Below are 72,089 nucleotides of genomic sequence, written 5' to 3'. Positions count from 1 at the left end.
TTATTTATTATTTTTAATAGAATTGTTTTGATAAAATCACTGATTTTCATGTATATGAAGGACATATCATTAAATAAACTCCTTAAAAGTTGAAATTTGGTAGCAAGATGAATTTACCAGTCAGAATCATATTGTCAATTGCTCGGGAATTTTGGGCATACTTTAATATTTGTTATTAATGTTTTATTGCTCTGACCAGAACATAAATATATCTGTTAAAATAGACATTTATCAAAATAATGTATGAAAGTTTTCTCATAATTTTATGTGTGTCCGAGACTGGTCTAGTAAAAGGGTGGTTGGATTTGGAATTAAGTTGCTATATTTGTTAGTGTAATGTCATCAATCTGACCCTAAAGTGGAAAATCAATTAAAAATTGAATTTCAATCTCTAAAATCATGAAAAATTCAAGCAGAATATATTTTGAAAGAAAACATCATATCCTAAAGTTTTTGGAACAGATAACTTAATTAGCTATAGGCTCCTTTGTAAAATCATTAATCTAATCCAATTGTGATAAATTCATTTAAAAATCCAAATCAATTCAAAGCACCTTGAAAATTTTTAGAGAACTCTAACTTTTCATCATGTATTCAATCGCTAAGCCATCTGAAACAGAAATCTTAAGAGTAATAGATTTCCTTTGTAAAATAACATGCTAGGATAGTTTAGCTGCCGAGATCGCAACTATAATCGTATACTAATTGCGATCGATCCTTCATAATTGAAGTGCAAAAATTATAGTATGTTGTTGGCTCCGAGGTTCACTGTCCACCGAAATCCTGAGAAATATGCCAGGCAATAATATACTATTACTTACGTGCTAAATTATACGAGGGTTGAGAGCACGATTCCCTTCCATGGTTGCGATTCAAGGCTGAAGCTTGCGAACCATAGAGCCTTTGGTATTCCTTAGATGTTTAGGAACCGAAAATCATTGAAATCTGAAAATCATTAACTTTAACAAATTGAATCAATTTACCTCATGTCTTTCGGAACCGTTGGATTGCGGTTTCCATCGTAAGAACCATTAGAGCCCCATTTAGGAACACTTGTGTCATGTTGTGCTCTAGGTTTTAGGGTGTCCTAGAGTTAGGGAGTTCATCCTCATCACGACCGATTGCTATTGCTAGCAATTGAGTCATAGATCTAGTCACACTACTTATCCCTTTTTCCTATTTGATAAGCCTAGTTACCTAGGATGTAGGTTAACCTGCATTAGTGTAAGGGATGTCTTGCACTTAGCTAGGACCATGCAGCATCTTAGATGAAGTCTTAGGATAATAAAATCTTCAACTTGAACTAAATAATTTCTCTTAAAACTGTTGAAACAGTCAACCCAATCCAGATTGGTGTCCTAGATGAGTTAGGCATAAGTAGCTTAGTTCAGGTGCACCGAACTACATCGACTCTGATCCCAGTGAGGCTTGGGTACGTAGGCAGCTTGGGTGAATGATGGCATACCAATCACGAGTCGGCCCCACACACAAATGGTGGGGTTTTGTATATTAGTTTTTTGATAAATTCTTAATTAAAATATATAGGATTTCCCTCAAATTAGAATTTTAGGAGAACTTTCACTTAGATTGAATTCAAACAAGTTAAGAAAATCAAGACACACATTAGGGAATACATTGAAATTAGATCTTATGATGCATGTCACGTAGTTCGCACATTAATATAGAGTTAAATGAGCCATTTAAAAGAAATTCAAAAGAGTTAACTTTTGGAATTGAAGACCGATTATCGGGCAGGAATGGTGCATGTGGTGGTAACTCTCCATACATTCCATTCTCGTAACCAGGTAACAAGTCTAGATTTCTGGTCAATTATGGGTCCTAGATCCCTCATCTAGGTGGCGACTCTGTAACTCTTTTTTGCGTGGAATTCGGATTGCCTTAGTGATCCCAACTTCACGGAAAAGATGAATTAAATCACACCTTGCTAGGCTCGATGGCTTACCCTTGCCCTTATGGGTACTGGGTTGCACGTTTGTTTGCACCCTATGGCTTGGTTGCTGCCTACTTGGTTGGGTAGTTAAAATCAATAATAAAAAGCACATGCCATTTGCGTGGGTACGAGAGACCAAGAGAGAGCGTAGTTCATCGCGCGCTCGCGACCCTCTCGCGGGATCGGGTCCCACAGATGGTTCTAAACACTTTTTGAAAAGTAGAGCCGAAAGAGGCTGTGACCAGGATGAACAGGACATGTCTATCTTTATATGGAAAGATAGATTTATTTGAGCAGTGCTCCGCCGCTTTGACCATAATGATGGTCAGGACGGGTCTAAACTCTTTTCAAAAGTAGAGCCCAAAAAGGCTGTGACCAGGATGGTCAGGACATGTCTATCTTTATATGAAAAGATAGATTTATTTGAGCAGAGCTCCTCCACTTTGACCATAATGATGTTCAAGACGGGTCTAGACTTTTTTTTTAAAGAGAAAGCTGAAAAGGTTGTAACCAGGTTGGTCAGGACACGTCTACATTTATGTGGAAAGATAGATTTATTCGAGCAAAGCTCCGCCGTTTTGACCATAACGATGGTCAAGACGGGTCCATACTTGTTAAACAATACAGCCTGATGAGGCTGTGACCAAGATGGTAAGGACGAAAGATGAATGAGGGGTCAAGATTTCAAAGAGAAACAATGACCTTTATGTTTGAAAGATGGAACGAGAATGTGGGTCTTTTGGTTAAGCGTGTTAACCATAAGACGGACATTCCTCCAAGGTCATATGGTCGTTTATCCAAGGAAAGTGATGGTATGGGTTTGCAACCATGACTCTGGACAAGACAAAAGGTTTGGAATAACCCCTAGTTTGGGTAAAAATGAACTACGACCGATGCACATCGAGCTAGGGTGATGAAATCCCTAGCAAAAATTGAGGCAATCCAGGGACACCTTTCTAGACTCACTGGACATGCCCTATGTGGGCCAGAGGTTTAGTGCATTCCTAATTGGGAACATGCTCACATCTCTCGAGAGTAATAGGTTTTGGCTTTGCCTAACTCTAACCTCAGCATGCCCCATGTGGGCATGGTATACATCTACGTGCGTATGATGTGCTTATACATTGTGATGAAGGCTTGAAGGTCCCTTTTGCCGAAGTGCTTGAACAACCCTTACGATGAGACCCTGGTGCAGCGAGAAGTTCAATACATCATCGTTTTAATGCCACCACAAGGGCGACGTGCAAAGAGGTGGTGCTTTCACGTCAAATGGAACCGTAACAAACAACAATTCGGGTAATGACATCCCAAACGCCACCGATCAGGACCAAGCTCTAGTTACTACCCGGATTTTATAACAGAAGCCTAGAAAACTGGGAAATAAATATAAATTTACAAGAGGAGCGAGGACGCTTGCTAAGAAACCGGCATCGTAACGGCGCTAGTTGGACAATAGAGCCTTGGGTCTCCGAAAATTTGGCAGAACAACTGCACTATTTGGACGAAGGGGCTCCGAGGTTGTCAAGATTTCGGTAGAACAACGGCGCTATTCGGATAAAGGGGCTTCGAGTTTATCGAGATTTCAGCAGAAAAACGGCGCTATTAGGATAAAGAGGCTCCGAGTTTGTCGATATTTTGGCAGAACAATGGCGTTATTATGGAAAAATAGCCCAAAAGTTCTCCGAAATTAGGCAGAATAACGACGCTATTTGAAGGATGTCGCTCCAAGCCTTCAAAAATTCAGCAGAATGCCGACTCCCAGTGTGAGCTACTTAAGAATTTCTCTATTATTTTTCTCTCAAGTAAAGAAACTAGGGTTTCCTGAAGATCAGAAAGGGATTTTTGAACTAAAACCAGAAGAAAAATCTCTCTGAGAAATAACATCATAAGATAAAATCTCTCTCTGGAAAAATTCAAATATGATTTTACACTTACCCCCCTATTTTTAGGATTTGGGAAGGGGTATTTTTGTAAGTTCCAAAAAATTTCAGAAAACGTGATTTTTCGTCTTTTCTAGCCTTGAAAAATGTGATTTTTTGTCTTTTCTAATCTCGAATAACGTGATTTTCGTCTTTTTCTGGTCTCAAAAAATGTGATTTTTTACTTTTCTGGTCTCCAAAAATGTGATTTTTTGTCTCTTCTTGTCTTGAAAAATATGATTTTTCATCTCTTTTGGGGAATTTCGGCGGGCCGTAATTCCTCCGTTTGGTCTCCAAATCACGTGCAGTCAAATCCGTTAGATTCCTCGTTCTGGGGAGATTCCAACGAGTCTAATATCGCTAGTTTTTGGGATATGAAGTGTTTTTGGGTAAAACCGGATGTTTTTTACTCAAAGTTGACTTCTTAGCTGAAATGCCATGTGAAAACGGCCTTTTTTGTGCCGTAAAAGGCGGGTGTTGTGTAAAGACAGGTTGTTGTTGCATCTCTGGGATAAAGTCATTTTTTGAGAAGTATTTTCTTGTTTCAATAACCTAGAGAGAGATTGCGAGAAAAGGAACATGTGCTATGGGACTCGTCATGAGACTCTTCCTCGCGATAATCTATCATTAGTACCACCTTGACAAAATTAAGTGTCGATATATATATATATATATATATATATATATATATATATATATATATATATATAGAGAGAGAGAGAGAGAGAAAAGTGTTTCTAGTCTGCCGACTAGTGATAATTCTCTAGTCCGGCGACCAAAAACACTTGGGTCCCACATTTATTGTGGTGATCTAAAGCATTCATTTGATAGGCTCCATCATAGATAGGGTGTCCACAAAAAATCAACTTCATAGGATCATCTTAACCCTTCCATTTGTGGAGCTAAAAAATGGATAGATTTGTGCATATTTATAGCCGTCCATTTTAAGCTCCACAAATCACAGGGTTGGGATGATCCTATAGAGCTGATTTTTTGTGGACACTCTCTCTATGTCAGGGCCCATCAAATGAATGCTTTGCATCACCCAAATAAGGTGGGACCCATGTTTTTTGGTGTCCGGACTAGAGAATGATCTATAGTCGGCAGACTAGAAACACTTTTCTCATATATAAAATAAAGTGTTCCTGCATAAGAGTGCAGATAAGTTACCTGCACTCTAGTGAAGCAACAGGTTGGGGGCCAACATTTTTAAGGGATCACAAGCATTCATTTGGAAGGCCCTTCCATGGATAGGGTGTGTCCCAAAAATCAGCCCCATTAGATCATCCTAAAATCTTTCTTTTTAATTTCTTTTCGTTCTATCATGTAGAGGGTGTTGAGAAAACCCGCCGGGCAAATCGATCCGATCGTGCACAAATTAAACGGAAAAGAAAAATAAAACAAACAAGCCACAATATGAACACCAAGATTTTATGTGGTTCGGCCAATCCTTCTCCACGGGCGAGAAACACAATCTTCCACTATGACAAAAATAATATACAAGGATTACAATGGATTTAACCCAAAACCCGCAACCCTTTCCTTGCTTCGCAAACCAAGACCGTACAAGAGAAAACCTGAGAAACCCACAAGAGAAAAACCCAAGAAGAAAACCCAAGAGAAAAACCTAAGATGAAAAGCCTACTTTCTCTTCTTTTTCTCTCTCCTATCTTTCTCTAGCCACACAAGAGACACTCACGTCTTCACTTTTATACTTAGGTTTTCTAAGAATCCTAAAAGCAACACTTGCTATTTTGGCATATCAACCAAAAAGGAATAAAATAAGAGAAATAAGATACTTTCCCTTTTTGTCTTCTTGCCTTCCCACCCAAGCATATCATGTGGGTGAAAAATAAGGCAACTTTCCCAACAATCTCCACCTTGGCTTATTTCCTAGCCACCTGAAGATTTTTCGTTGATTTCTCCACCGGTCCGCTATCGCTGCAAACCACCATTGGCCTTCTGAAGTACCATCTAAACACCCTCGAATCACCTTAGTTCTGACTCCGTCCGATTCGATCAACACGGCCAATGCACATGTGTAGCTGCCAACCCGTTGACTCATCCAGTCAATCCTGGAGAGGGATCTCGATCCATCTTCCACAACGCAGGTACTGTCATCCTCTCACCATTGTCGGCAACCTGAAAACCCGTCTCTGCACCAACTGCAAAAGAGACCCTATGCGTGCACGTGCTACCACCCATTTCCAACTAGCCATCGAGATCTTAGGAACACTAGTCACCGTGTCCCCGACCAGACGATATAAACCACCACACTTCTCTCCTTTCATCGGAACCATACAGTCGCGTGTGATTTTCATAGCTCCACCTGCAGTTGAAATCCTGCAACCTCTAGAGTCCAACTATCCAAGTGATACTAGATTCTTCCGTATCTTTGGGACATACGCCACACCACCCAAGTACGAACCACTTCATCGAACATCTTGATCTTCACTGTTCCCACTCTCGTGATGTCACAAGTAGACCCGTCACCTAAGGACACTACACCCGCCCTTATCTCATGGAACTTATTAAATATTCTCTCCTGGAGCATACATGAACAGAGCACCCTGAATCTAAAATCCACTTATCATGAGAGGAAGTGTGATTACCCGTGGAGACTGTGAGAACATCTCAAAACTCTTCGCTCTGCTCATCCGTTACCACCACCACAGTATTCATAGCACCATGGTCCGCCTAGTCAGCTCACTTTGGACAATCCCACTTGATGTGGCCATATTCCTTGCAGCGGTAACATTGCACGCCCTTTCCGCCGACCCTGGATCTTGACCTGCCTTTTCTAGATCTCCTGTCAGACGACCTTCCTCTTTGATTCCCACCATAAACAACCAACCCATGCTCTTCACTTGCACCAAGAACAGGTTTCTTTTGCATCTCATTTGATAAGAGCGATGTCGTGACTTCCTCTAACTTTATTATATCCTTATCATACAACAAAGTCGTCACCAGGTTGTCATACGAATCAGGAAACGAAGTAAGAAGCAAAAGGGCCTTGTCTTCTTCCTTCAACTTTTCATCAACCTTGTGGAATTGATCCACAAGCCTGTCGAACACCGTAATGTGTTCCAGAAGATCCCTGCCTTCCTGCATCTTCAGCCTGTACAATTGACACTTAAGATACAACCGGGTGGCCAAGCTTTTTGACATATAAAGATTTTCCAACTTCTCCCATAATTTAGGCGCATCTTCCTCTTCCATAACGTTATCTGCCAACATAGTCGAATCGTGCTGACCGCCTTCGACTCAATGTCTTCCCACTCGGCATCCGCCATCTTCTCCGACTTCCCATCCTTTCCCTTCAATACCTTAGCCAAGGTGTGTTGAACTAGGATGTCCTTCACCCTCATCTGTCATAGGGTGAAACTGCCCTTTCCGTCAAATCTGTCAATGTTGAACTGGGTAGAAATCAATTTTACCGCCATCGTGGATTACTCCGCACTTCACAGTGTAGCGCTCCACCTCGAACGAGAATCTTTCTTGGACAATCTTTCTACTCCCAAAGATCGCCTTAACTGTAATCCAACCACAACACCCACGATCACTCTACCTGGTCTTGATGGTCGCTCCACCTGAGCTTTGATACCACTTGTTGAGTAAACCCGTGGGTAAATTGATCCAATCGTGCACAAATTAAACGGAAAAGAAAAATAAAACAAACAAGCCACAAGATGAACACCAAGATTTTACGTGGTTCGGCCAAGCCAACTCCACAGGCGAGAAACACGATCATCCACTATGAGAAAAACAATATACAAGGATTACAATGGATTTAAACCAAAACGCAAAACCCGCAAATCTTTTCTTGCTTCCCAAACCAAGACCGTACAAGAGAAAACCTGAAAGAAACCCACAAGAGAAAAACCCAAGAAGAAAACCTAACTTTCTCTTCTCTTTTTCTCTCTCCTCTCTTTTTCACTGTCTTTCGCTAGCCACACAAGAGACACTCACGTCTTCACTTTTGTACTTAGGTTTTCTAAAAAGCCTAAAAGCAACACTTGCTATTTTGGCATATCAACCAAAAATGAATAAAACAAGAAAAATAAGATACTTTCCCTTTTTCCCTTCTTGCCTTCCCACCCAAGCAAATCATGTGGGTGGAAAATAAGGCAACTTTTTCCAGCAGAGGGAAATGATATGACTGGTTAATTTAGAGATATATTATCATAAATTGAAGGTCCCATTAAGTAAAAATTGTGTAGGGTTGGTTCAAATTGGGGCCAAGCCTCTAGCTCAATTGGTTAAGGCTCTGCTCCTCAACCGTGAGGATTCCTAGCTTACCTACCAAAGAAGTGGTTGATTCAAATTATCTTTTTTCATGGGTAAAAAAACATTAGGAAATTCTAGAAATATTTTTTCTTTCCAAACATTTTCAGGAAATTCCTGCAATCCAAACAGGGCTTAAAGAAAAAAAAATGGAGTGGAACTATCGGCCACCATGTTTGTTTGATAACTATTGAGCTGGCATTTTTGGCATTTGCAATACTTCCATTGATAATTAGCAGTAAAAGAGCCATATCTGAGTCATGTAAATAGAAATTTGCTATCAATTTTTTTGTTAATTAAAACCCTGCTTTATCTTCTGTCCAATACTTTCATTGATAATTGAGCAGTGATAATTGAGCAGTCAAAGAGCCACATCTGCATCGTGTGAATAGAAAATTTATTTACATTTTTTTATTAATTAAAGCCCTCCTTTATCTTCTGCCTCAGTACCATTACGCCACCATTATTGGCCTTTCGAAATGGCAATGTGAGAGAAAAGAGAGCCGTTGGATTCTGTGCCAATCTGGAAGTTTTCACCCTCATTAAATCCTTCGAGGTTTCCCTTGCACTTGGAACTGAACAAAGCTTGTATTTTTTTCTTATATATTGGAGAGAGAGAGAGAGAGAGAGAGAGAGATCCTTTCTGGGTTTGTGCTTAAATTTCTGATTTAGAGAGATCTTTTCTGAGTATGTGCTTAAATTTCTGATTTAGAGAGGAAAAGGTGAATTTGAGGGGAAAAAATGTTGGAAGGCAAAGCTCTAGTCCAAGAGACAGACATGCCTATGAAGATGCAACTCCAGGCCATGGCCTCTGCTTCTCAAGCTCTTGATCTCTTTGATGTCTATGACTGCAAAAGTATTTCTGCTCACATCAAAAAGGTAATTATCATAAACCAACAAAAGCCAACTCCGTTTCTATCTCCTTTAATTATTTATTTCATGCTCTTCCATTTTCCTGTAAAAAATCTTTGCAGGAATTCGACATGATTTATGGGTCCGGATGGCAATGTGTTGTGGGCTCAAATTTCGGTGGATTCTTCACACATACAGAGGGAACTTTCATTTATTTCTGTTTGGAAACACTCAATTTTCTCATCTTCAAGGGGGGTTCTGCATGACATTTTTTTTCATACCCTTCTTTTCTTTCCTTATTTGGGTTTGATGGGTAGAAGAAAGAGGGGCTCAAAAAATTTAAAGACCCCATTTCTTCACTTGGGTCCTTTGAGATTCTTCCCAATGGAGAACTCCGTAATCCTTTAATGGAACATTTATAAGGTGTCTTGTATAGTTATTTATGTGTTTATGGCAAAAATGGACAGGCGTGCCAGGGATCAAATGACCCCAATCGAATCAATCTGCTCAGGCGATTGGAGGAAGAAATTATCTTCCCGGTTCTAAATCCTCACACTAAGTGTTCAGATTGGTCAAATGGTGGAAATTGATTGAAAGTGAAATTAACAATTAGAACTACTCCTACGAAATACAATAAATGATAGATGAAATTAACAAGCGTATTGCATTTTCTGCAAATGATCATGGACCTTTTCTTATTGCTCTCAAATGAGTATTTATAATTACAGACAACAAAGAAGTTACAACCGTTATAAATTCAAATTTCAAAAATGTAATAACTTCTTTTAACTGCAGATCATCCTATTCAAATTTTAAATGTAATAACTTCTTGTAACTGCAAATCATTCTATTCAAATTTCAAATGTAATAACTTCTTGTAACTGCAAATCATTCAGTCTTTGTAACCGCAAATCATTCAGTTTTGAGATCTAAACAAATACGAACAAATTGATCTTCATCTGAACTAGAATTGTCTGTGGTGAAATTAGAGCGTCAACAATGCCCCCCATACAGCTCTGCATGATGCTAATGCTGAGGTGTGTGTTAATCCCCCTGTCAATCGATCTGACCAGTGGTAAAAATGGTCTTAAGATTACGGTCTGACACGTATCTGAAACCTGATGGTATATCCTTTCAGTTACCTCATCAGACTCTTCAGTTGAGGACTTTATGCCATGATTGTTTGACCGTAATAATAATATCGGTCTAACTATGCACTTATCATTCTCCTCTCATATCCCACACAGTAGGATAGTAGGGCTTAAGATAACGACCGTTAATCGATCTTGGATGTAATCGGCCATTCATTCCTTTCAAATGATAAGCACCACCTTTCAAAATCCTATGTATAACAAACGGTCCTTCCCAATTGGGAGACCATTTACCATATTTAGGATCGTTCACTCCAATAGGTAAAATGAGTTTCCAAACCAACTCACCTTCCTCAAAATTCTTTGGCTTTACCTTTTTATTGTAAGACCGCATTACCTTTTTCTTATGCATAACTAAACGGTCTAAAGCCATTAATCGGACTTCATCTAAGTCTTCTAATTCGATCATCATGGCCTCATTAAAATCTTCACCAGTTAGGTTGTTTTGATAAGCCACCCTCAATGACTTGACTGTTACTTCCATTGGTAAAACGGCATCATGACCGTATGTTAAACTGAATGGTGTCATACCTGTTGCCGTCTTCTGGGATGTTCTATAAGCCCATAAGGCTTCAGACAACACCTCATGCCATGACCTTGGATTATCATCAATCATTTTTTGGATGATGTTTTTCAAAGTCTTATTGGATGATTCAGCTTGGCCATTAGCTTGTGCGTAGTAAGGAGTTGAATGCACAATCTTAAAACCATAGGTATTGGCAAACTCCTTAATTTCCTCACCATCAAATATTGATCCCTGATCGGTCGTTATTGTTTCTGGAAGACCGAATCTATGAATAATATTTTCTTTGATGGTTTTAATCACGGCCTGTTGATTGGCCGTTTTTAAGGGGATGGCCTCTGCCCATTTTGTAAAATAATCTGTAGCCACTAACACAAAAGTGTGTTGTTTGGATGATGGAGGATAAATTTTACCAATAAGGTCCATAGCCCAACCCCGAAATGGCCATGGTTTAATTATTGGCTGTAATTCCTTGGCTGGTACCCTTTGTATAGGACCATGTTTTTGACAAGCTTCACACCCTTTAGCATATTTAACACAATCGGCCTGTATGTTGGGCCAGTAATAACCATGTCTGCTAATTAGCCATCTCATTTTAATACCTGCTTGATGGGCTCCACATATCCCTTCATGGACTTCGGCCATAACAAGCAAGGCTTCGTGTTTATTAAGACATTTTAATAGCAAACCATCTAAGTTTCTCCTATAAAGTTGACCGTCCATTAAAATATATTTCAATGACCTAAGTTTTATTTTTCGGTCTACCCTTATATTAGGCTTGTTGAGAAACTGAATGATTGGTAACCTCCAATCAGTTTCTATAGAAGTATCTGATAGCATAATCTCAACTGATTCTTTTCGGTCAAACACAGAAGGTAAATGCTTCTTTTGAACAGTAATAACTCGTTCTATCATGCCTTCTGGAATTTTTAGACCGGATGCTAGTTGAGCCATTTCGTTTGCTTCATGATTATTAATACGTGGTGTAAATTCTATCACCACATCTGCAAACGTATCTAACAATTTAATTGCCATATCATGATAATCGGTCAATGTTTGATTTAAACATCGATACTCCCCATTCAACTGTTTGACAACTAATTGGGAATCACCTATTATCTTGACCGATTTTACTTTCATTTCAATTAACAATTCAAGGCCGATTATTAAAGCTTCATATTCGGCCTGATTATTTGAACATGGAAAGTCCAATTGAAATGAAAATTGCAATTTAAGACCGATGGGAGATATTAATATAATTCCTGCACCTGCTCCATTCTCATTTTTAGACCCATCAAACATTAAAGTCCAAGGTAAGATATCTATAGTCTGAACGGAATATAGTATCTCCTCTGGAATATCAAAACATGGGTGATCAGCTAAAAAATCGGCCAACGCTTGACCTTTAACTGATTTTTGAGGAACATATTGCAAACTGAATTCAGAAAGGGCGATTACCCAACGGCCTATTTTATTTCTTAATATAGGCTTATTTAGCATATATTTGATCAAATCAGTTTTACAGACCAAATATACTAATACGGGAAGTAAATAATATCTTAGCTTAATACATGAAAAATACAAAGCTAAACACAGCTTTTCAATGGCCGAATATTTTCTCTCGGCATCATTTAAAGTCCTACTTAAATAATAAACGGCCTGTTCAAAACCGAATTCATTGTCCTGGGCTAATAGGCTCCCAATCGACGCATCAGCCGCCGAGATGTATAGCTTTAAGGGTTCTCCTTTCTTTGGGGAAATCAACACCGGTGGCCGAGCCAAGTAATCCTTGATGGCTTCAAAGGCTTTTTGGTGTTGGTCTTCCCATACGAAACTTTCCTCAGACCGTAATTTCAGTAGAGGGGAGAACGATTGCGTCTTTCCTGCACAGTTAGATATAAAACGGCGTAAGAAATTAATCTGGCCGAGAAAACTCTGCAGTTCTTTCTTATTTCTGGGAGGTTTAGCATTTATTATTGCCTTTGTTTTATTTTTATCGACCTGAATTCCTCGCTGATGAACAAGGAAACCCAGGAAATTACCAGCCGAAACCCCAAAGGCACATTTTAGAGGATTTAACTTCAGTTTATGAAGTCTCATCCTTTCAAACGACCTTCTTAGATCGGCCAAGTGATGTGGACTTGTGTCAGACTTGACTACAATGTCATCTATATATACTTCCAACATGTTTCCTATCAGGTCATGGAAGATTGCATTCATTGCCCGTTGATAGGTAGCACCGGCATTCTTAAGGCCGAAAGGCATCACTACCCATTCAAAGGTTCCTAAAGAACGTGGGCACCTAAATGCGGTCTTATGGACATCTTCTTCGGCTATATATATCTGATTATAACCGGAATATCCATCCATAAAAGATAATATTTGATGACCCGAGGCCGCATCAACTAATATATCGGCCACTGGCATAGGGTATTCATCCTTGGGAGTTGCTAAGTTTAAATTCCTAAAGTCTATACATATACGTAATTTACCGTTCTTTTTAACTACAGGAACTATATTTGAAAGCCATTCTACATACCTGGCTATTCTGATGAACTTAGCTTGAAGCAATCGCTCTATCTCTTCTTTGATCTTAGGCATGATGTCATCTGTCATCCTCCTAGGTGCTTGTTTATAGGGCCGAAATTCTCCTTTAACCGGTAACCTATGTTCGACTAATTCCCTCGCTAGACCGGGCATCTCCTCATAATCCCATGCAAAACAGTCTTTGTACTCATGTAACAGTGCAACAAGATTTGCTTGCATTTCAGGATCCAAAAGCTCACTGATAAACGTAGGTCGTTTATCCTCTTCGCTCCCAAGGTTGATTTCCAACAGTGGATCCTGGACATCGGTATTTCGGTCTATACTAGATGAAATGGGAGGTAATACCTTGAACTCCCTTGCTATGACTGGAGGTCGGTCGTCATCATCTTCAAAGATACAATCAGCCGCATTAATGTTCGATCGATTTTTAAAGTATTCCCTTTTCTGTTTTGAGTAGATGAACAACTTTCTCATTAAGACCGTAATTGCGGTCATTCTTTCCTCTTTGGAGGAATCAGTCATTTAGAGTGGTAGACCGACCATCAATATGAACCATTGATGGTCTCAAAGCCTCAACTATTGCTTCCAGGCTTCTCTGTACTGACCCACCGTCTTGGACTAAAGCCGATACTTCTGTTGGCCTACCTTCTTCATCTGTACCGGTGAATCTAACTGGCCCGTATTGCTCATCATACAACTGAGCCTCGGCTGCATTAGCACTCACTGTAAACGGCCTGTTATCAGCAACTACCATTTCAACTTCGTTCTTATCATTCCACATGACTAAGAACTGATGGAGAGATGAAGGTATGACCCTATTTGAATGGATCCAATCACGTCCAAGTAGAGCGTTGTATGTTGTGGGGCCGTCCACCACAAAGAAAGCCGTGACTGATTTCTTACTTCCTACGGTCAGATCTACAGGTATTACCCCTTTTGCATGGGCAACAGCCCCATCAAAACCGGTCACTATAATATCAGAAGGAATTAATTCCTTCTCAGATTTTACCAACTTCTTTAGCATCCTGGTTGGCAAAATGTTGACTGCAGCCCCATTATCTATTAGGACTCTGATTATTGGAACTCCATCCATAATAGCTCTGATATAAAGGGGTCGAAGGTGCTGAGTCATCTCCAGAGGTGGCTTCTTAAAAGTGATTCGATCCACAAGACTCCTTGTCACCTTTGAACTTGGACCGCTCTCAACAATCTCTTGAAACAACTCCACTTGAACCTGATTACTTGATGATTCGGCCTCTAACTGATGATTCTGAGATTCGGCCTCTGTCTGATGGACTTGGGCTACTATCTCAGCAACTGGAAGACTTTGTTCTTCAATATCATCTTCCATACCAACAGGCTGATCATCTCTAGGACCGAAAATTAACGGTAAGAGATAATTTGTGGAGACCTTTGAAGGCAATGATCCAAACTTGAATAATTCAACTTCCTCCATTTCATGATCACCTTCACTATCCTCATAGTCTAAATCATCATCATCATCTTCATCTTTTCCTGTTGTAGGCTTTGCAGCTTCTGTCTTACAATCTCTCTTTACTACACTTTGGATCGTTTGCTGCTTAACCACACTAACCTCAGATTTAGGCTTCAATGGAACAGACTCGGCCTTACTCTTGACCGTGCTTTGAATGCTCTTGGCTGGATGAATCTGTTGCTTTGTATTCTGCTCTTTTACAGCATTCTTAAGAGCTGGGAACTCGGACTCTGACTTCAACTGCAGCCTGGACTTTTCTGAGGCCAATTTCATGTCTGCCACAACTTTCCCTTTCTCCCCTGCTTCTATAGGTTGTTCAATCCTTCTTATCCACTGATTAGGTCGAGATGAGACCAAAAAACGGTCTTTATTGACAGTCTTCCTCTTGAATTGGTTGAACCTTTGCCACTTCCTCCTTTGTGTCTTGGTCATCAAATGATATGGTGGCAAGTCATAGAATTCAGGAGGTTGATAAGAATGCTCATACCATTGTTCAGCAGGTGTTTTGGGTACTTTGAATGTTTTCGGCCTGGAGGTTGATGACGATGCTTCCTCCTGATGTCGGTCTGGCCATAAAATCGTACCAAACGTCCTCATTTGATGCTTCTCCCTGTAAGGAAAGCTCCTAGGATAAAAAGCTTTAGGTATGATCCTGGTATGCTTTACCTCGGTCAGTCCCAATTCTCCTTTACATCTGACACATAACTGGTTAGATTCAACCTTAATCTTCCCTTTGGGTCTTGGGAATAAATGGGAGAAGTTCCTTGGAGGCTGCAATCGGTCTCTGACTCGCGGTGCCTCAATTCGGTCATGAACACTTGGCTTCTTTTCCGAGGCATCATCCGGCACCAACTTGAACCTTTTTGATAGCTTTGACATATCAAGATTGACCATATTGATATTGGTCGTTTTTGGGAAAGGATCTTGATCCACAGTCATTACGCCCTTTTTCTTTTCTTGGAATTTTAGCCGTTCCTTTTCTATGGCATCCTGCAAGACATTACGGAATACAACACAATTATTAGTGTTATGTGACCATGCATTGTGCCACTTGCAATATCTCTTTCCTTGCAATTCATTGGCCAGAGGTAACTTATGGCCTTCAGATAATTTAAGTTGTTTATCTTTTAACAGTTGATCAAATATTTGATCGGCCTTCGTAATATCGAAGGCATACTGTTTTTCAGGTTGATTTCTTCTGACCGTATTTTTGAATCTCATCACATTATTATTAGTGGTATTCGGTCTATTATTAGGGTCAGGTCTTGCTAATGCCCTACAAATGTAAGGTTTGCCTACTATTAATTCGGCCATATTGATATCGTAATCTTCGACATCAGAATTAAACTCGGTCTGTTCTAATTCTCCCATGTGTACTTCTACATTTGGGTCCCTATAATAAGTTCCCATGGAAGAACTCCTCCTCTGTTCTTCCTCTTTGAGCAACTGCTCATATTTTGACACACAGGATACTAACTGGTAGAGATCAATGAAATCTCTATCCTCGAACTTTTTTCTAAGTTCAAAAGCTAGGCCGCTTCTAGCCATGTTAACAAATTCCTTTTCCGGGAGTTGGACAAAGCATTTACTCCTTGCCCTTTTGAATCGGGTTATAAAATCCTCTGCTCTTTCCTGAGGCATTTGTTTAATTCTGGCCAAATCAGCCATAGTAACCTCAGGTTCAGTCCTATAAAATTGAGCGTGAAACATTCGCTCTAGTTGTGACCACTCCTGAATGGAGTTTGGTGGTAAGGACACATACCAATTAAAGGCTGTACTTGTAAGGGAATTCCCAAACAATCTCAACCTTACATAATCATTTACGTCACCACATTGGACCGTGAATCGGCCTACATGTTCTATGGTTGACTGGGTTCCATCTCCTGAAAAGGTTATGAATTCTGGAACCTTATAACTCCTGGGAAATGGGTATAGTCGGTCAATCCACTCAGGGTATGGCTTTCTATACATAGGTTTCATTGTCGGTCTAACTGAGAGACCGAAATAGTCTTGCATGAAATTTGCCATCTGATCCCTAAGAGGTTGATTCATCGCTAGGTCTGGGTCTTGCCCCCAGTTATATATATTCGGTGTGTTTTGACCATAACTAACATTTCCACAGTGTGGAATCGGATTTTGATTTAAATTCGGCCCAAAGTGAGGTTGCCCCCAACTATTAAATTGGTTCTGGCCAAATTGGGGTTGCCCCCAGTTTTGGTTAAGACCGTTTTGATTAGGACCATAATTCTGATTTTGTTGTCCTACATTGGGTGGATAACCAGTAGGCACATTTTGATTTCCCATAGGAGGTGGATAATTGGGATTTCCTACATTAACAGTGGGAAACCCTTGATTATTAACAGGAGGAATCCCTTGATTACTCGTAGGAGGTATCCCCTGATTGTTTACAGGAGGTATCCTCTGATTGTTTACAGGAGGTATCCCTTGGCCATTAATTGGAGGAACATATGGATTGTTTTGATTATTGGCCATCGTTGGAACTCCATTATTTATATTGATCGGCCTAGGGGCTTGACTACTTGTCCCGCCGTTAGGCGGGATAGCGTACATGCCAGGAGGCATAGCCCTATCAACCGTATTAGGTACTGTTTGAAAATTCTGAATGAGAGTTGGGTCTCTATCTAAAACATTAGTCAGCCTTTGTACACAAGATACAAATTCCTGCCTAAGGTCTTTACCTTGGAGACCATTTTGACTATTATTACTTTCAAGTACCTTTTGGAACGTGTCTCCGTTGACCCTTTCGATTCTCTGGGCGAACAACTCCATTTCGTGTTCTAGTTGTCCACGGAAATTGGCCGTTATCTCGTTCCATCCTGGGGGAAATGATTCTTCCCTTCTCGAATCTGTGGTACTCGAATCAGTTCTTAAAGAGATTCGGCCTCTTTGGGCCAGTGATTCCCTTCTTGCAGAGGTCTCAGCATCTGGTGGTCTTGTTTCAACCACGACTCCAGTTCCATCTTCTGGCCTTGACTCAGAAAGCCTTTCTTCACCAGGAACTTGTTCATTGTTAGGCCTGCTATCTTCCAGAGGCCTCACGTTGTCTGGCTCATTATCTTCAGAGCCACCAAATCTGGTTTTTCTCCCCATGATTACCCAGGAGTCCCACCGGGCGTGCCAAAATGTTTATGGCAAAAATGGACAGGCGTGCCAGGGATCAAATGACCCCAATCGAATCAATCTGCTCAGGCGATTGGAGGAAGAAATTATCTTCCCGGTTCTAAATCCTCACACTAAGTGTTCAGATTGGTCAAATGGTGGAAATTGATTGAAAGTGAAATTAACAATTAGAACTACTCCTACGAAATACAATAAATGATAGATGAAATTAACAAGCGTATTGCATTTTCTGCAAATGATCATGGACCTTTTCTTATTGCTCTCAAATGAGTATTTATAATTACAGACAACAAAGAAGTTACAACCGTTATAAATTCAAATTTCAAAAATGTAATAACTTCTTTTAACTGCAGATCATCCTATTCAAATTTTAAATGTAATAACTTCTTGTAACTGCAAATCATTCTATTCAAATTTCAAATGTAATAACTTCTTGTAACTGCAAATCATTCAGTCTTTGTAACCGCAAATCATTCAGTTTTGAGATCTAAACAAATACGAACAAATTGATCTTCATCTGAACTAGAATTGTCTGTGGTGAAATTAGAGCGTCAACATTATGTTGCAAAATCTTTGTGGTTTTCATGTTTTAGTCGCCATTTCAGACATAGTGGTCCATCTGAATAATATCTTTCCAATACCCTCTTTTCCTGACTTTATGAGTGAGAGAGAGAGAGAGAGAAAAAGAGAGAGGGAGATCCTTTTAAAGGATGATTGCAGACCCTTGCTTTTTTGTTTTGTAACTACATTCACAAAGGCTACAAATCGGAGGCTTAGACTCCTCCATAGTCCATGTTGACTTTTTATGCAAAAGTCTTTTTGTAATTCAATCTTACAAAGGGGTGCTTTTAGTCTTTTACATTGGTTTGCTTTTTGCTTTAGGGCTTCTCACTCAAAGTTAGAGCTTCCCTCCAAAAGGACTAAAGCCATGAGAAAACTTTAGTCCTAGATGGGAAGTGTGAGAGGGTGAGAGTGGCCATATATATACTTTCACTCTCTTAGTCTTGTGAATGAGAAAGAGGTCATGAGAATCCTACGCGCACGGATCACCCACTTGGGTCCGGTGGGCTTTTGGTATTACCACACGCGCGCGCCGCCCGGCCCGGCTCGGCCGCGCGCGTGGGCCCAACGCCTTTTTATTTTCTTTTATTTCTTTTCTTTTTCTTTAATCATTATTTAATACTTTTTACCGTTTGAGATTCCTTAAATCTTAGTTTTGTGACCGTTTGGGAAACGTCTCTCACGCACTAAAAGAGTGCGACGTTTCATCCCAACGTGTCTCTTATTTTTCTATAAAAACGGTTTTACAGAGATAGAAAGAAAGATAGAACGAATTCTTCTTCTGCTATCTTCTCTCTGGTTTTCCCCAACCTTTCTGATCAAGGCTTTTGGCACATATAAGCAAGTTGTTAGGCATCCGGGCTGCGTGAGTGCACACCCCTGGAGCGAGAGTTGTTGTATCCTGGAGGCATACGCCGTCACGCCCATCTGCACCGTTGATTCGTCATAGTGGGGGCGAGATTTGCCTTAAGGACAGCGAAGATTCTTCGTGCCTCAACTCGATAAGTGATCTAACGATTTGTTCTTTCTTTACAGTTTATTATTGCAGAAAATTGTTACTGTTGAAATCTGCTTTTGGAGTTACCAGATTAATTTCGTATAAGGTATTATCTCATCCTAAATTACAGATTTGCACATCAATTTTTATTACAATCTTAAGGCAAATCTATACGATCTGTGATCTGTAATTTGGGATTCCGATTATTGGAAATTAATCATCATGACTTCCCAAACCGAAAGACCGGAAAAATTTGATGGATCGGATTTCGGTAGATGGCAAGAAAAGATGCGATTCTTTCTGACCTTTCTGAACCTAGATTATATCTTGAATGCTCCTGAACCATCACCTGATGAGGAAGAACCTGCAAGAACCCATCTCTCTGAGAAAAGGAAAAGAGATAATTATCTCTGTAAAGGCCATATACTGAGTTGTCTCAGTAATCAGTTGTTCGATGTATTTTTCAGAATTGAGTCTGCCAAAGAGTTGTGGGAAACTCTAGAGCAGAAATACCTGGTTGAAGCCGCGGGTTCTAAGAAACATCTTATTGGAAAATATTTCCGATATCAGATGATAGATGGAAAATCTATTATGGATCAAGTAAATGAGATCCAGTTGATTGTTTCTGATATTCTTGCTAGAGGTATTAAAATAGAAGAACAGCTCCAAATTGGTGCAATCATTGAAAAATTACCACCTTCATGGGAGAAATTCCAAGACACCCTTCTGCATGACAGAAACGATTTTTCTCTTCAAGATCTATTTGTATATCTTCGAACTGAAGAGGAAAACCGTTTCAGAAAACAGAAATCAAAGGCCTATGAGTTTAACTCTAAGGCAAATCTCACTGAATCTTCATCTGGAAAGAAAATCTATTCTAAACCTGGATCTGGATCTGGAAAAGGAAATTTCAAGAAAAATAATAAGGACTTCAAGAAAAAGAAAGGTAACTGCTTTGTGTGTGGGAAAGCAGGTCACTATGCTAAAAACTGTCGCAAAAACGACAAGAAGAAAAACCCTCAAGGAAATAATGCGCCTCAGGCAAATATGGCTGAAGATCAATATCTGTCGGCTGTAGTATCTGAAGTGAACCTGGTTAGCAACGTGAATGACTGGTGGGTGGACACTGGTGCCACCAAACACATCTGTAGTGACAGAAGTGTATTTTCTTCCTACGAGCTTGTAGGGGATGGAGAGCAACTTTTCATGGGAAACTCGTCATCATCTACTGTGGCGGGTAAAGGAACAGTCCTATTGAAGCTTACATCTGGAAAAGTTCTGAAGCTCTGTGATGTCCTTCACGTACCAGATATAAGAAAGAATCTGGTGTCTGGGTCACTTCTGATCAAGAAAGGTTTTAAACTAGTTTTCGAGGCTGATAAATTTGTCATTACTAAGAATGGTGAATTTGTGGGGAAGGGTTATTCCAGTGAGGGTTTATTCAAACTGAATGTATCTGAGAACATTATGAATAAAGCATCTTCTTCTTCTGCTTATATTATTGATTCTTCTTGTTTATGGCATGGTAGGCTAGGTCATGTTAACTATGCATCTTTAAAGAAAATGATGACCATAGGTCTAATTCCTAAAAGTAATCTAATAGTAGATAAATGCGAAATTTGTGTGCAATCAAAGTACTCTAAGAAGCCTTTTCATAGAGTAGAAGAAAGAAAATCAGAACTTCTTAGTTTAATTCATAGTGATGTATGTGACTTAAATAATGTTTTAACTAGAGGAGGAAAAAGGTATTTTATTACATTTATAGATGATTTCTCTAGATTTTGTACTGTTTATCTTATTAGATATAAAGATGAATCATTTGATAAATTCATTACATTCAAATCTGAAGTAGAGAATCAGTTAGAAAAGAAGATCAAAATCCTAAGATCTGATAGAGGAGGTGAGTACACCTCTAATGATTTTAGTGCTTTTTGTGAATCTCATGGCATAATTTATCAAGTAACTGCACCTTACTCTCCACAACAAAATGGAGTTGCTGAACGTAAAAACAGAACTTTAATGAACATGGTAAACTCTATGTTAGGGAGTTCAGGTTTACCTCAGAACCTATGGGGAGAGGCTCTTCTCTCTGCTTGTTATATTCTAAACAAAATTCCATTTAAAGATTCTGACAAAACTCCTTACGAGTTATGGAAGAATAGAAAACCACATTTTAAATACCTTAAAGTGTGGGGGTGCTTAGCTAAAGTTAGGATTCCAGATCCTAAAAGTACTAAATTAGGTCCTAAGACTGTTGATTGTGCATTCATTGGATATGCACAAAACAGTAGTGCATATAGGTTCTTAATCTATAGATCAGATCATGTTGATATGCATCCTAACACCATAATTGAATCCAGAGATGCTGAATTCTTTGAAACAATATTCCCTTATAAAACTAGTCTAAGTGAGAACACACTAAAAAGACCCATTGAATCTATAGAAAAAGAGCATCAAGTGTCTGAGGAATCTGTAGAGCCTAGAAGAAGTAAAAGGGCAAGAGTAGAGAAAAACTTTGGTCCAGAATTCATTGCCTATCTTCTAGAAGGAGATCCAAAAACATATAAAGAGGCAATGTCACTTCCAGATTCTTCATTCTGGAAAGAAGCTGTCAAGAGTGAAATAGACTCTATTTTGAGTAATGGGACATGGATCTTGACAGATCTGCCTCCTGGTTGTAAACCTATTGGTTGCAAGTGGATCTTTAGAAAGAAATTAAAAACTGATGGAACTATAGATAAGTTCAAAGCTAAACTAGTAGCTAAAGGGTTTAAGCAAAAGGAAGGAATGGACTTTTTTGACACTTACTCACCTGTAACCAGGATAACCACTATTAGAATCCTTATTGCCATAGCTGCAATCTATAACCTTGAAATCCATCAAATGGATGTCAAAACAGCCTTTCTGAATGGTGAATTAGATGAAGAGATTTATATGGATCAACCTGAAGGCTTTGTAATCCAAGGCCAAGAGCAAAAGGTATGCAAACTTATAAAATCTCTATATGGTTTAAAACAAGCACCAAAGCAATGGCATGAGAAGCTTGATAGTGTGATGCTATCAAATGGATTCATAATAAATGAATCAGATAAATGTGTTTATAGCAAATTTAGTGGGGATGGTGGTGTTATTGTTTGTCTGTATGTAGATGATATGTTGATCATCGGAACAGACATAAGTGTAATTAAAGACACTAAGAAATTTTTATCAAATAATTTTGATATGAAAGATCTGGGAAAGGCAGATGTAATCCTGGGTATCAAAATAAATAGAAACCCAGAAGAAATAATTTTAACTCAGTCTCATTATGTAGAAAAAATATTAAGGAGGTTTAATCAATTTGATTGTAAACCTGTGGCTACCCCATATGATTCTAGTATAAGATTATGTAAGAATAAAGGGAGTGGAGTAGATCCACTTGAATACTCTAGAGTTATAGGGAGTCTAATGTATTTGATGAACTGCACTAGGCCAGACATAGCCTATGCAGTGGGTAGACTCAGTAGCTATACCAGTAATCCTGATAGTGATCACTGGGAAGCACTAATTAGAGTATTGAAATATCTTAAAGGAACCATAAACTATGGTTTGCATTTTTCTAAATATCCTGTTGTACTAGAGGGGTATAGCGATGCCAATTGGGTATCTGGATTTGAGACCAAATCTAGGAGTGGATATGTCTTCACTCTAGGAAGTGCAGCGGTTTCTTGGAAGTCTACCAAGCAAACTTGTATAGCCAGATCCACTATGGAGTCTGAGTTTATTGCTTTAGAGAAAGCAAGTGAGGAAGCCGAATGGCTTAGAAACCTTCTGTCTGATATTCCACTTTGGAATAAGCCAGTACCAGGTATTACAATCCACTGTGATTGTCAAGCTGCTATTGGAAGAGCAGGTAATAATGTATATAATGGAAAATCACGACACATTCGTCGGAGGCATAACTCCATAAGACAGTTGTTGAAGAATGGAGTGATAACCATAGATTTTGTAAGATCAATTGATAATATATCAGATTGTCTTACAAAAGGACTAAATAAAAATTTAGTCATAAGCACATCGAGGGGGATGGGGCTGAAGCCCACTGTTTAGATCACCTATAACAGGAACCCAACCTATCTGACTGGAGATCCCAAGAAGTAGGTTCAATGGGAAAAACAAGTTATTTGAGTGATCTGTTTTGCACCAAGTTGTATGTGAATTAAGTTCACTAAGCCTATCCCTATGGTGTGGGTGCAACCTGTAACGGTAAGAGGATGAGTTGTAGGACTCTTAATGTTATCTATAGCTGACTAGCTGTCATGCTGATTGTCAGTGGGGTGCGTAGTTACAGGGCACTCCTGATAGATACACCTATATGAGTGTGGAAGTGTGGCCGCTTCCTATGAGAATTGGGCTAAATTCTCTAGAGCTCTCATGAAATCAGGATATAGCACATGGCCGAAAAGTGCAACACCGTATGAACTTGCTTATGCCTTCTGTGTTGTGTGTGTGGTATGTTGTTTCAGTTTATTACTAAAAGTGCTTGGTTCAAGACGTATATTCACCAAGTACTTGATAAACTCGATATACCTGCACTAAGTAAAGGTTCAAGTCCAAAAGACACCTCTACTGATGCATAACACATCTTGCCTTGATCAAATCTATTTACATTTATGATTTATTTCTTGTAATTTTGAATTAGTGGGGGATTGTTGACTTTTTATGCAAAAGTCTTTTTGTAATTCAATCTTACAAAGGGGTGCTTTTAGTCTTTTACATTGGTTTGCTTTTTGCTTTAGGGCTTCTCACTCAAAGTTAGAGCTTCCCTCCAAAAGGACTAAAGCCATGAGAAAACTTTAGTCCTAGATGGGAAGTGTGAGAGGGTGAGAGTGGCCATATATATACTTTCACTCTCTTAGTCTTGTGAATGAGAAAGAGGTCATGAGAATCCTACGCGCACGGATCACCCACTTGGGTCCGGTGGGCTTTTGGTATTACCACACACGCGCGCCGCCCGGCTCGGCCGGCCGCGCGCGTGGGCCCAAAGCCTTTTTATTTTCTTTTATTTCTTTTCTTTTTCTTTAATCATTATTTAATACTTTTTACCGTTTGAGATTCCTTAAATCTTAGTTTTGTGACCGTTTGGGAAACGTCTCTCACGCACTAAAAGAGTGCGACGTTTCATCCCAACGTGTCTCTTATTTTTCTATAAAAACGGTTTTACAGAGATAGAAAGAAAGATAGAACGAATTCTTCTTCTGCTATCTTCTCTCTGGTTTTCCCCAACCTTTCTGATCAAGGCTTTTGGCACATATAAGCAAGTTGTTAGGCATCCGGGCTGCGTGAGTGCACACCCCTGGAGCGAGAGTTGTTGTATCCTGGAGGCATACGCCGTCACGCCCATCTGCACCGTTGATTCGTCATAGTGGGGGCGAGATTTGCCTTAAGGACAGCGAAGATTCTTCGTGCCTCAACTCGATAAGTGATCTAACGATTTGTTCTTTCTTTACAGTTTATTATTGCAGAAAATTGTTACTGTTGAAATCTGCTTTTGGAGTTACCAGATTAATTTCGTATAAGGTATTATCTCATCCTAAATTACAGATTTGCACATCAATTTTTATTACAGTCCATAGATGAGAATTTTGGTGCATGGCCCATCCATAAATCATTTGGATTGCAAGAAAAATATTTCTCGAGGATTATGTTTTCTTAGGAATTTTTTTTGTTTCCACGATTTAGAAGGAAGGGATACATACACTTAGGATCTGTTTGGATTGTGGAATTTTTTTGGAAAAGTTTGGAAAAGAAAAATATTTGTAAAATTTCCTACTTTTCACATAAAAAAGAAAATTTGATCCAACCCTATTCAAATTTTGTTTGGAGAAACATTCAAAAATTTTGTTTGGAGAAACATTCAATTTATGATGACACTCCTCTAAATTAACCATAATTATATGATTTTACTCTGAATCCCTAGTGGACTTTGGAGATTGTGTGGGTCGAAGTCCAACGGACTGGGTAATTCTAGCAATGTCTTGGACTCCTCAACCATAACTCCAGAGTGACACGAGTCTTGGAAGTCATACATTACTTGTTAAGAAATGAGGGACTTTAAACTCTTAAAAAGCTTACATTCCAAATTTTCACCATTCCCCTATGGAAGTCTGTGGCCCCAGTTGTTGGTCCAAATAAACCAATGTTGTGGGTAGGGGTGCAAGTTTGGCCCTGACCCGCCCTGAGCCCGAACAGCGTCAGGGTTGGAAAATCTGACTCTGAGGACGGGTTTGGGTACATTTTTTTGGCCAGGGTCGGATCGGGTTCATGGTTGATTCCCCGGGCGGACCCGACCCCCTTTACACTTTACCCCGGCCCGCCCTGACCGACCCGACCCTGTTTACACTTTACCCGCGGCGCACCCTTGAGCCTTTCTGTTTTTCATATCTCCATCTATTGGGTTTTGGTTATGTATTTATCACCAAAAATCATATATCAATTAGAATAATAGATTGTGTGGAAATATTTTGATTTTTGACGATAAAACAGACATAAAACATGTATAATTGCTCGGCTCGGTCCAACCCAAGCAGGGCCAGCCAGGCCCGACCCTGCCCAATCAAGGGCAATCAGGGCGGGCAAGGGTTGGGCTGAACCCTGTAGGGCGGGCATTGGGTTGAGGATTTTCGGCCCTGACTCAGGGTCAAGGCGGGTCAGGGCTAAGATAATGGCAGCTAGGGTTGGCCTAGGGTTTTGCAAAACCCGACCCAACCCGACCCTGTTGCAGCCCTAGTTGTGGGCCTACCTATAGAGGGTACCAATAAAAGAACGATTTATATCATGTCTATAGGTGGGTCCTATTGTACTTGCCTACTTTGATCATCAGAAAAGGTCATTTTTCATGAGATAAGATTGTTTTGATTATTTTTTATGAGATAAGGGCATTTTTGCTATTTTTCATGACATAGGGGTATTTTCAGGTTTTCTCTTTTAGGATTTTTTTTTTCTATTTTTTTTCTTATTTTCCATGGGATAAGATTATTTTTGTTATTTTTCAAGAGAAAAGTGCATTTTGATTATTTTCCATGATACATGGGCATTTTAAGATTTTTTTTTCCTTTTTAAGCTTTTTGTGATTTTTTTCTCATTTTTCAGTAGTATGGGTATTTTAGTCATTTTCAATCCGATAAAGGAATTTTCATTAATTTCCATGACATAGAGTATGTTGGTCATTTTCCATGATAAGGGGGTATTTTGGTTATTTTCCATGGCATGGAGCAAGACGTAGAGTTATTTTAGGATTTTCTTTCTTTTTAGGAAACTTTTTCCTTTTTGTTTTCCTTACTTTTTCATGAGATAAGGGTATTTTGGACATTTCTCATGATAGAGGTTTTTTTTATATTTTCCATTTTTTAGGATTTTTTTCTAATTTTTCTCAGTTTTTCATGAGATAAAGTTATTTTTATATTTTTTTCACAAGGGGAAGGAGCTGCTCAATTAGAATTTTGAAGTTTTACTACCCATTTGAGAAGGAATCTCAGGTGAGCATTCTATGATGAGAATGGGATTTTGAGTGAGTCTCTGGGCTAAATCTCGGATCTCCCAAGTCACGACTAACTAAAGTTTTCGGAGCGTAAGCCAAAACTCTGGTGAGACTAAGTCTAAGACGTTACTTCTCAAGTCCCCAAGAGTTCCATGAAGTCCAACACCCCCCTTGTGGCTTACTTAGAGGGATATCATTCTAAATTGAAGGAAATGATATGCTCAACCAGAATTAGACCACTGGGGGAGAAACCAACAAGGAGAATGTGCCATTTGTGCAAAAAAAACCAGCTTGATGGTAATTATCCTAAACCAAAGGACTGGGTGTAGATCTTGAGATGTGGTGGCAACCTAGATTTTAAATTTGGACCGGACCGAAATCCGAAATTTCGGATTTTGGTCATGACCGAAACCGAAACCGAAACGTTCCTAAACCTAAATGGGCGAAATGTACAAAATTTCGGAAATTTCAGTTAAAATATTATTTTTTATTTGTTTACAGAATTTCAGCCGAATTTACCGAAATTACAGAATTTTGGTAATTTCGGCTGAAATTTCGGCCAAAAACACCGACATTTCATACCTTTCTACCAAATAATTTGGCCGAAATTGCAGAATTTCGGCAAAAATTTCAGTTTCGGTTAGGACCGAAATTCATGCTGAAACCAAAATTTAAAACCTTGGTGGCAACAGCCCATCTGTTTGGGGTCTCTTGCTCGGTTGTAAAACCGGTTCCCTGGCATTACTCTTTCTTTTCCGAACTTTTCCAAAAAAATTATTGTAATCCAAACCGGGCCTCATAGTTGGGGGCACTAAGGTGGAAAATTAAAAGTGCTAGGGATTTTTCACTTTTGTGCTCCCACCTTTGCATGTAAGAAACAAAAGATGGTAAGGGATAGGGCTGCAACTCGGGTCGGGCGGGTCGGGTTTTGGAGAACCCAACCCTACCCGAGAAATATCTCGGGTCGGGTGGGGTCGGGTTTTTTTTCGGAAAACCCACGATTCCCAAACCCGGCCCTACCCATGATAAATCTCGGGTCGGTTCGGGTCGAGTCGGGTTTTTTCACGTTGACGCAAATTTTTAAGGAAAATTCTTGTTTGGCAAGGCAACTCAACTCATAGAAGCAGAAATTACACTCACATTACACTTGAATCAAACAATGATGTAATTACACTCACATCACACTTGAATCAAACAATGCTGTAATCAAACAATGTTGTAATTACAATCAAACAATGCTGAATCAACTCAACTCATAGAAGCAGAAATTACACTCACATACAGTAACAGTGGGTGCGTGGGTTTTCACTTTTAACTTTGGGATAATTACATTTACACCCCCTCTAGTTTCTGACACATCCACTTCCACCCCTATAGTTTTAAACATGACAAATACACCCCTGTAGTTTCAATTTGTTTAAGGTTTGCCCCCTCAGCTGAAGGTTCGTCCATAGATTGAAGGGTTAGGATGATCCGATGGAGCTGATTTTTTGGGCACACCATATCTATGTCAGGACCCATCAAATGAACGCTTTGGATCATCCAAATAATGTGGGCCCCTACCCGAATCCAAACACTACCAAAAAATCATCCAAATAATGTGGTCCCACATTGTTTGGATGATCCAAAGCGTTCATTTGATGGGTCTTGACATAGATAGGGTGTGCCCAAAAAATCAGCTCCATCGGATCATCCTAACCCTTCAATCTATGGACGAACCTTCAGCTGAGGGGGCCCACCTTAAACAAATTGAAACTACAAGGGTGTATTTGTCACGTTTTAAACTATAGGGGTCGAAGTGGATGTGTCAGAAACTAGAGGGGGTGTAAATGTAATTATCCCTTTAACTTTTAACTAACAATAGAAAAAAATTTACATACTATAACTTATGTAACTCGGGTCGGGTCGGGTCGGGCCCCTTCAAACCCGGCTCGACCCGAGATTCATGCTGGGCTTTTGAAAGCTGAACCCGGCTCGACCCGAAACCCATGACCCGAACCCGACCCAGGCTATTTTCGGGTCGGGTCGATGCGGGTCGGGTTTTACCCGGCTCGAGTTGCAGCCCTAGTAAGGGATGACTTTCCCACCATTATTTTTGTTGAAACGACTGGCTAAGCATTTTTGTACATTCGATACACTTTGATGGGTTTTCTTTAGAAAAATGATGTACGGGTGCCCATGGAGGGCCAAAGTTCAGCACAATCGTTCCGACCATAGCTCTCTCTTGTAGGTAACCTTTTGTTTATCCGCCGCGCGGGGAGAGTGGGGGGGGGGGGGGATGGATTACCAAATAAAGCCATTTTTTTGGGTAATGAAATTTGATTTGTGTTGGCCTAAAGTATGTTGTGCTCTTGTTATTTTTTTTACTCATAAATACTACATATTTGTAGACACAACTTCTCAAATCTTTTACTTTTCCAAAGAATCTATTAAACAAGTTGTTGTGTTTCCCATAAACTCTTGGATAATACAGTATACAACAAAAGATGTTCTTTATTATACGGTTGGGAAATGTAAAGATGTTAGTTTAAAGACATAAATTTTTATTTATTAACCTCAACAATCTCCCTCAAATTAAAATTAGCAAAAAACAAATAAAATATCAAAATTATCTGCACTATGTAGAATCTCCATCTTCAACATCGTGTTTAGACCTGGCAAACGGGCAGGCCGGTTGACCCCGCCCGTACAGGTCCGGGTCAAACGGGTCTGGTCAAAATGACCCGGAAAATTTTACGGGTCACTAAGCTTGGACCTGCAGCCGGCCCGTACGGGCCGGGTCGACCCGCGGGTCACCCGGGTTTTTGACATATTTTTTAAGATTTTTTTTGTTTGTATAGGGATTTGCTAGCCACATTCACCAACCATTTATGTTCACTGTTTGAGAGATTTGTCTTATTGTCGACGTGGTGTAAAGTGCAAAGATGGGCAGGAGTATGAATTGAGAAAAGGTGGCTAGCAATAAATAATAATCATGGGTACTAAGTTTTAAATGAGAAATTACGGAAAAATGGTAGCAAAGTAGAAAAATTAAGAAAAAAAACTGAAAGTGATGTACTAAAATATGACAATTACTGAAAAAACTACAAAGAAAAGGTAAAGATTATGACAATTACGGGGAAAAAATCAAAAGGTGTGAAAATAAAACCTTTTGCACTTCTCTACAGGCACCCGCGGGCACCCGCGGGCACCCACGGGTCCACCCGGCCCGGCCCAGTTTTGACGGGCCCGGTGGACCCGCGGGTCAATTTTAAACGGGTCAATGATTGGTGACCCGGACCCGTAATTTACAGGCGGGCTGGGTGGACCCACGGGTCTGGGTCACTTTTTGCCAGGTCTAATTTTGTTCTCATCTTGAGAAAAGTATGGAATGCGGGCCGATGTTTAGTGAAATACGGATTGGGGGCACCTTTTAAAACAAGAACAAAAAACGGGCTAATCTTCAAAATCAGGGTGGAAAAAGACCCTGATACCCTTCTGACATCAACAGAAACATCATTCAACCTCCTTTTTCATTACTGGCATGTTTCACGAGGTTCTTTTGGTTCTTTTGGTATTTGAACCGACAGAAGTCGCATAACCTTGTGTTCGTTTCTATCTTGGCCGTCGGAAATACCTAGAGACGGATGGATGCCTGACACGTGTTGAAAAACTTTTTGGAATGCTAGCGGCTCTATACATAGTCGGTTTGGTTTGGATTGAAATTTTTCTATGAACCCAGAGTCCTTGGGTTCCTTTAAATCTCGGTCGTCGCCACTATGAATAGACGGTCAGATCCACGACACGTGGACATCAATATGAAATGGTGGCGTCTTCTAATAATACCTCTCTTTGTAACCATTATTCCCTTCTCTGTAACCATTATTTCCGCCGGAGTAACCATTATTTCTACCGGCGTACCCATTATTCATATTCCCATCTTTGTAACCATTATTTCCATCGGCGTACCCATTATTTCCTCCGACGTACCCATTATTCCGCTCTCTATAACCATTATTTCCACCGGCGTACCCATTATTTCCCTCTCTGTAACCATTATTTCCATTGGCGTACCCATTATTTCGGCCGGCGTACCCATTATTCCCCTCTCTGTAACCATTATTTTCATCGGCGTATGCATTATTTCCGCCGACGGGTATTCTCCTCTCTCTAATCATTATTTCCATCAGCATACCCATTATTTCTGCCGGCGTACTCGCCGGCGTACCCATTATTCCCCCTCTCCGTAACCATTATTTCCACCGGGGTACCCATTATTCCCCTCTCGTACCCATTATTTCTGCCGGTGTACCCATTATTTCCCTCTCTGTAACTATTATTTCCATCGGTGTACACATTATTTCTGCAGGCGTACCCATTATTTCCCTCTCTGTAACCATTATTTCCATCGGCATACCCATTATTTTCCGCCGGCATACCCATTATTTCTATCTTGGCCGTCGGAAATAACTAGACACGGATGGATGCTTGACACGTGTTGAAAAGATAAGTGAGAAAAGATAATGTCTACCGTTCTAAGCCAAAAGATAAGTGAGAAAAGATAACGTCAGTGTTCTAAAAAGTACAATAACGTCGGGGTTCCAAAAAGTTTTCCAACACGTGTCAAATACACATTTAAATGAACCAAAAGAAGCCTCGTGAATTGGGCCATAAGAGGCAGCAATGAAAAATGAGAACTCTGTCGATGTTAGAAGGGTATCAGGGTCTTTTGACCACCCGATTTTGAAGTTCAGCCCTTTTTTTGTTCTTGTTTTAAAAGGTGCCCGCAATCCGTATTTTCACTAAACATCAGCCCACATTCCGTACTTTTCTCTCTCATCTCTAAGAAAATTGGTATGATTCTTCAAGGCTTTGACTAGATGGCTAGATATCATTCCGGCAGAAAATGAATAGTGACTTGTGTTGCACTTTCTTCACCTTCTTTCTTAGGCCCTCTTCGTTTGAGATTGTTGCAGCCAATTGTGATTATTGGACTCAAAATTACATTAATTTTGAGTCCAATAATCAGATTGGAGGTCACAATCGGTTGTCATAATCCCAAAAGAACAGGGCATTAGTATTGATAGTATTTCCAAAGTATTCACTGTGTAACCCATATTACCATTCAATTGTAGCTTTAAAAAATTGATGTATGATTTGATCATACTTTTCCAACATTATATGAGGCTTTAACAAAAATAGTTTTCAAAAAATGCTTCTATACTTGTTGCCTATTTGCATTGACGTCGAAATTATAACCAGACAAAATTGTTTTAACATTACCAATGACAAAAAACCATTGGAAAATGGGTATGAATGAATTTTTTATATGGTGGTGACCGCACTAATGTGCAAGTACATCAAATAAAATACATTGGGGTACAAATGTTCAGATGATCCAAATTATTAATTTGTCGTGCCACCCCCACCCCCACCCCAGCCTCAATAAAAATAAAAATAAAAATAAAATAAAAATCTCCGAAGGATGATCCTAACCCTCATCTATAATGTGCCTCCTCCTATAGATCATGGAAAACTAGTATGATAAAGGGAGCACTTTATACCTCCACAACTTTTAAGAAAAAAGCTAAAAAAGATTGAGAGTTAGGCACCCAAAGAAGCTACATTGTTGATTATTGTAAGTTTTAATCTTATGAATGGGAAGACCATTTAGTGTGGAACCAAGACAATGTAGATCGTCGGTATAGTCAGTCTCAACTTCTAAACAGCCCTGAAAACCTGCACTTTTCTCTTGGTCCCAAGCCCTCCAATCAAGTGGAACTGTAGCATGATTACTCAACTTATCTACAACATAAAAAAATTAGTTAGGCTATATTTGCACTGTCTTATTTCGATGATGATTGTTACGTGCTTAGATGGATCCCACTTAGGTAGAATAAATTACATTATATTTTGCCTAATTGTGGTTAGGATAGGAGTCTTAGGGATAAGAGTTATCTAGATAGGCTTAAGTTGGTGTTTTAGAGAAAGTGGTAATTTGATTTCTATAAATAATATGTAAGTGGTCTTTTTCAAATTAATGAAGAATTTTATCTAAAAATTGTGTTTTGAGTACAAAGGAGGACACCGACCCTTCCCTTGAAGCGGATTAAGAGGCTGATCTTTCCTCCAAGAAGATCAATTCCGTTACGAACCAAATCGGGTTCTTAAACATTTGATACCAGAGCAGCACGATCTAACCATGTGTAGGAGCAAATCGGAAGAACAATGGATCTGTGGGAGGAGAATATAAGAGAGAAAAAAAGGCATCTAGCTTCACTAAGTGCTAGTTACAATCGAATAGCATCGGCATTCGGCGTAAACCCAAAGGAACCTCCTTGTCTATGAAGCTAAGCGAAGAGTTTAATTTGTACAGGAGGAGCAATGTCGAGAAGGCTTTCCAAGAAGGGGAAAAAAAGAAGAAAAAAGAAGAAAAGAAAAGAAGAGAGAAAAAAAAGTCAAAAAGAAGACAAAAGGTCACAAAAAAAAGACATTGATGATAATCGGTGTCGTCAATTCTGACAAGATTGTCGCTGAAATTCTATTGTTTTGCTCTAATTGGTCAATGTTGTCAAAAAGATCCTCACCCACGACCATCCGTGCATCAACGTTCTAATCATTCCAAAAACACAACGAAGGTTTAGAACGTTGATGAATGACATGAAGAGATCAATTTGAAAATAGAGCCGTTTCAACCCTTAATGACGGCATACGAAATGGAGACTAATCGCAAGATGAAGAGAAGAATGAAGGGAGAGAAAGAAACCACAAAAGAGCAGAGGTAAGACTTCGTAAAGTGTGCAAGATCTCATTTTTCATTAACTGGCCAGAGTTTAATCTTCAACCTTGAGGATAAAGTTGATTTCAAGGGAGGAGGAATGTTACGTGCTTAGATAGGTCCCACTTATGTAGAATAAATTATTTTATATTTTGTGGTATTTTTTCTCTAATTGTGGTTAGAATAGGAGTCTTAGGGATAAGAGTTACCTAGATTGACATAGGTAGGTGTTTTAGAGGAAGTGGTAAGTTGATTTTCTATAAAAAAAAAATGTGTAAGTAGTCTTTTCCAAATTAATAACGAATTTTATCCTAGAAATTGTGCTTTGATCACAAGCGAGGACCGGTCCTTCCCTAGAAGCTTGACCTTCCCTCTAAGAAGATTAATTCCATTACGAACCAAATCAGGTTCGTAACAATGATATTCTTCTATTTGTGTACACATTTTATGTTTGGCTATTGACAGCTTTCTGATAATTGTAACCTATAAAACAAGGAGAAGAGTGTAGGTTACCAAAACAAGGGAATGGAGACATCATCTCCCTGTAATTTATGTGTGCAATCTTTGAGTCAATGGAACCAAAATTTAGATGAACAAAAAAGTAAATACACTGCAAATTTTTTGAATTTTGATCAAGGGAACTAACCTTTATTTAGAGGGGGGGAGCTTTCTTAACAGTAACATTATACATTTTCTATGTTATGGCAAGTAAGAAGAGAAGGTAGTTATCAATTTACAATTCCGCTTCTGAAGAAGAAAAAATGGACACACTTAATCGTATGATTAGGTCTATAAATGACATTAAAGGCTCCATTGTCTATGCCAAGTCAAAATAAATTGCGAACCCATTGGCGGTTCTGTTTACTATGTTCTCAAACTCGTAGAGAGTTTGCAATGCAATTAGCATCAACAGTTTTACTAAATTGGACAATGTTTTGTCAATATAATGAGGTCATTAATTTGATCCCACCTTACCTAAAGCACCAGAAAGGAAAGAAAAAAAATCAACAGAGTTTGCAGGGCAATTGGGGTCAAGCTCTTTAGTCAAATGGACAGTGTGGTTTGGTTCATGTTGCAACAATGGGGTCATGTTCAATCACAGTTCACCTACCAAATGGGAGAAAAAAAAAGTGTTTGATGGGAAGAATACAGTACAATTAATGTGATGCTCCTAAACAGCTAAATGAACGAATGAACAAGGAATAAGAGTTGGTGCTTCTAGTTTTATTGGGAAAACAAAGAGATTATTTTACAGATGGGGCTGAATAAGCACAACCCAAAATGAGAAGTAAGAAACATTACATTCCCGAACCAAAACAATCCTTCTCCGCGCAGCAAATTCACGAATGAAAAATGGACCGTGTCCCCAAAGCAATGGCAAGAATGGTACAATCTGACATCAGTCTAGCTAGAGACAGATGCAAAGAATTCCTAAGACTATCAATCTAAGAAAATGTGGTATTCCACTAACATGGAAAAATTATAAATAATAAAAAGAAATGCTTACTAATTATACAAGGACCTGCATGGTACAACCATCACTGGGTGTGGATAGTTGTGTGTTCGCCCCTCGGATTTGGTCAATAGAATAGCATAGGTGGGTGGTTTATTGAAAAGCTCTATGCCCTGGCCCTGCTTGGTTCTCCAATTTACACGAGAGAAACTGAGCACTACGAACTCCCATGGGATCTAAATGATGAAATGGACTGTGCCGATATAGAAGCAGTGGGACTGTTGAGATCTCGATCCCCATTGATGGATTTACTACCTCTTCCACTCAATCTATTTAAGGCTTCAAGAGAAACCTCAGCAAACCAATCATCTTCCGGTAGTACACTGCCAACAAAACATGGATTTTTCAGCATGTAGAAAACCAAATATTGCAAGGGTATTTAAATCATTAGAAAAAGTGTAAATGAACAGATTAAATACAACTAACTCCTTCAGATAGAAATATATATCGAGTATTAAAGAGAAACCCGCAGAAAAAAAAAACCTAGCATGCATAAACTTCCAAATCCCCTAATACTAATATAGAACCGGTCTAAAATATGTTAAATTGAGACTATAAAAAGATGTTGAATTGAAACTCCATATGTTAAATTGAGACTCTAAAAAGCTGCTAAATTGAGTCTCTCCCTGCTGATGTTAGCATTAGGTGACTTGCATGACAAGGATCTGTCTTGACCCTTTTCCTTTCTCTCGAGTAAATATTCCTTTTTTCTCATAATTGATTGTGATTGCTTTAAATTGCATCATTTTATGGCCATGAAGGCAGGAACGTCTCTTTGCAAAAGAAACAAGTTACAGAGGTCATGGCTATACTCAACTCTGGACAGAAAACTGAAGCAATAAAAAAGGAAAAAATATCAACAATCACTTCTTTTACCAAAGCTCAGCACATAGAAAACAAACCAATGGAACACATCCAACAAAAAAACTAATGCAATTAAGTCCATGAACAAAGTACCAAAGCAATGGAAGCCATCCAACAAAACTAACTCATGAAAAAGAATAAGATCCTCTTAGAATCTATTCACATGAGTTAATGCATGGCTCACAAAACATACCCAAAAACCTTAATATCCATTGGGGGGGTCACGGTACCCTGACAGAAGCCATCCTCTACTTCCTCTTTTTTTTTTTTCCTGAACCTTCGATTAGAATCATGGCAAAGAAAAATATGATTCACATATATGAAAAGGATAACAATATTTACTCTACAGTCTACATTATAAACCTTTCCGCCCAAAGATCAACAATGTCATTCTTCAAGAAGCAGGAGAATCCAAGGAATGACCCAAACAAAGCAGAACCAATTAAGAATGTCTTTCCCTAGTAGTCGAACAATGAATAAAAGGAAACTGCAAGATTCTTCAGTCCTTGCACAAAATATGTCGGTTAACCATTCCAAGGAATGACCAAAACAAAGCAGAACCAATTAAGAATGCCTTTCCCTAGTAGTCGAACAATGAATAAAAGGAACTGCAAGATTCTTCAGTCCTTGAACAAAATATGTCGGTTAACCATTTGACAGCTTTTTCTCTTAAGCAAGTCGATGACGTTGATCTTTTTCCAAGTAAACAGTCCCACAAAAAATTACACCTTGGGAAGAAACATGAAATCTCCAAACGCACATCCAAGAAAAAGAAGATCTATCTCGGACACAAGTCTAAGGAAAAATAACCTCACTGTGACGTCGTCATTTTTTAAACGATTATGTGCACAGTATAAAAAATGGACAAGATGTTCCAACCAACCAATCTAAAGAAATAAATAATACCATTGCCTTCCTTAGCCAAAATGTCTGCTCCTTCATTTGCTGCTTATAATCGGTGATTCAATAGAGGCTTCATCACCACATAAAGATCAATTTCAAGGATGATTGGGGCAAGGTGCCAATGAGGCCTCAGTAAGTCCCTTCGCCCAAGAGATAACATAATTGGAATCATCTTCTATTATACACAACAGAATAAAACAGTACTTAATACGCAAACCCATTAATACATATCTGGCTTCCGCTTCATTTGCATCTAGCAAGCTATCACACTATAAGGCCCTAAAAAGTAATTCAGAAACCCATCCACGTGATTTCTAAAGATGCTCCCAATATCAATGGGTCCAGGATTCCCTTTAGAACTACCACCAAAGTTCAGTTTGATAACATCAACCGACAGTGGTAACCGAGGTGAGGATTTAACCCAAAAAAGAAACCAAGGTAAGGATTTAGGTATCGAATTACTTCCCAAATAATTGTCTTCCAATAGCTTAAAGTAATACATAAGGGTATCACCCCTTGCCCAAGATAATAAATCGAGCTTAATTAATGAAACAATCTTTCCAAGCTATTTGTTTATCATTAAAAATTTGATTGTTACGCACATTCCAAAGATGCCACAACAAAGCATATGGAACTAGTCTCTAAGAGGTCTTACCATTCGCACCAAATGGACCGGATTCCCAACCAAGTATAACTGATTCAATGGACCCTTGAAAACCCATGCCAAATCAACTCGGGAAGTAAGTGCTATCCAAATAGTAGAAGTAAAATGGCAATGGATCATGAAAGGATTCATTGATTCCTTCGCCCATGTGCAAAGTATGCATCTACTTGCAAGATAAATATGTTTTTTTCTTCAGAAGTCCATCGCATGTACTGATATTCTTGGCCGCTATTGTCCACATGAGAGCCGCTACCGTACACAGTACACGCATCTTTGTGTTAGCTCCTAAGTAATCAGCATAGACAGGCTTCTCCTATTCAAGCATCTCACATACCTCATCCCTCATGGTGACTAGGATCCTGATCCCTCACTCGTGCAAGCCTCGTATTAATCCTAGGATTCGGAGCAAGAGGTTGACCTTCTTCCTGGTAAGCTGAAAATTCAATAGGATCATTATATCTCTAACTATCACATCTCCAAACTCTTAAAGTGTTGCGTTCCCTTGAGTAGAGGAATTTCTTACTTCCCTCAGATGAATCTCAAAGCTGTCCAACCTCCCTATCAGCTTGAGTAACTCATCTCTTTGTACATCAGTGAGTTATTCCTTGTAGCCCATTTCGCTTCAACTTGCCATAGGAAAAACTTAGGCCCTGAAACCACTTGATGACTTGATGTAGGACTGGTTAGGGAAAATAGAATCAAGATTACTGATTAATATCATACCAATGAAGTGAGGGTTTAAAATAGCTAGGATTGCAGTAGGGTTTCAAGGGAATACACCAAGGTTTGATGGTGGATGATTGGATGGGGATGGGTTTATGGTGGTCGATTACATGGGAAGGGATTTTATGGTGCATGATTGGATGGGATTGTGGATATAGGATTTGGGAGTGTTTTCTTGTATTTATGAGAAAGATCAATAAAGGATCAGGATTAGGGTTGATTGGCTATGCACGGGACTGAGTTAAAGAAGTGGATGATGGAGGTGGTAAAATAGTTTCTTAATCAACAAAAAGATCAAAAGCAAAAAGAATTCGAGAAACTGAGATAAAGATGAGTTAAAGAAGAGAGGAAGCCAACTTCTTCGTCTCTAAAACATAAAATCAAAACATATCTTGCCACTTGCCACTTGCCACTTGCCAAAAGACTAATAACACTCTTGGTAAACTAAGAGGACTCTTAATTCACTAAAACATGGAGTCTTAAAAGAAATCTCCAAGCATAACAAGGACTCTAATAAAAACCCACAAATTGCTACTTTCTCCTTTTGGTTGCAAGGCCTAGGTAGGCCCTCTTAATTCACTTAAGTGAGTTATGTGAATTAAAAGGTAAAAAACCCATGTGCCCCATAACAAGGGAAAAGGACAAATGCCTCCTATAGCTACAGAATCTACGGCGTAGGCGCCACACTATTTTCATCATGCCAAATTAGGATTTAGAACTGAAGGATCAATGGCGCATCTTACCGTGGATGAATTTTGTAAGGGGCAAATTTTCCCTCCAAAAGGCAATTTGCTAGATCTAATCTAGCTACAAAACTCAAATTCAAATTCTATCTACCCCTATTTGTGGCAAAAGACTAAAAAGACATGGACACCTATCAAAATAACCAAATTACCCCAACTAAGGGCCAATGTAGAGATTCCAGGGGATGCTCCTGCATCAGGGGGTGGCAGGCAGAGGAGGAACTCTATTGACCATTGTGTCCACCTTAGAGGTGGATTTATGATAGGTCTTCCTAGGTGCCACGTGTTCCCAATCGGTGAATGAACCATTGGTTTTACAATTGGACCAATGGTTGGATGAATAAGTGGGCCCAAACTTTCACACCTTCCCCAGCTCGTCTACTGCCATTAGCATCAGTCATCTTCTATGTGGATTGCTGGCCATCTTCTCTGTTGATTGCAGGCTTCAGAAACAAATAGGCAGAAGTAACTATGCTTTCTGCTCTGCTCTGCCGAGAGTCGCATGTCTTCACCAAACTCCCTGCTTACCTCCAATAAGGTACCAGTAATATAGGACTTTCAGCTTCATTTATGCCCTAAGGAAAACCCATTCTGAGGACAAGATTCAAGCTCGGGAAAAGTTGACATTGTTACTATTCTCTCCCTCCATTTCAACCTCAAGAACCCTCCCATACACTTTCCACAAGTTCTTTACTGTTGACTTGGCCAGGCATGAAAGGGAATACGGAATACCATAGAAGCGTATCCATTAAAAACGCGGATATGACGATCAGTGTTTAAAAACGCGGATATGACGCAGAACGCGGAAAAGGAAAATCCTTGTCAACTCGGCGCGGATGCGGCCAAGAATGCAGTTGACGAGGTCAACGCGGTCATAACCCGGGAGAGTCAAAGGAGTTTTTATTGACTCTACAGGGCAAAACGTGGAACGTGGATGTGTGTGACGCAGAACGCGGCCAAGAAAAATCCTTGTCGACTCTGGCAAGTTCCTTGTCGTGTCAAGGAGTTTTTAAACACTGATCCAGATTGATCTTGCACCAGTTTTCAGAGCTGAATTCCAAGGATAGAGGCATTCCAGCAAGTCCCCATAGCTCTTAACACCCAATTCTAGAAATTCGACGAGATTTCAATTCTGAACTCAGTCTAAACAACACTTTATTGCAACTAATCTTCTTGGGTTGAAGGGTAGAGTAATCTTCCATCTTCTTTCCACCCACTTATACGCATCCTTCGTATTCCACACACCCTCGCTAATTCTTCCAATCAAACAAGATTTCAAAAGGTTGATTATGTCCCAAGTCTCTTCACCCAACATCTTGAATGATATAAAATCTGCTTCCATCATCTCCTTCCCAGTACCCTCAACCGTCCTATAAAAAATAAGGTTCAAGTTGTGGCAGGGGCAGCCTGGATTATTCTTACCTTTTCCAAATCAGGAGCTAAACCTTTTCCTTTTCTAATGCACAATGCCGACATTTAAATCATCTTTTGATGTTATGATACATGCAGTTCATGCATAGCCAGTCCCCATGAAGAATCTTAGTCTTATTCCCAAGGACAGTTCTTTTCTTACATCCATTATTCCTATTTGCCTTCATTTCTATCTTCAATAGATGATTCCACAATCGCCATATCTCTCGTATAAGATGGAATAGCTCAACCTGCACTTTCCCCTCTCATGCTGTCCATATTCAAGCATGCCCAAATCCTTAAACACTATAACAAAAAATCGTATGCATAATCATGGAGATTCTTTCTAGAATTGATCACAATGGATTTCCCATGGGATCCAGGTTGCACGGGAAGGGTAAGGAAATGTGTTGAAGGATAGTACTTTTCTAATGAAGTTTTAATTAGGATTAGGAGCCCATACACTCCGATCCTTGATATTAGAAGACACATTTTCAAGATGACTAAACAACCCAATAAGACCATCTAACTCCTCATCTTTGTGATTATGCAAAATGACCAAACTCAACACTACCTTATTCCCCAATCTCCCACAACAATCACCTACAGCAACCCCTTTCTCACAAACTAATCTCTAGAGGCCATGATAAACATGGCACAACAAGACAAGAACCAACCATGAATCTTCCCAAATCTAATCCCCTCCAACCCTCCCCACCCTATACATATTCAAAGAGAGAAAATCATCGCACATTACAGATTGATCGCCATGCACCCAAACCCCTACGTCTACATAACTCTCTTCCCACCAACACACCTCATCCCTCCCCATATTGACTTGCCCTTTCATGCTTTCCTTAACAGCACATGGAAAACGGGAGCCACATTAACGGAAAGCAAAAAATATCAAAAAATGACTGTAAAAATGTAGTCAAAACACAACGAAGGGGGATAGAGACACTTAGGATGCTTAATAACATCTAGAAATAACACCCCTTAAACCATACAACATATGATTGTTAATGGGTAAATAGCCTAAGGCCTTTGCTTTAGAATCTCTGACATGAATCGTCCAAGACATCTGCTCCCAGTAATGCCACCCATTATGACAGCAACTGACCCACTTTCTCTGGATGGGCTTGATGGAATAATGGTCGTTGTAGATTGGTGGTAGGGAAATAACATGAGATTTCAAGAGGATGGACTTGTTTTGGAAAAAAAAAAGAGTTGCATCTTAGCTAGAAATTTTTTTTGAGGAAATGATAAATGCGCCCCTTTTCACTACTTGAGACACCCAGCTACAGTGTATCTATGACTGAAAAGGTGCTGATGTACTTCACATTTGAAGAATGAAGTGACCTGATTGCCACATCCAATGCAGCTGGGTGTCCCAAGTGATGAAAAGGGGCGCATTTATCATTTTCCATTTTTATTTTCTTCTGTTTTTGAAAGAAGAGAGAGAACTCATTAAAAAAGAAGAAAGAAATACAAAGAGAGGGGCCAAGGTAGGCCGGAAAGAAAAGAAAAGAAAGAATAAAAGAAGTGAAAAAGATAAAGCAAAACACAGTATGCAAACCAGATACAGAGGATGGAAATTCATCCCAACAGTAAAATCAACTGTACCAATACCCTATATGATAAAGTATCCATATTACTTGTGCATTTAAAAATACAATTGAAATGAGGGTTGATTGCCATTCTCAAAATGAGGGTTGATTGCCATTCCCAAGTTCATATTCTATAAAGATGAAGTTAGGTAATCTTCAAGGGCCCAAGCGACAGTTGCACCCTGGGAACAAGATTCTAGCTAATAAGTGTTCTGCAAAGACAACGTTCATCTCTTTATAGTTTATAGGTTTTTTTTTTACGGTCATTTATAGTTTATAGGTTATTTCCTGTTTCTAATCAATTTATGTTTTGATTCCTCAGAAAAAACTCTGAATCACCTGACCATGCAGATAATTCACACAAGAAAAAGCGAGCAAATATATCAGATTTTTGACACACTGCAAATAACTGCACGCTAGTAGTTTACCTGTCTGGGTCCATTCCAGTTGTAGCAAATGCAGTGATAGCCCTAGAGATGATTCCTTTGATAACTTGACGCAAATGCCGAGACAAGTAACGTCCTTGGGATGAAAACTGAATTACGAACTCCATATCCAAATAGAACTACATACAGTAAGTCACGTAAATAAAATGTCAATTTCAAATCAAAAGAACCCAGAACAATTGAATAGAGAAATCCCACCCATATACCTGCTGGAGGCCAAGAGGACCCAAAGGCCTTGGACCTTCCTCAATATCATCCCAAAAGCTTTGGTCATCCGAAAGATATAGGATGACAGTCTCTGTGAGTCTCATCAATAGCAGTGTAACAAACCTTTCCCGGCCAATAAAAATGTCTGCAGCTATGGTTGCAATTGTGTTCGATTTTATGAAAAGATCCTAAACAGAAAACAAATGCAATAAGCAAAAGGATCTGACAAAAAGAGTTCTAAGGCAGAGCATTTACAACTAAAAAGGATGCTGCTACTTCTAGTAACACAAAATGGAGGACATGCAACTATGCAAGTATAAAAATAAGGGATTCTCGATCTTAACCCAATGTTCAAATTAAAATTACAAATGCCCAAAATTCACATGTTCTCTTTTAAATATGGGAAAAGTTTGCAAAAAGACCATTGACAATAATACATAAAAAGGTTAAAATAAAACCCACTCCTTCAGCCAGCAGGTCCACCATATTGTTAGAACTTCGGGGGATGCAGGCAAGAGATGGATTATACATGGTACATAAGTCAACAATTCCATTAATTATTCCAGAAAGCCTCCATGGACTAACCGATTTCGTTCCCCACGAATTCACAATCCTAGCATCCCCTCCGACTCCAATGTTTCCTTGGAACTCACGAGAGAACAGTCTTAAGGTGGTGGGCAGTGCCATAGCTTTGCCTTCATTAGAATTTTTCCATCCAATCAGCCCATAAAATGCAATGGCTATGTTCCCATGATGATCCCTTCAATGTCAACCAACCCCAAGTTTCCGATCACTGCACCATCAAAATTCAGCTTGACAGCATTAGGAGCCAGGGGTTTCCATCTAACCTTCCTTTTGTCTTTCATCACCACAACCTGAGCAATCCACCTCCAGTTAATGAATAGATCTTGAATGGAGTAACCAATGAACTCCCTTCTAGAAATGGCATCGCAGCAAATATTAGTTTTGATCTTCCCAACCACACCATTGGGGATCAACTGCTTACTCTAAAAGATTCTCAGGTTTGTTTCCTTCCAGATCTCCCAACAAACTACGTATGGAACCAGAAGCCAAATAGCTCTTCCCTTAACCCAAGTGACTAGCACATCACCCCCAGTGTTTAAAAACGCGGATGTGACGCGGAACGTGGCCAAGAAAAATCCTTGTCGACTCGGCGCAGACGAGGCCAAAAACGCGGTTGATGAGGTCGACGTGGTCATAACTTGGGAGAGTCGAAAGAGTTTATTGACTTTGTAGGGCAAAACGCGGAATGCGGATGTGGTGCAACGCGGAACGCGGCCAAGGCAAAAAGGAGTCTACTCGGGGGAGTTCCTTGTCGAGTCAAGGAGTTTTTAAACACTGATCACCCCTACAATAGGTCTTTACAAGAAAGGGGAAAGACCCATTGGATACTGAAAATCTTAAGAACCCGCTGCCACACTCCACTAGCAACAATGCAATGGATGAAGATATGGGTAGCCAAGACCACTTCCCTCGAACATAAACCACAGTGACAAGCTAAATGTAGTCACTTCCTTTTCAATAGGTCTTGGATATTGATCTTTTGATGAGACACTTTCCATCGAAAGATGTTTCGGAAATTCTAGTCAGAATCTGATGAGCCACCAAATTCTAGTGGGCGACACATACACATTCTCTAGGACATCCAACAATGAAACTAAGGACTCAATCTTATCATCTTTAAGTTTATGCCTAAAATACCACTGCCAGACGAATCCTTCCCCCCCCCCCCCCCCCCCCCTCTCTCATAGAAATCTACAACACAAGACCCTTTCTCCCTAGCTAAACTATAAACACTCACGAAAGCATGGCAGAGACTAACCCTACCAACCCACAAATTATCGGAAAATCAAACACCCTCACCCAAACTTCCAAGGAAATGCTGAAAAGAAGGGGAGGCAGATCTGGCATTGAAATTTCACTTGAACTATGGCCAAAATGATTGAACATAGAAACAGCAGACATACTTTTACCATTTACAATATAAGCTCACACTAGAGTCGAATACCTGAAATATTGGAGAGGGAAACCACTCTGGCTCGTCAACATTTCCATCCATATTTATGTACATGTCAGCAGTTAGACAGGGTTCATCATCTTCTGTGAAAATAACATCAAGAGCATGACGTCTGCAGAAACTATCTCGTAATCCATCCACGGAGCGTTGGAGCCGCCTCTTCCATTCTCTTTGATCTGGCAGCCGGCTTTGACGGGAAAGCTTCATGGCCGCACGCGGAAGCAACTCATCGGCTAATAAAGATGCATTTGCTAACAAAGCTATCTGCTGGGCTTCTGTGTGCGCCTTCACAGAGCCTTCATATTCATCTTCCAGCGCATTTATCAGCAAATTGACATATGCGTTGAACACTTGTAGTAGGCCTTCTAATGTGGAATCACCCAACTGCATACTGAGGAGTGGTCCTACGTCCTCAAAGAAATCCTGCAAAAATGTTCAAAATACGAAGAAAATTGTTGAGAACTTGAATGATAAAGACATTAGAGTTCATTCTAACAGTAATGATTAGGTGTAGATGTATAAATATTGTAATAAGCATAAAAACTTGAAAAATCTAGGTCAAGAAGTCAAGAGTGATATCCTGAAATGCTTTAGCATTCTGAACAGACAGGGCCTACACAAGTTAATGGCAACTGGAACAGGAAGATGAGCTGTTGAAAAGGTTTACTTCAGCCACATAAAGGCAATGAAGAAAAACGGTAAATTGGATTTTGAACTTCTTGTAGTATTAAGAAATCACAGTTACTATGCTAGTTATAGACCAATTACAATACCAAGGCTCTAAAGACTACCAACATTCACCTCCAATACACAAGCAATCTCTAAAGACTGCCAACATTCGCTCCCCAATAAACAACAAGCAATTTGATTATGTAAAGTTTGAAGAAAAACAGCAAATGATTTAATCCGGTGTTTAAAAACACGAATGCGGCGCGGAACGCAGCCAAAGAAAATTCTAGTCGACTTGGCATGATGCAGTCGAGTACTCAGTTGACGGGGTCATAATTCGGGAGAGTCAAAGGACTTTTTATTGACTCGGTAGGGAAAATGCAGAACGTGGATGCGGCGCAATGCGGAACATGGCCAAGGTAAAAGGGAGTCGACTCGGGGGAGTCGACGCGGGCACGGTGGAGTTTTAAAACTATGATATAATTATACAGAAATGTAATTAAATATGCTAGTTTCAGTTTCATATAGAACAAAAAAAAAGCCCTATAATCACCAAAACTATTACTAATGCCCATAAGCTTGTGAATCAATCTGATAACGGGACCCGATGCATTCAAACCCATCTAACATAGCTTCTACAAATACACCATGTCAAGATAGTAAGGAAATAAACTTTCAACAAGACTATAAAAAGCTGGCAATTTGAAAGAAAGAAAAGAATCATTCATTGTCCCTAAACACTTCAAACAGAAAATGAATCATTCACCTGAACCATTGAATTGAAACGATGTGCGCTGCTTGAAAGTTTAGGTTGGGATCCAATCCCAGTACCAAGAGATGTAGTAGAAGATCTACAGGTTGGCCGAGTAGCAACCGGAGGATATGTGAGCAACCAATCATCAGCCGCCGCAAGTGCCGCAGTGCTCTCTTCAATTCGTTTTAAATTAGCCTCCAATGCTTGTTCAACACTAGGGCGAAAGAGTTTCAGAAGGACAGGGCAGAGCCTCAACCCATTCGCTTCCAACAAAGAACAATGACCTAAGGCTATTTGAACACACTCGGCAGCAGCTCTTAAGCCTCCGGCAGCTGCCGATGAGGCTAATGCGTGCCTCTTTACAAGACGAGCAAAGGCCTCTGTCTGTTTCGTAGACCATATGATTAGCTCGGACGCATATGCCGGTTCATCACCAAAGACAGCCAAAGAATCACTTTTAGCTTGAGAGATGGCCGAAAAAACTAACTGCGAGAGGGCGGCAGTATATGCTCCTCCATATGAGGTACTTGACGGACGGAGACTTTGCATGTTATATTGAAACCTTTGGTAATGGGCATTAAGTAGCAATGTATGCGCCCGTGGGCCATCCCCGAGTCTTTTAAGAGCGGAAACAGCTGCACGAAGCTCAACACCACGAGTAGAAGGTTGGCAAGCGGCCTCAGCAAGCTGGTCGGCTAATTTTTGTCGGTGTTCAGTAATGGCAGTTTGTAATGACAAGAGTGCGCCTGGGCTCAATGTTTTTCTTTCTTTTGCTTCAAAAGCTACATTTTCCCCTTCATCAAGGGCATCCAATGCTTCATCTACTCGCCTCTCTGCTAACAAAACATCCAGGATGTCAGGAAATTCCACGGCCCATTTCTCTACCTCAGATGGTTCTCTATCTTCAAAATTAGATATTTCACGTTCTGTGAAACCATCAGGACCAGTAGCCAAGGAGTCAACATTAACTCCTTCAGCTAAACCATGAATTAGAGCTGCCTGAGTAGATAGAAGGTTTCTGATGGAAAGGAGCTCGCCCTCTAGATCTGATATCTCCTTTGACGTGCTGTAAATACACAAAATTATTAGTCAATGTATCAAACGCCATACTTCAAGATTGACTGGCATGACAATTACAAGCATTGCTTGGCAAGGATAAGCTGATCCTTCTAAAAGAAATCAAGATTAATACACATAAAAAGTAATTCACGTAAAATAATTCAAAGCGTGCCTATAAATACAAACTTGCCAACAGGTAAGAACACCAGACATCTGGCTGTATAGGACCAGAATCACAAAACATTTTCCATGATAATAATCATTAGTGAAAGTGGATAATAAATTAACAAAACCTTGCGAGAGTGAGGTTGACCAGAAATCCGACATATAATCTGAGCCAAGTCTAAAAAGAAATAACATTCCCACAACAAAGAAATAAAATGAAGAAATTTCACCATCCAAAAAAAAAAGCGAAATGATATACAAAAGCAGGTCCAAAACTGTCCAATCGCCCCAATTCATTATAGTGCAATACAGCCCGCAGAGCAAGGTCAATCTAGGACATCATCTCAAGAGAGCAAAAAATGAACAACATGCTACCGAATAAAAGGAAAAACTATGAAACCCAGATACAATATGGATACGGACACGAACACGGGCACAGATATGGACACTTGAATCAAGATACAATTCCGCATTTTCTAAAATCCAAGGCATGAATAGATAAAACATAAGACATGAATAGATAAAACACTATATCTTAATAGATTTAACTTAAAATATATAATTTATAATCTGTGGATTACAGCATCTATACGATTCACATGCTGGAGTTATAATTTCCAATATGTGATACAAGCAAGCACAAAGCATGATAGTTAATTTGAAGACTGAAATATGTTTCAAACATGAAAATTATTATGACCAACATAAACATCCAGTACAAGTATCATTATCGTATCTTTTCATATACGATACATTAGGTAGGCCTACACACGTGGTGCAAACCTAGGGTTCGAGAGTCTTTTGTTTTTGTTCCTTTTTTTGAAAGACAACGATTTTAATCATACCTGGAAGCAAGGTTTTAAATTTCGACCGAGTAACAGATTTTAATCTTCCCGAAATTACGAGTAACAGATTATGTTTTAGTTAAGGAAAACAAATCTACATGATGTTACGGAAGAGAAATTGTGTTCACGAAATTAGTTAATGACTAAATCTACTGTTACGGAAGAGAGAGAGAGAGAGAGAGAGAGAGAGATTTAAGGAAGGGAAATGATATTTTATTTTCCCCCCTTTGACGGATAAAATCCCCCTTTAACGTTATCAACTTTCAAAGGTAAGGAAAAACGTTAAAGGGGGTGAATTTATCCTCAAGCAGTGAACAATTCTCACGCAAAACGTTACTGGGAGGGATTTTCCCAAAATTTTGGCCGAAATTACCGAAATTTCGCTCGGAATTTCGGTAATTTCAGCCGAAACACACTTCCAATTGATATTCACAGCCCTTTCTTAATTGACATTAACAGCCCCATTCCACTTTGATAACAACAGCCCCTGCTTCAATTTGATAACCGTAGACCAATCCAATTCTTCTATACAAACAACCAAGACTTGACTTTCTCCAAGACTAGCCCTTGTTTTCTTGCTTCAAGTGTTGACATGAATTAACCATGTCTTAATCACAACACTGGAGCAACCATTAGCAAACTACCATCAATTTGGGTTTGTTGATCATCAAAACAAGAGAGGGATGTACCCTTGGGCTTACACTTTTTTCATTTGATTTACAGAGAGGGGGCCTACTTTGGGATCAGTTTACAATTCCCTCTCAGGGTTTGTGATATACGGTCTCAAACAGAATCAAACCGAACCGCGCCTTTTTTCTATTTTTTGTAAATTCATTACATTTACATCGCAAAAATAAGCGTAACCTAACAAGGGATAAAAAGATCAATTATCTTCTTTCAAAAATGCCAATTCAAGTTAAGAAACCGGGTTAATCCAGGCAAGAGGGGTGCCTAACACCTTCCCCAATTGTAACCACAACCTTTACCCAGATATCTGCAAGGACCACGCCTTAAAAACAGAGCAAAATAGAAGGTTCACATGCCCAGAGCAAAAGACTCTTTCAACGAAATTCGAGCCCCAATGCTCATTTCCTTTAAAGAATAGACACGGGTCCTATGCCCTATCCTAGGTGGCGACGGACTTCTGTCCCGAGTTCATAAGATACGCAGATCAAATAACATCCCCTGAAAACTCAATTGTGGTGATCCCTTGCCATCCTGCGCAACGAGGGAAAAAACCGGCTCCCACAACTATCTCCAGTTAGCAGCCCTTAACGCCCAACTCAACACCCTCTATTTCTTCTCCAACCCCAAAGCACTCTCAATCTCCTTCCTTGCGCGTCCACCCTCCTTTGTTCATCCTTTTTATTTCATTTGTTATTTTTGTTGGTGGCCAAATACCACTCGGTGGCTGAGCATTTCCTTTCTGAAGTTGTGTCTCCAAGAGCTCCTTCTTTTTACTGAGACTTTGGCGTGCAATATCTTGTGGCCGAATCTTGCTAGTGGAGCAAAAATTTCATGGAAGTTCTGCCTTGTGGGCCTAATTCATCATCTCAAGCTTAGTCGAATTTTCCAAAGAGGTATGTCAAGATTTCTTGTTTTCTTTAATTGTAGAGCTGCATGTTCTAGGGATTTTGTTTCTTATGGTCTTCATATTGTAGTTTGTTTTTATGATTCAACTTTGGTTTCTGTTTATATTTTGCCATGATTTATATTCAATAAAAATTGTAGAATCTATTAGGACTTTCTAATTAGGATGGAATTTTGAGTTCTATGCTCTAGGAATTTTCGAATCTTTTGTACAAAACCATTAAAATTTTGAAAAATTGATTTTGTTTAACTTAAAAGATCATAAATTGGTTCTAGAACTCAATACACAAACAGATTACTGCTTGACAGGGAGCAGAAAACAGCAGACGCACTAGTCCCCTGAAGATCATTCCCTTGTGCATGATACCACGTCAAGTCCACATTCCGTACCATCATTGTGCTAAGCTACATCCAACAACCAAATACAGCTGGAACCCTGTCCTGCGGACCTTATACGCTGCCGCCCAGTGCCATACTGCCGAAACATCAGATCTGGAATTATGCAACAGACCCTGCACTGAACAGTCCCTGCTTGGATGCCTGAAGCTTGAATGTAATCCAATCCCATGATGATTGGTTAATCACCGCTGCTATTATGCTTCTATCAGGCACCTTGAATCCAATATCGAGACATGCTGAAACAATAGTTGTTATGGTCCCTGATTGCCGCTACACCCTCGAAACGCCCACTATGTTAACATGATCAGCTCGTAGGATCCTCATATCTTCTCTATCCGCACTGTCCTTAGCTAATTTATCGGCCTCTTCATTCGCAGATTTGCACAGACGTTGAAACTTAGGCGCAATGGTTATTTACTAGATCTCTAATTTCTGAGATGAGATCCGCTAACATTCACATACCTACCGCCTTGTTGCTGGCCCAAGATATTGCATTTGTTGAATCCCCTTCAATGATTAGTTGCCCCAATCCATGAGCTGCTAGCACTTCAATCACCATAAAAGTGCTCTCACTTCCGCCTCATTTGCGTCACAATTACAAACACCTGCCGGACATGAGTAAGATAGGAGATGGTGCCCAAAAGAGTCCCGAAAAATGCCACCACTACCTGTGGGGCCCGGGCGAGACTTTTGAAAGGAGCCTCTTCTGTAATGGAGTTCCGTCCCATAAGCTTGGTAGGATGCCTGTATAAAGTCCTTGCCAAGGTACTCGGAGAAAGATTAAAGAAAGTTCTCCCTTCGATCATTTCTGAGAGTCAGTGCTTTTGTTAGTGAAGACAAATCCTTGACTGCTCAATGGTCGTGAATGAAGTGGTGGATTACTATCACAAATTGGGTCGCAATGGAATTGTCTGTAAATTGAATATAGAAAAAGCCACTGTGGAATAGAAGAGCTTGGATTATCTTATGGGCAGAATCAGTTTTGGATCTAAATGGAGGAAGTGGATGGAAAGGTGTATATCGCCAGCTTGGTTCTCCATCCTCATTAATGGTGTTCCTACGGGGTTCTTTAAATCTTCCCGTGGATTAAGACAAGGCGATCCCTAATAACCATTCCTTTTTGTAATAGTAACATGGACACTTAGCAGGCTGATTGATAAAGGTAGAAACTGTGGCTTGGTGGAAGGATTCAAGATTGGTGACAGTGAGGTTGAAGTCTCACAGCTCAGTTTGCGGACGATATCCTTCTTTTTTGCCCTCCAAATAGGATGAGAATGTTGATTTGAAAGCTATATTATGGTGCTATGAAGAAATAATGGGACAACGGTCAATTTTGTCTAAATCAAGAGAATTTGGCATTAATGTAGGGATTTTGGGTTGTGAAACAGATTCTCTTCCCACTTCCTATCTTGGCTTACCACTAGGGGTTGGGAAACTAAAGAAGCATCAGTAAAACCATATTGTGGAAAGAGTGGGGAGAAGACTTGATACATGGAAAAGGAACCTCGTTTCAAGAGGTGGTAGGCTTACTCTCATTAAAGCAATGCTTGCGAACATCCCCATATATCAGATGGCGGTTTTTAAATGTCCAGGAAGTATAATCAAGAGAATCGAACAAATTCAAATATGATTTCTATGGGGAGAATAGAAGATAAGAATTGAATCCCATTGTTTTTTTTTTTTTTTTTTTGAATGGTAAACGGAATCCCATTGTTTAAGTGGAAAAATATATGCAGACCTTTAAAGAGTGGAGGCCTTGGCAGAAGGAAGGTAAAAGAAATGAACATTGCATTGTTAGGGAAATGGCTTTGGAGGTTTGGTGAGGAGGAGAACCATCTTTGGGTGAAAGTTATCGAAGCTAAATATGGTGCCTCTCTGGTTCATTGGGTATCAGAGGACATGTTTAAACATAGGGGAAGAACAGTTTGGAGAGACATTCTGGGGATCAGAGATCTGTTCGAGGAAGGTATAAAATTCAGGGTGTATGAGGGGGATAGAATTAGATTCTGGACAGATAGATGGTGTTTGGAACAACCCCTAAAAGACTTGTTCCCAAACCTGTATGTTATGGCTGAGAGTGTTTGGAACAACCCTTAAAAGACTTGTTCCCAGACCTATATGCAATGGCTGAGAATAGAGATGGTGTAGTGCGGGATTTCATGGAAAAAAGAGAGGGCCATGTTGTATGGAAACCGCTTTTCAGGAGGAATCTCTTCGACTAGGAAATCTCTTCTATGATCCGATTGTTGGAGGCGCTCGAGAAGGGTATGTTAAGCAAGACGGAAAAGACAAGAGGGTTTGCATCTGGAACTCATCGGGGGACTTTACTATAAAATCTTTCTATTTCCATCTTGCTATTGCCCTGTGCAAAAATCGCTAAAGTAAGGACAATCTAAGCCCCTCCAAGAGTATGTGTTTTTGGTTGGGCAGCTTACCGAGGGAGAATTCAGATAGTGGACTTCTTGAGAAGAAGGACGATGATCATTGTCGATCATTGTGCCCTATGTGTGGGGGCAGGAGAATCCGTGAGCCATCTCCTTCTCCATTGTAGAGTGGCGAGGGAGGTGTGGGGAAAGCTAATGAATAGGTTTGGAATCCATTGGATGTTTCCTGAATCAATCATGGACCTCTTGCAGTGTTGGTCATTGGTCCCTTAGAGGGAAAAAGGGGGAGATATTGTGGAAAGTCTCTCTTTTAGCTACATTTTGGGTATTATGGAAGGAACGAAATACAAGATTATTGAAAGGACATGCTAGAGGAGCTACTTCTTCTTCATTAAGGGTTGTGAAACAGATTCTCTTCCCACTTCCTATGTTGGCTTACCACTAGGGGTTGGGAAACTAAAGAAGCATCAGCGGAACCATATTGTGGAAAGAGTGGGGAGAAAACTTGATACATGAAAAAGGAACCTTGTTTCGAGAGGTGGTAGGCTTACTCCCATTAAAGTAGTGCTTGCAGACATCCCCATATATCAGATGGCAGTTTTAAATGTCTAGAAGTATAATCAAGAGAATCGGGCAAATTCAAAGAAGATTTCTGTGGGGGGACAGAAGATAAGAATGGAATCTTTTTGTTTGTTTTTTTTTTGAATGGTAAACGGAATCCCATTGTTGAAGTGGGAAAATGTATTCAGACTTTTAAAGAGTGAAGGCCTCGGCATATGGAACGTAAAAGAAATGAACATTGCACAGTTAGGGAAATGGCTTTGGAGGTTTGGTGAGGAGGAGAACCATCTTTGGGTGAAAGTTATTGAAGCTAAATATGGAGCCTCTCCGGTTCATTGGGTGTCAGAAAACATGTTTAAACATATGGGGAGAACAATTTGGAGAGATATTCTGGGGATCAGAGATTTGTTCGAGGAAGGTATAAAATTCAGGGTGTATGAGGGGGATAAAATTAGATTCTGGACAGATAGACGGTGTTTGGAACACCCCCTAAAAGACCTGTTCCCAGATCTGTATGTGATGAGAATAAAGATGGTGTAGTGTGGGATTTCATGGAAAAAAAGGGAGGGCCATGTTGTATGGAAACAGCTTTTCAGGAGGAATCTCTTCGACTAGGAAATCTCTTCTATGATATGATTGTTGTAGGCACTCGAAGAAGGGTATGTTAAGCAAGACGGGAAAGACAAGAGGGTTTGGATCTGGAACTCATCGGGGGGACTTTACTATAAAATCTTTCTATTTACATCTTATTGATTGCCCTGTGTCTGCAAAAATTGCCAAAGTATGGACAATCCAAGGCCCTCCAAGAGTATGTGTTTTTGGTTGGACGGCTTGCCTAGGGAGAAACCAGACAGTGGACTTCTTGAGAAGAAGGAAGATGATCATTGTCAATAATTGTGCCCTATGCGTGGGGGCAGGAGAATCCGCGAGCCATCTCCTTCTCCATTGTAGAGTGGCGAGGGAGGCATGGGGAAAGCTAATGAATAGGTTTGGAATCCATTGGGTGTTTCCTGAATCAATCATGGACCTCTTGCAGTGTTGGTCATTGGTCCCTTGGAGGAAAAAGGAAGATATTGTGGAATGTCTCTCTTTTAGCTACATTTTGGGTATTATGGAAGGAACGAAATGGAAGATCATTCAAAGGACATGCTAGAGGAGTTGCGTCCCTCTTCATCAAGGTGATAGCTTTAACTATTTCTTGCGTGAAATCCCTTCAACATTTTGCATTTGTATCGGCGTATGATTTGTGGGAAGGCTTGCGAGACATTTGTATGAGGACAGATTGGAGGCAAAAGATGATATAGGCATGGGAACGGGCCTACGGGCAATCTTAAGCTAGACTTTTATTGCATCAAAGATTTGTATTTATCCTTTACTCATATCCGGAGCTCAGCCAACGAGGTGGCCGATAACTTGGCTAGGCTGCGGTATCGAAAGAAGCATTGGCCCTTTTTTATTCTCTTCCTCCATAATGTACCATTGTGTTTGTTTTATCTTCTTACATTGTAATTTCCCCTCCCTGTATTTTGATCATCTCGGTCTTTTCGTTTTAATATAAATGGCGATCATTCAAAAAAATAACAGCACTACCATTCCAAAATAGAATAAACAGCCAAGAACAATCAATAGCAACTAGGGCTTTGAAAGATTTCATTAATCTCTCAGAGAAGTTTTTGCAAACAATGTGATCAAGGCGAAGAAACTAGATCTATAAATCATATGTCCATAAACTAAAACAGTATGAACTATCAAACTAGGGCTCAAAGAAGGTAGGATAAGGGAGGGGAATCAAAGACTTGGTAATAAGGTGATGTGGAAGAAGCTGGTCATGTAAAAACAGGGCTGGAAATCTGATTATAAGGCTCAAGGAAGGATATAAATGAATATAAGATGCAACCGGGTCTGGGGTAGAAAGATTACCTTAATCATGTAGGCCTCAGCCGAGGATTCCAAGAGCTGATGGAGTAAGAGTGGCAGCCACAGTCTATAAAGATGGTGTACCAGCCATCAGGGAATGAGTATAAATGGATGAGGAAGAAGGGAAAAACATCAGGGGTAGAAAGGACTGCAGCAAGGTGGTAATGACAAGGGTTAAAACTGTTGCAGCTGCAGTTTTAAAAATAAAGGCCACATCGGACAGCAAGGCTGACGAAAGAAAACAGCAGACTAAAGATGCATTAAAGGGGATTAAGGAGGCGATAAACCTGTTGTAATATCAGTATCAGAGCAAGAATTAGATGGGGACAGCGGCTGCAAACAGCAGGGAGAGCCACTGTAGTAGTATTATACTATTATAACAGCAGAGGACTGCTTTGGATAGCATCTGCAAAAACTGCACGGGACTGTCAAAGATACGGAGAGGGATGAGGAGACGAGAAAGAAAGAAGGGAAAGGGGAGGAGAACTTCAGGGCAGTAAGTGATGGCTGGTCGTGCAGTGCAGATGGAAAAAAGGGAAGCGAAGAAAGGAGGAACAAGGAGAAGGAGAGTGATGTGGATGTCGGCCGGCTGGAGTCTGGATAGTGCTAGTGCTGGACAACAGCAAATAGAGTGAAACAGTAGGTAGAAGAGAGACAGATAGAGGGGACAAAGAAAAGGAACAGAAAGGGAAGAAGGAAGAAAGGGAAAGGAGAGAGAGAGAGAGAGAGAGAGAGAGAGAGGGAGGGAGAGTGGATACCATTCGGCTCGGAGAAAAAAAGAGGGGGGAGGAGGGTGGCTTCTCCAATCGTCCAAAAGTGCAGGGTTTAAGGGGCCGTTACTGTATTTATAAGGCTTCAGTTTTTAAGTGATAGCCTCCACTAAATCAATAACATAAAAGGGAGAATAAGAGGTAGGCTTAAGTGATGGGCTTTAGGGGGCTTAAGAGATTAAATGGAGGGGCCCCTTTCTATGGTCCAATTGGGAAGTGATATATTCACCCTTTTTCTTACTTGGGAGTTGGGACAGCCCCCTCCAATGTATTTATGCCCTACTCTTTTACACTAGAGGAGATTACCCCAAGACAAAAAAAAGAAAGAAAAAGAGATGGATATATCAGTTCCCTAAAAGAATAAAAGATAATAAGTGGTCCATGAAGTGGTCTATATGTGATGTGAACAACCTCCACATCTAGGATAAATAAGTGTTTCAATAGAAATAAGAATTCAAAAGAATACTAATAAAAATAGAGCTAATAAGAAACGACATCACAAAGAGATTCTCTATCTCCCAACGATTATGAGTTTGATTATTGATGCAGGACTATTGTCCTGCATCAACTATCTTTCGCTGGCTCGATATCCCTCCCTGTAAGATATCCCAGTTTGCTAACTGGGACCATAGCCACCAACATGTTATTCAGGGGCATCACTTGATTCATAGTCATTATGGGACTTCAGTTGGTGGTAGAATTGATATCGTTATTGTTGTTCGGCATTTTTCTTCATGCCAGCAACAATAATCAAATAATCGTTTGAAACAGCAGTTGATGATATAAGATCCAAGGCACACATCAAGAGACCGAGAAAACACCAAACTAGATTGCTTACACACTAAACAATCCAGCTAAAAACCGTTCAAAAAAAAAAAAAAACAAGTAAAAACTCTTTGTCTTGTGTAGATTTTATGCAAGGTGAAGCAAATACACAAAATGTGCCAAGTACATCCATACTAACCCACCAAGCTTGAAACAGATAACCTTACAGTTTACAATAGCATTTAAGGCTTTGAAAGCTTAAGAATATAAGTAGAAGAGAACAGGTGGGTTAGGTTTGCTAACATAAACACCTACCAAAAGATACATGGCTGGAGTAATTGTCCTCTAGACAGATTACAGTACCAAAACAGATGGGCTAAGATTACTAACAGAAACAACTACCAAAAGATACATGCAAGAAGTATCGGCCACAAAAGATTACAGTACCAGCTGTCACTGAAGCAAAATCATTACACATTGAAATAATGCACTCACCGTATGAAAGATGTATAATTAGCGTAAACATTTTTACGCATTTCCTCCGCAGAAGCCTTCTTTAAATCTAAAAGATAAGCGTATAAATGCCTTATTTCCTGTGAGTAAAGGCAATAGTGTTACCATCACATGCTGAACCTCGTGAATCAAAAAGAATTTGTCTTTTCCTAAGGATGATTGGTACATAACAAGATTAACTTGATAGGAATGAAGTAAAAAGATGTAAACATTTTGTAATGGCAAAAATTCTTCTATAGTAGCATATGGCGGAGGCTTATACAAAGACAAATGACATGTGAGCCAGAATACTTAAGCCTAAATATCCAAGGAAAAGGAAGAAGCTTCAACAAGATGAAGGATCTTCTGTTTGGAAACCTTGGAATCATGAATTCAATATCTTTAAAATAAGTAATAAGATTTAATTTTAGGCAGTGGAGAAAATGTGTTGTTTATGCTAGATAAATAACGCAGGAATAAAGTTTGTGCAGATCACTACCTATTCTTTATATCCCTAAAAAATTGTAGGCCCCGTTCGTTTAAGATTTTAACAACCGATTGTGAGCCCCCACACCGATTATTGAACTCAAATTACATTATTTTTTAGTCCAATAATCAGTACGGGGGTTCACCATCGTTTATCTTAATCTCAAACAAACAGGGCCTTAGTCTTGGGTTATATCGACCATATGGCACCCAAACCTATTTGGTCCCCTAATCTTAGAAATCTTTCAATCATAGCTTTTGAAGAGTTCATTGTACTTCTTACTACTCACAGATGTTAATTACTTAGTAACAGCTTGATAAGCTATGTGTCAATCAGGCCTTAGAAGCGAATTACAAATGCCACTTCTTGCGGACCGGCTAAAGCCTCTCAAATGTGCAAGGGATAAATGCAACCCTATCTATAGGATTCAATCAAGCCAGATCAATTTGATCATCAGGAAATGGTTTTCTTTCTGAGATGAGCACTAAGGCCCTATTTGGATTGCATGAATTTTGTTAGAAAAGTTTGAAAAATAAAAAATATTTCTAAAAGTTCCTACTATTTTTACACATGAAAAAGGACAACTTGAACCAACCCTATTCAATTTTTAGGATGACAACCCTCAAAATTGACCATAATCATATCATTTCCCACTAAATTGTGGAAAGAAAAAAATTTAGTCCTTTCCCCACACAAATTCATATAAAAATGGTCAATTAAATCATAAAGGAGAGAAATCAATCAATTGGCAACTGGAATTGTAAGGGGATGAGACTTTCAGAAAGAAAAATCGAATCTTTTGGCCATAATTTCATACTATGAATATCATTATTTGAGAAAAAATCTCATAAAGAGAGAGAGAGAGAGAGAGAGAGAGAGAGAGAGAGAGAGAGAGAGAAAATCACGAAAGAAAAGAGGACCTTCTCATTCATGGTTTGGCATTTGGATTGAACAAATGCATCTGGATCAAAATGATCTGTTTTAAACACCTTGAGCTTCTCCTCAAGCTGATAACTTATTTCCTGAGGGTTGATCCCCTTTGAAACCACCACACCGCTCGTCGAAACCCTAGATCGAGACGATTTTGCAGAAGCCATCTCTCTCTCTTTCTCGAGAGCTTCTCCTTTTTGTTTCCTCTTTTACAAAATCTCGATCCAAATGGTGAGAAAAGGGAGAAAAAAAAACCTAACCCTTCTAACCTAGCTTCTTGTTCTTATTCTTCTTCTCCTTCCCGGAATTCGTTAAAATGGGGCATGATAAAGGAATAATCAGATCTCTCTTCAGACCTAAATAACTACCAGCAGATTTATCTAAGTATCTATTGAAAAAATCTTCTTCCGGAAGAACATTTCCTCGCGATTTCCACGTTTCCGCGTTACAGAAACCTCTCTCTCTCTCTCTCTCTAATATTTTCTGTGTTCCTTCCTTTTTCTGAGAAAGTTTAGGGAAAATTACATTTACACCCCCTCTAGTTTCTGACATATCCACTTCCACCCCTATAGTTTAAAACGTGACAAATACACCCTGTAGTTTCAATTTGTTTAAGGTTTGGCCCCTCAACTGAAGGTTCGTCCATAGATGTATGGACTGAAGGGTTAGAATGATCTGATGGAGCTGATTTTTTGGGCACACCCTATCTATGTCAAGACCCATCAAATGAAAGCTTTGGATCATCCACATAATATGGGCCCATACCCGAATCCAAACACTACCAAAAAATCATCCAAATAATGTGGGCCCACATTTTTTGGATGATCCAAAGCATTCATTTGATGGGCCCTGACATAGATAGGGTGTGTCCAAAAAATCAGCTCCATCGGATCATCCTAACCCTTCAATCTATGGATGAACCTTCAGCTCAGGGGCCTACCTTAACCAAATTGAAACTACAGGGGTGTATTTGTCGTGTTTTAAACTATAGGGGTGGAAGTGGATGTGTCAAAACTAGAGGAGGTGTAAATGTAATTTTCCCAATTTCTTTTTGGCTCTGTTCGCTTCTTTTCCCTGGTGTTGTTTTCCCTAGAAAAGAGCCTTTTTTTCCCTGACAAAACCTTGACAAGACAGAATTCTGATATTTTCGAATTAACATTATATGGGCAGATTCACCCCATTCTATGATGACTTCACCCCAATAGTTTTCAAAATGGACGGTACAGCCCACACCATAGGATAATCCAAACTATCCATTTGATGGGCCACAACATAAATAGGTTGTGCCCCAAAAATCATTACCATAGGATGATTCTAACCCTCCAATATTATCTCTATTTTTTTCTTGTTAATTACATATTTAGATTAATTTTTGGGATAGATATTGCCTCTATTTTTCCCCTTTCCAACACCCTGAATTTTTCAAAATGGACTATGCAGCCCACAGATGATCCAAACGGTCCATTTGATGGGCCATAACGTAAATAGGTTGTACCCCAAAAATCATTTCCAGAGGATGATCCCAACCGTCCGATCTATAGAACTTTCCATAATGTGAGCCCCATCGAAGGGTTAGAATCATCCTATGGTAATGATTTTTGGGGCACAGTGGATTTACGTTGTGGCCCATCAAATGTACAGTTTGGATCATCCTATGATGTGGGCTGTACCGTCCATTTTGAAAAAATAGGGGTGAATTCATCATTAGAAGGGGTGAATTTATCACTGCCCTTAACATTAATCCCTTAATTAATTAGAAAAGAGGAGATTTCAACATCCCCTCTTCAAGGAATAATGAATTAATAATGTTGTATTGTTGTTACACGTGATTGAATACCTAGCCGTTGTTGAAATGTGTAAAAAATTGAACCGTTCATCTCAATTGAAGGAAGACAGATTTTTTGTGGATTCAATGATCTTCGGCTGTTTGACCTACTGGAATGAAAATGATAAACCAAATCCTTAATCTAATTGTGGGTCCCCTATAAGTGGTGATCTGGGCTCTTGATTTAATGGGCCACCACTAATCTTTACCAAAATGTGGAATTAGAACATCTCACCAAAAAAAATGGCCTTGATCCATCAAAGGGGATCTCTATATGGCATGGGCCCTTAATGCTAAATCAATCTTAATCTTGTAAATGTTATAGGGAAATGTTATCAGCACTACTGTATTCTGATGAGGGCACTCCTCATTTTATTAAAAGTATGGTATAGCCTGCACCATAGGATGATCCAAACCATCCATTGGATGGGCCACAGCCTAAATAGATTGTGCCCTAAAAATCATTTACATAGGTTGATCCTAACCCTCCGATCTGAATGTTAGAGGGCTGACCCTAACCGTCTCTAGATCGGAGGGTTAGGATCAACCTATGAAAATAAGTTTTGAGGCACAACCTATTTAGGCTGTAGCCCATAGATTGGAACCTATGGAAATGATTTTTCGGGCACAACCTATTTAGGCTGTGGCCCATCTAAAACATCTTACGGGGAAGGCCATACCTTACTTTTAATAAAGTGAGGAGTGCCCTTATCAAAATACAGTAGTGCTGATAACAATTCCCATATTAGCATTTTCATTTTTAGGGCCTTTGGAAAAATTTTGAAGAAAAAAAGGGGGTTAACAAAGAGATCCCCGTTCACTTTCTTGGGATTGGGATTTTTTAGGCTCTTTCTTTCCACGTAGATGGGTGTAAAACAAATTTGACTCCCATTTTTAAGGGTAAAAAGGGCAAATTTTGGGTGTGAAATTTGTTTTTTGACCTTTTCACTGGTTGAATAACAGAGAAAAAATGGAAAATAGACGCCATTGTATATACGCGTAACTTGAACAAATGGACATACACTAAATTAGTTGTGTTATCATCACTTTTATATAATATTGTTATATTTTTGCCACAGGAAATGATATCTACACTCCTTCATTTTAATAATACATATTTCTGATTTTGTGTGAAAGTTTGGGGAAATGATAAATTCGCACGCCCTGTAGGATAATTCGCACCACTTATAATGTGAATTGTGGCAGACTTTAAGTCAAATCGCGTTAAAGCGGGTGCGAATGATCCTACAGGGCGTGCGAATTTATCATTTCCCCAAACTTTGAAGGGGAGACTGCATGTAATAGATAGCTATATTGGATTTGGGAATCCTAACGTGATTCGGCGTTAAAACGCAGTGGCAAGTTTAATAGAGTTTTGGTTCAAAAAAACATAGTAAAAAAACGGAAACACAAAAACATGCATTTATAATTTTGTAATTTCCAAAATATAGTTAGGAAAAAGTTGGAAAGTTGGCCAAAAACGTGTTTGATACATTTAAAACGTGTTTTAAACATGTTTAAAACATTTTGCCAAAAAGATAAAAAGATGGAGAGATTTTAAACGGCATTTTTTTTTTACAAAACTGCTGTTTTTGCCAACTATGTTCACAACCCTTCGAACTAGGTCGAGGAAGAAAACCGGAAACATAATTCGCATTTAAAATTGTGTAATTTACAAAATATAGTTGGGGTAAAATTGGAAAGTTGGCCAAAAAAACGTGTTTAATACATTTAACGTGTTTTAAATTAAAACGTTTTCCTAAAAAAAAATGGAGTTTGAACTTTTAAACGGAGTTTTAAATGGCAAACTATTAAAATGAGTTTTAAACGGCATTTCTTACAAAAACGCTGTTTTTGCTAACTATGGTCACAACCCTTCGAACTTGGTCAAGGAAGAAAGCATAGGCCGAGTCTGTTTTGCCATAGGCAAAGCACATCTTTAGGATTATGACTTGGTAAAAATATTAGCTTGGTAAACTGGTACATACATGCAAAATGGATGCATACATGTATACATTAGAGATTCACGCGAATATGGAATCATATCACTAACCTCTTGTTTCAATATGGACACTATTCCTTAGTTTTCAATTTAAATTGCTTGTGGAGATCACTCTGCGAATGTAACAAGCTTTAAAATCTGATTTGAAATGAGTGAATGATACAATATCGTTACCCCCTCAGTATTGACTATAATTTGAAGCTGACAGTAGTAAAATTTCTCTCATTTGCAGTTGGATATGTAGGAGGGCAAAGATTTTGAAATTCGACATTTCAATAGACTAATTCCGATAGGAAACACTTGCTCGCTTGGGTGTCGACAAAGTGGCAATCATTTTTCTCTTTTGCTGTTTTTTTTTTTCTTTTTTCTTGATTTATTTTGCATGTATCTTTGTTCTTGATCACCTTGGTCGTTGAGCCCTTATAATTTCTTAATAAGTTTTTCACCGTTGGGGTTTTTATTCTCTATTGTATGCTTATAGAGCTGGCAATGCCCAATCATTTAGAAGAATAATTTTTCGCGCTATAGGGAATATTTAATGCTGTGTAATAGTAGGGAGGCGATGCCGGATATTGCTCACGTGTGGGAGCCTCTTTCTATCGGATTCCTAAAGTTGAACTTTGACGGCTCAAGCTTGGGAAACCCAGGACCATCGGGGGGATAGGTGGCGTCCTAAGAGATGAAGAAGGAAATACTATATGGGATTTTTCGAGCCCTATTGGGATCGCAGTTTCTAACAAGGCAGAGATGAGAGCGGTTCACCAAGGAATAAGGATGTTAGAGAAAGATTGCTTAGACAAAATTATAGTGGAGGGCGACTCTTTAAATGTGATAAAGTGGTTAGATGGTAGAGCATCTCATCCGTAACGGTTTGCCTGGTGGATTGATGAAATATCTGACTGGGTGAGAGGCTCTGATATTTCATATCATCATGTAAGGAGATCAGCAAACTTGGAGGTCGATAGGCTAGCAAGGGATGATTGCTCGAGATTGGCTTTAGAAGTCTTCGATTCCCTTCCCCCATTGATGCGCTTTCTTGGAGTGGTCATGTGCATTGTTCTTGTATTGCATCGATCTTCTCGATCGTCGAGGGTTTCCTCATGTTCCGATCTTTTCCATTTAAGATAATTCTTTCCCATTAAAAAAAAAATTTAACTTTTTCTTCGTAGGCCACCACCACATGAATGGGTAAGTGATATATTTCCTCCTTTTGTTTTACTTGGGACAGCCCGCTCCGGTGTATTTATGACTACTCTTTTACACTAGAGGGGGCTGTCCCAAGATAAAAAGGAGGCGAATATATCATTTCCTAGATCTTGAAATTCATTGTAATTTTAATACTAGCCATCCAATTGGTGCAATTTTCCCATCGTTAGGGTTCAAAATATATTTCCTCTTTTTTTCCATAGAGTTTCTACTAGCCGTCAATCTTTGACTTATCGATTAGATCACTGTGGGCTCTTAGGATGCCATAGGGGTGCAACTTGGGTCGGGTTCAACCCGATTTTGGCTCGGGTTGGGTTTGGCATTTTCTCAGGTTGGGTTGGGAAAAGCCAACCCGATTTAATTTTGGGTTGGGTTAGGGTCAAGGCCATGCCAACCCGACCCGACCCGAACCCGACTTCTGTCCTCTCATTTTTTCATGATTTTCTTAGGATTATGTTTTTTCCTTGTATTTTTCTGTTTGGCTCTAGATGGACCCGACCCAATTTGGAGGCGGGTTGGTTACGGCTGACTATCCTCAACCCGAGGCTCGGGTTGGGTCGGGTTAGGGTTGAGGGAATGCTATCTCGGGTTGGGTTAGGGTTGGCCTCAACCCAACCCAACCCGACCCGGGTTGCACCCCTAGGATGCCACCAAACCGAGTTCTTATTTGCAAGAAAAAAGAAGAAAAGGTTATCTTAAGTTGATCTTAATGCAAATGGGACATTAAGGACCTCTTTGGATACCTCTAAAATTTATTCACATATATTATATAATATAACACGTGATTTTAAAGTTCAACACAATTATTTGCAAATAGTAACCTTAATCGCGTTATAAATAATACATTTAGGCTATGTTTGAGAGCCATGATTTTTTTTTTTCAATGTTTGAGAGCCATGATTTAGTGTCTCCAAGTGGTGAGAGAGGGGTAGGGCAGGTGGGAGAAAGAGAGAGATTTGAGAGGGCTTGGTTGAATTGAGCATGAGAAATGGCTAAAAATCAGAAAAAAGTTGATGATATTTTGAGTGAGTTTTTGGTTTCTTGATTTTTCTAGCTTTTCTTGCCCTATCCTCACTTAGTCCCTCTAAGTATCTATCCCTCTCCCACCTTCCCTCACCATTGGGTAAGCTAATATTCCAGGAAAAAATTCATGGTAGCCAGACTTGCCCTTAATGGCTTCCAAAGAAGTGTCCTAGGCCAGGTCACGATATTTTGAATTAGTACAGTGGGCCCTACTTACGTTGTACACAATTAGGGGTTAGGGTTAGGGGAGTGAAGAAGGAAGAAACTCGAGAGAGATAGGAGAATCGCCATTGAAATGAAAAACCAGAAAAAGAATTGTTGTTTGTCATTTTGAGTAGAATTTTCAGATGTTTAGAAATAGACATAATTGACTATACTCGCACCATCCACTCTACTCTATGGTGCACCATTGGGCTTTCTAACTACGTTTGAGTAACGAACCAAAATAAATTTCCGATCTAGATCCGATGGAAACGGCTCAGATTGTCGCCACTGTCACGTGCAAATAAGTAGTCTGTAGTTGTAGGCTGGAATAAGACTCTTAGAGTCTAGTAGTTATGTTGTTTTGCTTGTGATGGGGTGTGAAAATCCCAGCCTCTCACAGGCCGCCACCTGTCCTGGAGCAGGTGAACTCTAGCCTCTCACAGGCCACCACCTGTCCTGGAGTAGGTGAGCTCCAGCCTCTCACAGGCCATCACCTGTCCTGGAGTAGGTGAACTCCAGCCTCTCACAGGCCGCCACCTGTCCTGGACACCTCACCAGGTTTTCCCCTATGAATAGGGGATCAAAGCTCAGACCAATGGGTAATGCGAAAAACCCTCTCCACCCAAACTCTTAGACTTCTCCCCTTCACTCCTGCTCATACTGACTTGAGTGTCGAAGGGCCTGTCCGGAGTAAAACCCGGGTTGGTCTTCTGACCTCGCTTGCCTTGTGCAGGACTCAGCCCTCATAGCAGGACTCGCTTCTAGCCACTTCACTACTAGTTCACTCCGGTCCCCCAGGACTCAGCTCCTTTGGTTATCCAGCTCAGCTCTTACGTCACTGCTGTACTTGTTACCAATTTTCGGTCTAACAGATTGGCGCCATCCGTGGGACCGCAGAACTAAAAGCCGTTCTCAAACATCTCGCAAAAAATGGCAGGGCGCAAGAATGTGCGTGTACCAGCTGCACGGACTGATCAAGCCGTGCTGCCCCGCAGGACCCGAAGTGAACGAATCGCCTCGCTGGTAGTGGCGGCCTCTGCAACAGCTGAGCAGAGCCCCGCTAGTTCAGAGCATCTGAATCCCCTGCCCACTCCGGAGCAAGTTCAAGCTCTATTTCAACAGATGACAGCTCTCGTTGGGCAGTACCAGCAACTGCTTCAGGCGCCTTCACAACCTCCCCCAGAGGCTCCGCGATCTGTCCAAGGAAGGCCAGACATCCACAGGGGAGAGTCGTCGCGCCATGGTGAGAATCGAACTCACCACTCCACCAGACAAGTCCATCACCCCATAGCGAGGCATGCCCGAGCAGAACCTTACCGCCGTCAGAGGTCACGGTCCCGCTCCGCACCAAGGCCCCGAGCTCACGAAGACCGTGCTCCACCAGTAAAGTCCCGGTCTCGTCGAAGGAGTCCGGAGAGCCAGTCCGGCTCCACGGTAAGCCGATCAATGGGAAGAATCAGGTCCGCGGAACATAGAACGGATCCGCTCCTACAGAGAATGGAAGAGATGGATCATCGGATAGAGGAACTGGCGAAGGACCAGAGCCGGCCCGTCTCCAGGGCATTCTCAAGCAGAACACCGTTCACTGATGATGTCCTGGGTGCTCCAGCACCCAGAGGGTTTAAAATGCCCGTTGTCCCGCAATACGACGGGACCACTGACCCCGTCGACCATTTGGAGACATTCAGAACAATGATGCTCCTCCACGGCGCCTCCGACGGCTTCATTTGCAGAGCGTTTCCAACGACGCTAACTGGCGCGGCGAGAGACTGGTACTCCAGGATCAAACCGAACTCCATCAGCAATTTCGATGATTTCGGAGAGGATCTGGTACGCCACTTCATGAGCAGCCGCAGGCCGAAGAAAACGATAGCATCTCTGATGGCTTTGCGACATGACGACAATGAGCCTCTGAAAGTGTTCGTCCGCCGCTTCAACAGGGAGGCACTTCAGGTGCCCAATTTAGATCCCTTAGCAGCCATGAATGCACTCCTTGCGGGCGCCAGGTCTAACGACTTCCGTCGGGCTGTAGCGCGACAAGATCCGCACTTACTGGCGGATCTCATGGCCGGGGTAGAGGAGTACATAACGGTGGAGGAAACACTGGCAGCCCTTAATTCAAATCGGAGGATAACCTCTGAAGAGAAGAATCTCCCTAAGCAACGCAGGGAGGATAAACCTCCCCGGAGAGAGAAGTCTCCGCCTCCTCAAAGGAGAGGAGAGAACTTCACACCCCTCAACACTTCCAGAAAACATATATTGGCTGCCATCAGCGAAGAGGAATTCGTAAAGTGGCCTGCGAGAATGATCTCCAAAGGGAACAGAAGAGATCCCTCAAAATATTGTCGCTTCCACAAGGACCACGGCCACGACCACGACACGAATGAGTGTTGGCAGCTCAAAGAGGAAATTGAGCAGCTGATCGGCCGCGGTTATTTGAAAAAGTATATTCGAACTGACGGCCGCAAGCAAGAACGAAGAGAGAAGAGCCCCCGAGGCCGCAATCCTCGAAGATCACAGCCGCCCCCTGCTCGCAACAAAACTCCTCAGCTGCCCAGTACGCAGCAGGAGGCAACTCGATCTCAGCCAAGGGGGGTCATCGGTACAATAATGGGTGGACCAGCCGCCGGGGGCACATCCTCTGCTGCCCGCAAAGCATATGCGCGACGAGTTAACGCCGTGCACACAGCCAGCAAAAAGACGAGAACGGAGAATGAGATCTCCTTCTCAGATGCAGATCTGGACAACCTTATCCTACCCCACGACGATGCACTGGTTTTAACCATGCTCGTTGCCAACTGGGAGGTGAAGAAAATCCTCGTGGACAATGGGAGTTCGGCGGACATCTTATACTATCACGCCTTCCAGAAGATGATGATAGGCGACGACCGTTTGAAGCCGGCAAACTCCGATCTGTTTGGCTTCTCAGGAGAGGTTGTGAAAGTAGAAGGACAGATTGAGCTTCCAGTCCTTGTTGGAGAGCCACCTTGCCAAGCGTTCGCCATGGTCAACTTCCTGGTAGTAAGAGCCACTTCGGTCTATAATGCTATCCTGGGACGGCCTGGCCAGAACCTGATCCGTGCAGTGGCCTCGGCCTACCACAAAAAATGAAGTTTATAACCCCCAATGGCGTGGGGGAAGTTCGAGGAGATCAACCCCAATCCAGGGAGTGCTACGCGATGGCACTCAAAGGTAAAAATGCAGTGGAATCACTGCCAATCGAACTGCTTGATGTAAGGGACGAACTCAGGGGGAACCAACCCGCTGAAGATCTCATCTCCATCCCACTATGCCCAGAAGATAGTGAGAAGGTGGCTCTAATCGGTTCCTCTCTCAGCAGTAGTATTCAGCATCAGCTTACTGAGTTTCTCCAAGAGAATGCAGATGTTTTTGCATGGGTTCCTGCTGATATGCCAGGCATTGACCCAGAGATCAGTACCCACCGACTCGGCGTCGATTCGACCTGTAGACCGGTCAAGCAGAAGAGGAGACATTTCGCTTTTGAAAGGCGACAGGCAATAAAAGAAGAAGTGGAGAGGCTTTTGAAAGCTGACTTCATTCGTGAGATTCGGTATCCGGACTGGTTGACAAATGTAGTCCTAGTTAAGAAGGCAAATGGAAAATGGAGGACCTGCGTCGACTTCACCGACCTGAATAAGGCTTGTCCTAAGGACAGCTATCCACTCCCGAAGATCGACCAGCTCATTGATGCCACGGCGGGTCACGAATTGTTGAGCTTCATGGACGCCTTCTCCGGATACAACCAGATCAGGATGTACGAGTCAGATATACCAAAGATCTCCTTCGTCACAGATCAGGGGACTTATTGCTACCGAGTTATGCCCTTTGGCCTCAAAAATGCCGGAGCTACTTACCAAAGGCTTGTGAACAGACTTTTCAGAACCAGATCGGCCGTAACATGGAAGTCTATGTGGACGATATGCTGGTCAAGAGTCGCAATGCGCAGGATCATGTATCTGATCTCAGGGAAACGTTTCAGGTCCTGAAAAAGCACAGCATGAAACTTAATCCCACCAAGTGCACCTTTGGTGTCAGTTCAGGGAAGTTCTTAGGATTCATGGTAAGCCAGCGAGGGATAGAAGCAAACCCGGAGAAGATCAAAGCTGTGATGGAGCTCACTGTTCCAAAAACTATCAGAGAAGTCCAGCGGCTCACGGGAATGATAGCCGCACTGGGACGCTTTATCTCGAAATCAGCAGAAAGGTGCCTGCCCTTCTTTAGTGCGGTCAAAGGACTGAAGGCCGCGCCCTGGACGGAGGAATGCCAAACCGCATTCGAGGAATTGAAGAAGTACCTGTCCTCCCCACCACTACTAACAAAGCTGGACCCGGGCGAGGAGCTATTTCTGTATCTCTCCATTAGCTCCACGGCTCTGGCAGCTGTTCTCGTCCGTGAAGAACACCGCCAGCAAAAACCTATCTATTATGTCAGCAAGGTTCTTCATGACGCAGAAACGAGGTACCAGCGGGTCGAGAAATTGGCTTACGCGCTGGTAATGGCGGCCAGAAAGTTAAGGCCTTACTTTCAAGCCCATACCGTAAAAGTCTTGACTGATCAGCCACTCCGGCAAGTACTCCATCGACCAGATATCTCCGGGCAACTTGTGAAGTGGGCCGTGGAGCTGAGCGAGTTCGATATCCAGTACGCACCTAGGCCAGCCATCAAGGCCCAAGTATTGGCAGACTTCGTAGTTGAATGCACCATCCCCCAGCAGGTCACCGATCCTGAAGCAGTACAGCTCCCAGTTGCAGAGAGAGCAGTTCCTGAAGAATGTATAGCAGAGGAAATTCAGACGGAAATCAGGCCACCGTCAGCCGAGCAGGACTCCATAACCAGCACACCGACTTGGGAAGTATATGTCGACGGATCTTCAAATAAAAACGGCTGTGGAGCCGGCCTCATCCTCACTGGGCCTGATGAGTTCACTGTGGATTACGCCCTGAGATTCGGATTCCGTGCATCCAACAATGAGGCAGAATATGAAGCCCTCCTTGCCGGAATGAGCCTAGCAATTCAGACCGGCGCCCAGAAATTAAAAGCATACTGCGACTCGCAGCTGGTAGCAAACCAGATCCAAGGGGTCTACGAAGCTCGAGATGAGCGTATGATTAAGTACCTCGCCAAGGTTCGCCAACTTTCCAGCCGGTTTGTAAGTTTCGAGGTCATCAGAGTACCAAGAACAGAAAATGCCAAAGCCGACGTGCTGTCAAAACTGGCTGCCTCTGGATATACTACTCTCGGAAGCATACACATGGAGTTCCTACAAAGATCCAGCATCGAAAGTAAAGCCATGGAAGTCATGCAGGTGGAAGATGAGCCATGCTGGATGGATGAGATCATGGGTTATCTGCGCGACGCTAGACTCCCGGAGGATAAGAAGGAAGCCCGCAAGGTGATACAGAGAGCTGCCCGATTCTCCCTCAGCAGTGACATCTTGTATAAAAGATCCTATACTCTCCCATATCTGAAGTGTCTGAGACCGAGCGACGCCGCGTATGCACTGCAGGAGACTCATGAAGGAATTTGCGGAGAACATCTGGGGGGCAAAGCCCTGGCGATAAAAGTGCTGCTCAGAGGACTGTATTGGCCTACCATAAGGCAGGATGCACTGAGTCTGGTTAAAAGGTGTGAGAGGTGTCAGAAGTTCTCTCCCACCATCCACCAGCCCGCTGTAGCAATGGCTCCAATTATTAGTCCACTCCCCTTCGCAGTATGGGGGATGGACATCCTGGGCCCTTTCCCACCGGCCTCTGGAAAGCGCATGTTCGTGGTAGTGGCGATCGACTATTTCACTAAGTGGGTGGAGGCAGAACCTCTAGCACAGATCACAGAGCAAAATGTGCAGAACTTCTTCTGGAAATCAGTAGTTTGCCGATTTGGGATTCCTCGTGCCTTGATAACGGATAATGGCAAACAGTTCGACTGCCGGAACTTTAAGAAGTTCTGCTCCGATCTAAAGATTGAGCAGAGGTTCACTTCGGTGGCTCACCTTCAGACCAATGGGCAAACGGAAGTGACTAATAGAATCCTGCTTCAGGGAATAAAGAAGAGACTGGATTAAAAAGCTGGTCAATGGGCAGATGAGCTCTATCACGTTCTATGGGCATATCGCACTACTCCTCGTACGACAACTGGTGAATCACCGTTCAACCTCTCCTTTGGTACTGAGGCTGTGATACCGGTTGATATAGGCGCTCCATCTCCCAGAATCACCAGCTTCAATGAGCAGCTTAACAGCGACGGGCTCCGCGCCAATCTCGACTTGCTAGAAGAGATCCGGGAAGAATCTCAAATCCGGGTCGCTGCTTACAAGCAGAGGATATCTAACTATCACAACTCCAAGATTCGTCCCAGAGAATTCAGGACAGGGGATTTGGTCCTGAGAAAGGCAGCCGTCTCTCAACCAACGAAAGTCGGGAAACTCTCCCCAACTTGGGAAGGGCCATATCGGGTGAAAGAAGTTATCCGCCCAGGAAGCTACAAGCTAGAGACACTGGAGGAGTACTTATTACCCCACGCATGGAACTCCAAAAATCTCAGGAGATATTATCAATAGTCAAACTGTCCGGCGTAAGAAGGTGACTTTGTAAATTTGTAAATTTGTTATTATGAATAAATAATTTTTTTTGCAGACTCAGTTTCACCCTTACTCACTGGAAACCCAGTTCACAAAACTTGGGTACTCACTGGAAACCCAGTTCACAAAACTTGGGTACTCACTGGAAACCCAGTTCTTAAACTTGGGTACTCACTGGAAATCCAGTTCTTAAACTTGGGTACTCACTGGAAACCCAGTTCACAAAACTTGGGTACTCACTGAAAACCCAGTTCTTAAACTTGGGTACTCACTGGAAACCCAGTTCTTAAACTTGGGTACTCACTGGAAACCCAGTTCTTAAACATGGGTACTCACTGGAAACCCAGTTCTTAAACTTGGGTACTCACTGGAAACCCAGTTCTTAAACTTGGGTACTCACTGGAACCCAGTTCTTAAACTAGGGTACTCACTAGAAACCCAGTTCTTACACTTGGGTACTCGCTGGAAACCCGGTTCGTCAAAATTCGGCCATCAACAGTCTTGGTCCCAGGTTATCAAAACTAAAGGGCAAGTCGAGCAAGTCACTCAGTTAAAGCTTATTAGAGACAAATAAAACAGAATAGGACAAGTATGATTTCATTAATCAAAGTGTAGGGCCTCGAGGGCCA

General features: G+C 40.7%; 2 protein-coding genes across 2 annotated transcripts; one reads left to right on the top strand and one right to left on the bottom strand.

Annotated features, from left to right (window-relative positions):
* The first annotated feature begins 8,599 nt into the window (after positions 1-8,599).
* On the top strand, positions 8,600-9,428 carry LOC143861878 (dynein light chain 1, cytoplasmic-like). Its single transcript, XM_077372835.1, has 2 exons — positions 8,600-9,033; positions 9,129-9,428. Exons 1-2 carry the CDS (start codon positions 8,896-8,898, stop codon positions 9,270-9,272), a joined length of 282 nt encoding a protein of 93 aa, XP_077228950.1. The 5' UTR covers positions 8,600-8,895; the 3' UTR covers positions 9,273-9,428.
* A 25,463-nt stretch (positions 9,429-34,891) lies between these two features.
* Positions 34,892-59,096, bottom strand: LOC143853804 (exocyst complex component EXO84B-like). The gene is made up of 7 exons (XM_077363533.1): positions 58,593-59,096; positions 57,189-57,286; positions 46,251-47,304; positions 44,807-45,238; positions 42,777-42,965; positions 42,553-42,689; positions 34,892-35,533 (listed from the first exon to the last, which is right to left on the bottom strand). Exons 1-7 carry the CDS (start codon positions 58,767-58,769, stop codon positions 35,368-35,370), a joined length of 2,253 nt encoding a protein of 750 aa, XP_077219648.1. The 5' UTR covers positions 58,770-59,096; the 3' UTR covers positions 34,892-35,367.
* Between the last annotated feature and the right edge of the window lie 12,993 nt (positions 59,097-72,089).

The sequence above is a fragment of the Tasmannia lanceolata genome, unplaced genomic scaffold (genome assembly GCF_043159265.1).
Source record: "Tasmannia lanceolata isolate RefF3 unplaced genomic scaffold, GAP_Taslan_0.1 ptg000003l, whole genome shotgun sequence".
Taxonomy (NCBI): Eukaryota; Viridiplantae; Streptophyta; class Magnoliopsida; order Canellales; family Winteraceae; genus Tasmannia; species Tasmannia lanceolata.
This window is presented reverse-complemented; position numbering and strand designations above follow the sequence as displayed.

Excerpts from the sequence above, each read along its gene's own strand:
- LOC143861878 (XM_077372835.1), top strand. The coding sequence starts at position 8,896 with ATGTTGGAAGGCAAAGCTCTAGTCCAAGAGACAGACATGCCTATGAAG. Across the intron at positions 9,034-9,128 it reads TTTCTGCTCACATCAAAAAG|GAATTCGACATGATTTATGG; the intron begins GTAATTATCATA and ends AAATCTTTGCAG.
- LOC143853804 (XM_077363533.1), bottom strand. The coding sequence starts at position 58,769 with ATGGCTTCTGCAAAATCGTCTCGATCTAGGGTTTCGACGAGCGGTGTG. Across the intron at positions 45,239-46,250 it reads GTTTCAATTCAATGGTTCAG|GATTTCTTTGAGGACGTAGG; the intron begins GTGAATGATTCA and ends ACATTTTTGCAG. Across the intron at positions 42,966-44,806 it reads TTCCCTCTCCAATATTTCAG|GATCTTTTCATAAAATCGAA; the intron begins GTATTCGACTCT and ends TTTTCTGTTTAG.